Below are 72,089 nucleotides of genomic sequence, written 5' to 3' on the forward strand. Positions count from 1 at the left end.
TACACATTCGATCAAGATCTTGCTAGAAAGGAGCTAGCATCCATGATTGTGGTGCATGAGTATCCCTTATCTATAGTCGATCATGCAGGTTTTCGAAGATTTGTTAGTGCCCTTCAACCCTTATTTAAAATGGTGACAAGAAACACTATTAGGTATATTTATGTTAGTGCTCTTATCTTGTTTCATATGCATTTCCATATTGTCAACCTTCAAGATATAACTAGTGTGTAATTCATTCATAGAAAGGATATTGTGAATGCATACAAAGCTGAAAGGAAGAAGGCTATTGAGTATATGGCTGGAAATAAATCAAGAGTGGCTATTACTACTGATATGTGGACGGCCGACAACCAAAAGAAGGGTTACATGGCAATCACAGGCCATTTCATTGATGATTCTTGGAAGCTTAGGAGTGTTATCATGAGGTATATGCTGTTGTTTTAATAGTATATACTGTTGTAGTTATGTATACAGTGTTGTAGTTCTGTATATAGTGATGTAGTGCATGTTCTTGTCAATATAAGCTCATGTTCTTGTCAATATAAGCTCATGTTCTTGTCAATATATGTAGGTTTATTTATGTGCCAGCTCCTCACACCGGAGAAGTTATAGCTGAAGAACTTCATGAAACTTTGATATCCTGGAATCTGGATGAGAAGCTATCAGCTGTGACGGTTGACAATTGCACCACCAATGACAAGACGGTTGAGTTGTTGGTGACCAAGATAGGAAAAACCAAGCTCATGCTGAAAGGTACTTTGCTTCACATGCGTTGTTGTGCACACATTTTGAATCTGATTGTCAAAGATGGCTTAGATGCTATGAAACCAGCCATAGAAAAGGTTAGAGATAGTGTGGCCTTTTGGACTGCTACACCAAAAAGAGTAGAGAAGTTTGAGGAAATTGCAAAATATCAAAAGGTAAAAATTACAAGAAGATTAACACTTGATTGCAAAACTAGGTGGAATTCAACTTTCACAATGCTTAGTGTGGCTCTGCCATATAGATCTGTTTTTGCAAGATTAAAGAAGGTTGACAAACAATATGAGAGTCTCCCTAGTGAGGAAGAGTGGGATTTTGCCACTCATGTTGTCGAGAGGTTGCGGTTGTTCTTTGACATCACCGCACTATTTTCTGGAACTGATTATGTGACAGCCAACATATATTTCCCCAAGATTTGTGAGATCAAAATGAACATGAGACAATGGTCAACATGTGGCAATGCTGTGATAGAAGCCATGTCTGCTAGCATGACAGAGAAGTTCAATAAATATTGGACTGATATTCAAAGTCTAATGGGCATGGCAACAATTCTTGATCCTCGGTACAAAAATGAGATGTTGCTTGTTTGCTTTGCAATGTTATATGGTGTCAATGTTTCATCTGCAGAATGTGAGGGGTATGTGGCAGAATTAGTTGCCAAGTTATGCAAATTGTTAGAGGAATACAGTCTTGAGAAGGATGATGATGAATCAGCTCCTTCTTCCTCTTTTTCTTCTATGCAAGCCCCAGCTCTTATGTCACTCTTCAATGAGCGTGTTGCTCAGAAAAGGCCAACAGCTTCTAGGATGAAATCTGAGTTAGACCGCTACTTAGAAGATGAGCTAGTTCCAGTTTCACAAGATAAATTTAATGTGTTAGATTGGTGGAAAGTGGCTGGAACACGCTATCCTACTTTGCGGATGCTAGCCCGTGACATCTTTGCTATTCCAGTCAGCACCGTTGCTTTAGAATCTGCATTCAGTACAAGCGGTAGAGTTCTATGTGACCATCGTTGTAGTCTTACTCCAGAAATGTTAGAGACTCTAATGTGCTCACAAGATTGGATACGGAACAAATATAAAGGTGTGTGTGATGTTGTTTATATTCATGTTGATCTTGCTGCCATGTTTCTTTACATGTTCATATGTACAAATTTGTTTTCTCGTAGATGGCAACAATGCAAACTCACCAAGTTTCTGGACTTGTCTCCAAGACAATCAAGAGGTGAAGCACTTCCTCATTGCTACTAACTAATGTTGATAATTTCCAAGTTTTAAATTATGTGTGTGATCTCATTGTATGTTCTCATGTAGGTTCTGCCCCCACCTGATCTGGAAAGTTGCGCTTGATGCTTCATGAAGAATGGAGATTTGGAGGCTGCCATGTTGAACCATTGATGACATTCTACTGTTCTTTTGGTCCCAAAGACTTATTTGCTTAAATTTGTGTGTGAACCTATTAGTTGTAATGCCCTTATCGTAAGGTTGTGAACTACTATGTGTTGGTGTGTGAAAACTGAGATTTGGATACTGATTATGTGCTGAATTGATGCTATTTACTATGAAACCTGGATATTTATTATGCTAAAGCACTACTGATTATTGAGCTGAAATACTATTGTTTTTAAGCTGAAATGCTACTGTTTATTAAGCTGAAATGCTACTGTTTATTGCAATGAAATGCTGCTGTTTTTTTGTTGAAATGTTGTTGTTTTTTGGGCTGAAATCTTGTTATTTTTATGTTGAAATACTCCTGTTTTTATGTTCAAATTGTGGGTGTGAGTGGGCATGGGGATGGGGATGATATGCCCATGGGGATGATATGCCTGATGGGGACGGGGATGGGAAAATTTCTTTCCCCGAGGGCGGGGATGGGGATGGGGATGGGGCTGAGATTGTCTCACGGGCACGGGGATGGGAGAGCAATACCCGGCTGGGGATTCCCCATTGCCAGGCCGAACTAGTATATGCGGCTCATAGTAGCACTCAAGCAGGAAAAGGGATTACTAGTAGCAACCCAATGAGACTATCCAGTACTAATGCCCCAGCCAAAGAGTTTTGTTCTTGAAACTAGGCAATGATTAGGCAAACACTTTCGAACTGATAGTCCATATAATTAGTAGTGAACCGACACTCCAGAGGGATCTTCCACGCCGTTTTGCTATTTTTTTTGGCCGAGTTGTAAAGTTTGCGAGACATGGTGGCGGACTTGGCGCCGAGGAAGAAGAATGGAAAAATGATAGTGCGTACTACATATTTTGTTATGTTAATAATAGTTGAAGAGTATAAAACATACCAGTTGGATGAAATTCTAAAACCACTTGTTCAGATACTATAAATAAAGTAGTACCGAAATAATTTCATAGCTCTGGTGTAGCTCCTCGTCTTTCTGAAAAGAGTAAAAACAAGATAAGTTAGTTTGACCAGTTTAATATAAGTACCATCGAGCCAAGAAAAAAAAAGGAAAGTTGCTCATATTTTAGAGTGTCTCCTTTTTATTTGTCTCATTATCTTAAAAAGACCAAATACTGAATCATTACCAATGGTAGAAAACATGTATTTCTTCCCATAGCAAGTTACCCATTTTATTGCGCGGTTTTTCTTTGACATCATTAAATCACCATTGAGTATCTTCAAATTTTTCTGTGATAATCAAACTTAGCCGGTGGCTTCTAATTCCTGCAGTTAAATATTTGCGTGTAATCTCAACTTGCTCCTGGGGTTTAGTTGTGTATTACGAAATTCTCTGCCAATCCGTCGGATCATTAGGCAACTGATATAAATTAATTTCTCCAAGGTGTGAGAAGACTACTCGCAATGGCATATTTGATGAATTTTGCCTACATCTAACAGGTCATCTTAACATGTCTGCATCTTTGTCTTGATGTGGTGATCGATTTGTCTTTGAAAAATATTGTTCCATGGTCTAGATCAATCAAAATCCGTGATTTACATTAGCAAACTAGGGCAAAAATATTGTCATACTAGAGTATTATGCTAGACAGAACATACACAAGAGGAAAGGTGTGACCGTGCGATCTCACTAGTCTGTACCTTCAATATGGAATTAAATTGACGGCTTGCCGCTGGGGTCCGATGATGGATCGATGAACGAACAGAAGAGATCGAGAGGAGAGAGGCCAGAGGTGAATTGGCGAATTGGACGAGTAAAGGTGTGGCGGCGGCTGCCTAGGAATCGTACGAGTACAGTTCACGATGGAGAGACCGGACCTGCGTAGTTGTGGGCACCGAGGCAATTTACTTATGGGCCTTTGGGCCCTTTTAGCCTATCCACCAAGGCAGTTCACGAGATTGATGGGGTCAGTCTAATCTTTTTACTGGGTTCAGGCGTACAAAGTACCTGCCGATACGTACGTAGCTACCAGGTTTCGTTGGGTTCAACTGCACCCAACGATACAACGGTGGCTCCGCCACTGATTGTCATCCAGCACCAACTCAAGCTTTTTTTTTTGGGTAAATACGCATTGTTGTGTATCATTTCATTGATAGGAGGAGAGAATACATGGTGCGACTCTAGGGGCATGCACCGAAGGTGTCCCGAAGAGTGCAACGTGAGCAGATGGAAGAGGGTGCTCAGCCTCATTACATGCGCTCTCGGGTTATAGGAATGATGGATGCTAGCCTAGTTGCTCCAGCACGTGCCCGCAGGCGGGCCTCATCTTTGATTGTGCGAGCTAGATCGTCGTTCGAAGGTCTGGCATTGTCGATGATAGTGGCGTTCCGGTGCTTCCAAATGGACCAGGCGGTGAGCACGATGAGCGAGTTCGTCCCCTTGCGGATAGGAGCTGCAGAGGAGTTGTTGACCACCATTCGAAGAAACCATCGGTGGAGCTCCGTGTGTGGACTGGTAGCCGGCACCATGAGAGGATCTCGTGCCAAGTTATCCCGGAGAAGATGCACCAGGCAAGAAGGTGGTCTAGGGACTTGAGCTCTTGGCAGCAAAACTTGCAGAGGGGGTCGTGCAGCAACCCATGGCGAGCACGGCGCTCGGCCGTCCAGCAGCGATCCATCGAGGCTAGCCAAAGAAAGAATTTGGCTCCATCAGGTGCCCACGAGCGCCAGATGAGGCGCCAGAAGGGGCTGGTAATCGAACCGCGGAACAGGGCCTTGTACGCGGAGCTTGCCGTATAGATCCCCCGTTGTTGGTCCACTTCCATGTGATTCTGTCAGGTTCGGCCAAGAGTCGAATACTTTGTATCTTTCGCCACAACTCGACGTACTCGATCGCAGCGGCGGCGCTCATGGCATCGTGGATGTCTCCAATCTAGAGCGAGTTCGGCAGGGCCTCGCAAACGAGGCGCTGGCGGCGCTGGCGGCGCGACACTAGTGCCACCAGGGCAGGAGCAATCTCAGCGGCGAAGATCCCTCGATCCAGTGGTCAATCCAGAAGCGGCATGTCTGCCCATCCCCGATGATCCAGGTGGTGGATGCGTGAAAGAATTGGCTCGTTTCCTCGTCACTCGGGAGCTGAAGATGGCTCCAGGGGCGGTCCGAATCAGTGGCTTGCAGCCATAGCCAGCGGGCGCGCAAGGCGATGCCCGTGCGATGGAGGTCACGCACCGCGAGGCCGCCATGCTCGAGCGGGCAGGAGAGTTTGGGCCAGCTTACAAAGCACCAGCCATGCTTGCCGTCCTTGCGCCCATGCCAGAGGAAGTCCCGCACCACTGCAATGATCTTCTTGAGGATTGTGGGATTAAGAGCCATGGCGAGCAGGATGTGGATTAGCATGGCGGTGAGCATGTGCCGCACCAGGGCAAGGCGCTCGGCACGGGATAGAGGAGAGGCTTTCCAGGTGGCGAGTTTCTTGCATAGCTTGTCCACAAGGGGAAGAGCGCGGAGGCATGGCACATGCGGATGGTGAGTGGCAAACCAAGGTAAGGAATGGGGAAATCTTTGACGGCGCATGAAATCCCCGAGGCGATCGCGGTGACTTTCTTGCTCGTACACCGGATTGGCGATGTCGAGCACTTGGCGAAATTGGTGCGCAGGTCGTACACGTCGCCAAACAGTTGTAGCAGCACACAGATGGTGGCAAGCTCTGGCAGGTCGGGGTGATAGAAGATGACCACGTCGTCGGCGAAGAGCGAGATGCTGGAGGCTCCGTGCCTCGCGGTGAGCCGCCGCAATGCACCAGTAGACACGAAATGTTGGAGGAGGGAGTTGAGGGTGTCGATGACGATGGCGAACAGCATGGGCGACACCGGATCCCCCTGGCGCAGTCCACAAGTGTTATCCACCGGCAGCCCTTGGTTGCCGTTGACAAGGATGGGAGTGGAGGCCGTGGATGTGAGGATGGAGATCCACTTGCACCAGCGCCTCCCGAAGCCAAGGTGCGTCCGAGTCTCGCGGAGGAAATATCAGGAGACCGTATCAAAGGCCTTGGCAATGTCAAGCTTCAGTAGGACTCGCGATGACGTGTTGTTGTGGAGGAGACTGTCCGTTTGCTGGATAAGGAGGAAATTATCGTGTTGTGAACACGCTTTGGTTGGCGGAGACGATCTCCTTCATCCTGGGAGCGAGGCGCGAGGAGTGCACCTTGGTAAACAGTTTAGCACCGATGTGGATCAGACTAATGGGCCGGTAGTCGGCAATCACGGCAGCATCAGGTTTCTTGGGCAGCAGAATGAGGAGGGCCTCATTGAGCTTGTGGAAGCCGTGCCCGTTCATAGCGTAGAGCTTGTCAAAAGCCTCGCAGATATCCGCTTTGATGATTGGCCAACATGCCCGGAGGAATTCGGAGGTAAATCCATCGGGGCCGGGATGCCTTGCCCGTTGGCATGTTCTTGATGCGTCCAAAATCTCTTCCTCAGAGAAAGGAGCGTCCAGCTCAAGAAGGTCAAAGCTTTTGTGATTGATCGCGTCGAGGCGGATGGAATGGGTCCGCGCAGTCACGGTGCCCAGGATGGAGGAGAAGTGCTCATATGCCACCCGCGTCATGGAGGTTGCATTCGTGATAATCTCATCTTGCACGCAGAGGCTGAGGATGCGCTTTTTCTGGTTCCGGTGCGCGGCGTGGATCTTGTAGAAGGCAGCGTTGGTGTCGCCCTTCTTTAGCCAGCGGAGCCGGACGCGCTCGCGCACAAGGCATCTCTCGAGAGAGGCCAGACCAAGGTAGGCGCGTTTGAGCTCGCGTCGGAGCCAGGCCTCGGCGGGTGAAAGCATTCTGTGGTCCTGCGTGACGTCAACTCGGTAGACGAGCTCACGCGCCGTAATGAGTTGGGACGTGATGTGACCGACGGAGCGGGAGCCCCAGCTCTGGAGGTGGCGGGCGGTGGCCTTGAGCTGCGCGAAGAGCCGCCGGAAAGGGTCCACGTCGGCGGGGACATAGTACCAAGCCGCCTCAACAGCAGGCATGAATCCATCGAATATGATCCGGAATCGCTCAAAGTGGAACCTTCTCTTCCCTGGCGAGCAGAGGGAGCAGCCCACGACAAGGGGGCAGTGATCGGAGGCTGCAGATGCGAGGCAGTGTAGGAGGTGCTGCGGGTGATCAGTGGCCCAGGAGGTGGTGCACAACACACGATCATTACGGACCAACGTTGGATTCTCCTGCTCGCTCAACCAAGTGTAGTGTCTCCCGTGCATATAGATGTCGCGCAGGGCGTGGTCCGTGATAAAACGCCGGAATCTGCTGGAGGTATGGTGATTGATCTGACCATTTTTCTTGTCGGCGACGGAAGTGACCATGTTGAAGTCCCCTCCCAGCAGCCATGGTCCGGTCATGGTAGCGCGTAGCTCATGGAGCTCGTTCAGGAACACAATTTTGTCATCAGCATCTTGCAGACCGTACACGCCAGTGATCCACCAGGGACAAGCTTTTCCTTATGCTTTTATATGCTTCCGAGCGCCAATTAATTCGGATCGAGGGGAGTACCATAAAAAGGGAGAGTCACTACTGCGAGTAAATTAAATCAGCAGTCGTTGTATTCGAGGTATATGTTCACTTTGGTAAGTGAATTTCAATGTACTCAGAAGACAATCACAAAAGGGGTTTAAGTTATACTCCATCTGTCCCATAATTCTTGTCTTAAATTCGTCTAGATACGGATGTATCTAACACTAAAACGTAACTAGATACATCCGTATTTAGACAAATCTAAGACAAGAATTTTGGGACGGAGGGAGTACTTGACTGTCACCAGAGAGATTTGCTACCGTATTCAGGATACATGCAGAATAATGATCTTTTTTTTCATTAATGATCTTGATTACCAAGAGTTTGTGAAAAGAGTTGTGTTAAAAGCAGTTGGATGGTTAGAGGGACTGTGGTATATATCCTCAGCCCACTAGGGTTCAAGTCCTGGAGCTCGCTTTTATTCCTGGATTTATTTCAGGATTTCCAGCGATGGTGCACATTCAGTGGGAGGAGACGTTCTCATCGACAACGAGGTGCCTACGGTGACTTTGTAAATTTTAAAATGATATGCCTGCTCAGTCTTTCGGAGGTGCTCATAAGGGTAGGGTGTGCGTGTGTGCATTCATAGGGGTGAGTGTATGCGCGTGTATATGAGCGCTTGCGTCTGTACTGTGTTAAAAAAAGCATCTCCAATGGATCTCCATAAAAAGATCCCCAATAAATGGTTATTAGGGGTGTCCCAATAATTTACAGGAGGTTTGTAGGTGTAGTGTTTTATCAGATCCCCATGAATCTGTCCAATATTTTTTCCTAGTTCCTTTAAACTAGCATAGAAATGGCATATGCATGTCTCTTCCAATACAATGATTAAAATATTGTTATTGCAGGCACACATAATCGAACATAATTTCAAAATCATAATTTATGAAATTAGATTTGAAATTCAAATTCAAATAAAGTTTAAATTAAAACACAACAAATCTCTAAAACATAACATGAAGAAGTTTATTGCCGAAGGAGCGCCCACAAATGGTCAACATGGTCATCACGAAGTTGTTCATACCCCATGTGGTTTTCAATATGTTATGCATTTCAAGAAACTTCTCGAGTCGTTGTTCATCCCTCTCTGGATGAATATACAATATATAAATTTTGCGTCCCTCATTCTTATAGTGTTGGAGATATAACTACTATTGGAAATATGCCCTAGAGGCAATAATAAATTAGTTATTATTATATTTCCTTGTTCATGATAATTGTTTATTATCCATGCTATAATTGTATTGATAGGAAACTCAGATACATGTGTGGATACATAGACAACACCATGTCCCTAGTAAGCCTCTAATTGACTAGCTCGTTGATTAATAGATGGTTACGGTTTCCTGACCATGGACATTGGATGTCATTGATAACGGGATCGCATCATTAGGAGAATGATGTGATGGACAAGACCCAATCCTAAACCTAGCACAGAGATCGTATAGTTCGTATGCTAAAGCTTTTCTAATGTCAAGTATCTTTTCCTTAGACCATGAGATTGTGCAAATCCCGGATACCGTAGGAATGCTTTGGGTGTACCAAACGTCACAACGTAACTGGATGACTATAAAGGTGCACTACGGGTATCTCCAAAAGTGTCTGTTGGGTTGGCACGAATCGAGACTGGGATTTGTCACTCCGTGTAACGGAGAGGTATCTCTGGGACCACTCGGTAGGACATCATCATAATGTGCACAATATGACCAAGGGGTTGATCACGGGATGATGTGTTACGGAACGAGTAAAGAGACTTGCCGGTAACGAGATTGAACAAGGTATCGGTATACCGACGATCGAATCTCGGGCAAGTACAATACCGATAGACAAAGGGAATTGTATATAGGATCGATTGAGTCCTTGACATCGTGGTTCATCCGATGAGATCATCGTGGAACATGTGGGAGCCAACATGGGTATCCAGATTCCGCTGTTGGTTATTGACCGGAGAACGTCTCGGTCATGTCTACATGTCTCCCGAACCCGTAGGGTCTACACACTTAATGTTCGATGACGCTAGGGTTATAAAGGAAGTTTGTATGTGGTTACCTGAAAAGTTTCGAATTTTATCAGTAACGTACCGGGACCACCGGGAGAGTCCTGGGGGTCCACCAAGTGGGGCCACCGGCCCCGGAGGGCTGCATGGGCCAAGTGTGGGAGGGGACCAGCCCCAGGTGGGCTGGTGCGCCCCCCCCCACAAGGGCCCAAGGCGCCTAGGGTTTGGGGAGGGGGCGCCCCACCTTGCTTGGGGGGCAAGTTTCCCCCTCTCCACCCCTTGGCCGCCCCCTAGATGGGATCTAGGGCTGGCCGCCGCCCCCTAGGGGTGGAAACCTAGATGGGGGCGCAACCCCCTCTCCCCCTATATATAGTGGAGGCGTAGGAGCAGCCCAACACATGAGTTTCTTCTCCTATTGGCGCAGCCCTACCTCTCTTTCTCCTCATATCTCGCGGTGCTTGGCGAAGCCCTGCTGGACTACCATGCTCCTCCATCACCACCACGCCGTTGTGCTGCTGCTGGATGGAGTCTTCCTCAACCTCTCCCTCTCTCCTTGCTGGATCAAGGCGTGGGAGACGTCACCGAGCTGTACGTGTGTTGAACGTGGAGGTGCCGTCCGTTCGGCACTAGGATCTCCGGTGATTTGGATCACGGCGAGTATGACTCCTTCAACCCCGTTCTCTTGAACGCTTCTGCTTAGCGATCTACAAGGGTATGTAGATGCACTCTCCTTCCCCTCGTTGCTGGTTTCTCCATAGATAGATCGTGGTGACACGTAGGAAAATTTTGAATTTCTGCTACGTTCCCCAACAACTACTAGGTGTGGCCCGCCCAGGAGGGGCCGGGTTATACCTATGGCGATTCATAAAGCCCAAGACGATGCTTGAAGATGGCAGTTCAGTTAACCGTCCAAGGCCCAAAGGCGACTTAAAGCCCGTAGAGATAAACCGCCATATATGTATGACTTGTATAGTAAGGCAGGAATAGATAGAGATCGAGTCGGACACTATTTATGAGCCGGCCGGGACTCTGTGAGCTGCTGGGTGTCGACCTCTGTATATAAAGGGATGACCTGACGGTGGTTCAGGACAGGTAACATCAGATCGAGAACTAGGTCAAGCGGATTCTCTCCCTGGTAATCGAGACATAAGTAATCCCATCTCAAACTGGATTAAGCCATTACCTTCACCGCAAGGGGCCAAACCAGTATAAACTCCCGTGTCCTTTGTCCCGTTTTAACCCCTTTAAGCTTCCTAGTTGCGATGGCCCCACGACTAAGTCCTTTCACTAGGACATCTGTCGTGACAATTACATGATAGTTGGCGCCCACCGTGGGGCCAGCGCATAGTGGATTTGAGTTCTTGAAGGGCAGCTTCGAAGGGCTCAAGGGATACGATGTAGGCCGGATGACCAAGAGTCGTCGCAGCAAGCTCTACATCAACGATGCAGGCTGGGGCCCCGGCGCCGGCTCAATTGAGTACGGGTACCGGGTCCCCTTCGGTGGAATCCACGTCTTCATCGGCAAGATCGGCGAGCCGGGCCCTGAGCCGGACATCTGCACCGACATCATCAAGACGGCTCAGCGTGCGAGACCCGCCCGAGCTCAGCCCGCCGTGAAGCATGCCTTCGTGGGATGCATCCACGGAGGGGAATTTTCTGAAGGATCTGTGTCCGGCGTTGAGACGGCCATCTACTCCGATGGTGAGTCATCCACGGGTGAGACAGATTCGTTGTATCGGCTGCAAGATGGCGGGCTGGGGGGCTGTTCCGATGGCAGCATTATTCCAGACCCCTTTGAGCCGCCGACCAGAGTTGGGATCTTCATGGCTGGCACACAACCCGGGCAAAACTCTACGGCTGCGGCAGCAATGACTTTCGGGTCAGCAGCGGTGATGGCAGCCGGGGTTGGAGGCCCTGCGCACCCGTCGGCTCAGGTTCTGATGGCCTTAATGGATAAGACGACAGATTTGTTAACCGCCGTGGTCAACCCGACGGATCAAGCTCAACACGATGCGGAAGTGGCACAACTATGTGAGGAGGTAGCGCAAGCCAAAGAAAACCTGGAAGCGGAGGATGTTAGGATGGCCACAGAGCGGGCAGCTTTGGATGCCCGAGCCCAGCAGATTCAATCGGAGGCTTTCCGGCTTACGAGGGATCAGGACGCATCAAATGAGATCAGGAGGAGAAGGCACCAGAAGGCTCAATCCCGTTTGCCTCCAGTTTATGATCCTAGAAACCTCTTCCGCACACCCGGTGCAGGCCCCAGTAACCCGCCGGAGGTAAACCGGGTAGCAACGCCCGGGGCTAGGACGCCGGTTCAGCCACGGGTGATGGTTGCCCCTCGTCTGAATGCTGCTCCACCTCATTATGTACCAACACCACCGGGTCATTATTCTAACCCTTTGGAGAACATGATTGCTGCGGTGGCATGATTGGCGGCTCTCCCGGTGGATGGCGACTCTCCGACGGTAGTTGAAACACGAAGGGTCAGAGAACTTCTTCAGACAACTTTCGCGCACTAGGAGGCATATTCTTATAGTCGAGACATGATTCATTCAACCCCTCGCCCAAGCCGGAGCCCGAGCTATCGTAGGCACATGGGTCCAGCAGCCGTTTCAAGCAACGCCCGGCAACGTGACTGCTACGTCTTGAGCTTGCATTGGTTTTCCTTGAAAAGGAAAGGGTGATGCATCAATAGTAGCGGAAGTATTTCCCTTGGTTTTTGAGAACCAAGGTATCAATCCAGGAGGAGGCTCCTCAAAAGTCCCACGCACCTACACAAACAAACAAAGAACTCGCAACCAACGCAATAAAGGGGTTGTGAATCCCTTCACGGCCACTTGCGAAAGTGAGATCTGATAGAGATAGTATGATAAGATAAATAAATTTTTGGTATTTTATAATATGGATTGGAAAAGTAAAGATGCAAATAAAAGTAGATTGAAAGCTTATATGATAAAAGATAGACTCGGGGGCCATAGGTTTCACTAGTGGCTTCTCTCAAGATAGCATAAGTATTACGGTGGGTGAACAAATTACTATCGAGCAATTGATAGAAAAGTGAATAATTATGAGATTATCTAGGCATAATCATGTATATAGGCATCACGTCCGCGACAAGTAGACCGACTCCTGCCTGCATCTACTACTATTACTCCACACATCGACCGACTCCTGCCTGCATCTAGAGTATTAAGTTCATAAGAACAGAGTAACGCATTAAGCAAGATGACATGATGTAGAGGGATAAACTCATGCAATATGATATAAACCCCATCTTTTTATCCTCGATGGCAACAATACAATACGTGCCTTGCTACCCCTTTTGTCACTAGGTAAGGACACCGCAAGATTGAACCCAAAGCTAAGCACTTCTCCCATTGATAGAAAGATCAATCTAGTAGGCCAAACCAAACTGATAATTCGAAGAGACTTGCAAAGATAACTCAATCATAAATAAAAGAATTCAGAGGAGATTAAATATTTCTCATAGATAAACTTGATCATAAACCCACAATTCATCGGATCTCGACAAACACACCACAAAAAGAGTTACATCAAATATATCTCCACAAGAGAGGGGGAGAACATGGTATTGAGATCAAAAAAGAGAGAAGAATCCATCTAGCTAATAACTATGGACCCGAAGGTCTGTGGTAAACTACTCACAACTCATCGGAGGGGCAATGGTATTGATGTAGAAGCCCTCCATGGTCGATTCCCCCTCCGGGGGAGCACCAACGAAGGCTCCAAGATGGGATCTCACGGATACAGAAGGTTACAGTGGTGGAAATTGTTTTTCGTTGGCTCCCTGGATGTTTTCGGGGTACGTGGGTATATATAGGAGGAAGAAGTAGGTCAGTGGCCGCCCGAGGGGCCCACAAGACAGGGGGGCGCGCCCTGTAGGGGTGGGTGCGCCCTCCACCCTCGTGGCCGCCTCAGCTGCTCCTTGGCTTGCACTCCAAGTCCTCTGGATCATGTTCGTTCTAAAAATCACGCTGCCGAAGGTTTCATTCCGTTTGGACTCCGTTTGATATTCCTTTTCTTCGAAATACTGAAATAGGCAAAAAAAACAGCAATACGGGCTGGGCCTCCGGTTAGTAGGTTAGTCCAAAAATGATATAATGTGTAAAATAAAGCCCATAAACATCCAAAACGGGTAATATAATAGCATGGAACAATCAAAAATTATAGATACGTTGAAGACGTATCAATCACCCCCAAGCTTAATTCCTGCTCGTCCTCGAGTAGCTAAATGATAAAAACAGAATTTTTGATGTGGAATGTTACCTAGCATATTTCTCAATGTAATCTTATTTATTGTGGCATGAATGTTCAGATCCAAATGATTCAAAATAAAAGTTCATATTGACATAAGAAATAGTAACACTTCAAGCATACTAATCAAAGCAATCTTGTCTTCTCAAAATAACATGGCTAAAGAAAGTTCATCCCTACAAAATCATATAGTTAGGCTATGCTTCATTTTCGTCACAAAAAAATGCTCCCAAATTCTACACCCCCGATGACAGGCCAAGCAATTGTTTCGTACTTAAATAATCTCAAACTTTTTCAACTTCCACGCAATACATGAGCGTGAGCCATGGATATAGCACTATGGATGGAATAGAATATGATGATGGAGATTGTGTGAAGAAGACAAAAAAGGAGAAAGTCTCACATTGACGAGGATAATCAACGGGCTATGGAGATGCCCATCAATTGCTGTCAACATGAGGAGTAGGGATTGCCATGCAGCGGATGCACTAGAGCTATAAGTGAACGAAGGCTCAACAAAAGAAAACTAAGTGGGTGTGCATCCAACTTGCTTGCTCACGAAGACCTAGGGCATTTTGAGGAAGCCCATCGTAGGAATATACAAGCCAAGTTCTATAATGAAAAATTCCCACTAGTATATGAAAGTGACAACATATGAGACTCTCTACATGAAGAACATGGTGCTACTTTGAAGCACGAGTGTGGAAAAGAGATAGTAACATTACCCCTTTTTTATTTATTTTCTTTTTTTCTTTTTTTGGGCCTTTTTTTGGCCTTTCTTCTTCTTCTTCTTTTTCTTTGGCCTTTTTTTGCCTTTCTTTTTTTTCTTTTTGGGGACAATGCTCTAATAATGATGATCATCACACTTTTATTGATTTAAAACTTATGAATTACAACTCGAAACTAAAACAAGATATGACTCTATATGAATGCCTCCGGCGGTGTACCGGGATGGTGCAATGAATCAAGAGTGACATGTATGAAAAATTATGCATGGTGGCTTTGCCACGAATACGATGTCAACTACATGATCATGCAATGGCAATATGAAAAAAGTAATGCATGTCATGATGATAAACGGAACGGTGGAATGTTGCATGGCAATATATCTCAGAATGGCTATGGAAATGCCATAATAGGTAGGTATGGTGGCTGTTTTGAGGAAGATATAAGGAGGTTTATGTGTGATAGAGCGTATCATATCACGGGGTTTGGATGCACCGGTGAAGTTTACACCAACTCTCAAGGTGATAAAGGGCAATGCACGGTACCGAAGAGGCTAGCAATGATGGAAAGGTAAAAGTGCGTATAATTGATGGACTCAACATTAGTCAAAATAACTCATATACTTATTGCAAAAATTTAGAAGTCATCAAAAATCAAGCACTACGCGCATGCTCCTAGAGGGATAGATTGGTAGGAAGAGACCATCGCTCGTCCCCGACCGCCACTCATAAGGATGCACAATTCAAGGACACTTCATGTTTCAAATTTGTTACACAACTTTAACCATACGTGCATGCTACGGGACTTGCTAACTTCAACACAAGCATTCTTTAAATTCATAATCACCCAACTAGTAATATCACTACCTCCATATCTCAAAACAATTATCAAGTATCAAATTGATCATAGCATCCAATTCACTTCCTATGATAGGTTTTATTATACCCAACTTGGATGCCTACCATTCTAGGACCAATTTTATAACCATACCAAATACCATGCTGTTCTAAGAGACTCTCAAAATAATATAAGTGAAGCATGAGAGACTAGAAATTTCTACAAAATTAAGCCACCGCCGTGCTCTAAAAGATATAAGTGAAGCACTAGAGCAAAAACTATCTAGCTCAAAAGATATAAATGAAGCACATAGAGTATTCTAATAAATTCCAATCAAGTGGGCTTCTCCCAAAAGGTGTGTACAGAAAGGATGATTGTGGTAAACTAAAAATAAAATACTAATATCATACAAGACGCTCCAAGCAAAACACATATCATCTGGCGAATAAAAATATAGCTCCAAGTAAAGTTACCAATGAACGAAGACGAAAGAGGGGATGCCTTCCGGGGGCATCCCCAAGCTTAGGCTTTTGGCTATTCATGAATATCTTGGGGTGCCATGGGCATCCCCAAGCTTAGCCTTTTGCCACTCCTTATTCCATATTCCATCAAATCTTTACCCAAAACTTGAAAACTTCACAACACAAAACTCAACAGGAAATCTCATAAGCTCCGTTAGTGAAAGAAAGAAAAACCACCACATAAGTACTGTAATGAACTCATTCTTTATTTATATTAGTGTTAAACCTAATGTATTTCAAGTTCTATATGGTTCATACCACTTAATACTAGCCATAGATGCATGAAAATAAACAAACAACACACGAAAAACAGAATCTGTCAAAAACAGAACAGTCTGTAGCAATCTGTAACTAATGCAAACTTCTGGAACTCTAAAAATCCTACCAAAATAGTAAGTCCTGGACAATTTGTCTATTGATCTACAGCAAGAAGAATCAACGCAAAATAATATTTATGGTATTTAACAAAACTAATTTCATGCGCACAAAGTTTCTGTTTTTCAACAGAATCAAATTAACTCTCACCATAGGTTATCCTATAGGCTCTAGTTGGCACAAACACTAACTAAAACATAAAAACACATCTAAACAGAAGGTAGATGAAAAATTTATTACTAAACAGAAACAAAAACAAAAAACACAAATAAAATTAGGTTAACTAGCGCTATCGTTTAACGCCCCTAGCTAGGCATACAAGCGAAGAGAGATCTAAGTAGTGCCATCTTTGGCACTCAAATCCTCAATAGAGCACTTATAATCTTTAGGGGTCTCTCCCTTTTTAGTAATGATTAAACCCTTAGGCAAGAATTCAAGAAATTCATTTGTAGCAAAATGTTCTTTAATGATAGAGAGACAATTGGGATGAACACTTACTGATTTGAGATCGGCATTTCCCTTACTAGAAGATTCACCCTTATTTTTAGGAACAGAAATAAATTTGGCAGTTTTGGTAGGAGGATTGGAGTGTTTTTCATGGAAGAAAACGCCGACCCTAAGTTGGTAATGATATCCTCAAGTTTACCGATTCTCGTAGAATCTAGATCTATTCTTTCATGAACTATAGGTTCTTTCTCTTTAAAAAAATTCAAAGTAACTCCAACCCTAGATCCATATTGGGTAATTTGATTATGAATCTTTCTATCCAAACTTTCAATCAACTCAATAGTGGCAACTTTATTTTCAATAATTTCAAGCCTTTGCATCACATGTTCCAAAGTTAAAACAGTTCCATTAACCAAAAGAGGTGGTGGGCCAAACAAATCTAACATAGCATTATAAGCATCAAACGTATGGCTACTCAAGAAATCCCCTCCGGTAATGGTATCAAGAATGCATCTATTCCAAGGAGTAATGCCTACATAAAAATTGTGAAGAAGAACGGAAGTAGAAAGCTTCCTAGTAGATTTATTTTGAGCATTGCAAATTCTATGCCAAGAATCTTTTAAATTTTCTCCCTCCCTTTGCTTAAAATTAAGAATTTCGTGTTTGGGAGTGATAACAAGGATAGGAGGGCTAGCCATAACGATAAGGTAAATGAACTAACACACGAGCAAACAAAAACTGGAAAGTGAAAGCGAGAGAGGAGAAGATTGGGAAAGAGAGGGCAAATAAAACGGCAAGGGTGAAGTGGGGGAGAGGAAAACGAGAGGCAAATGGCAAATAATGTAAATGCGAGGGAGATGAGTTTGTGATGGGTACTTGGTATGTCTTGACTTGAGTGAAGACCTCCCTGACAACGGCGCCAGAAATCCTTCTTGCTACGTCTTGAGCTTGCGTTGGTTTTCCTTGAAGAGGAAAGGGTGATGCAGCAATAGTAGCGTAAGTATTTCCCTCAGTTTTTGAGAACCAAGGTATCAATCCAGTAGGAGGCTCCTCAAAAGTCCCACGCACCTACAAAAACAAACAAAGAACTCGCAACCAACGCAATAAAGGGGTTGTCAATCCCTTGCCGCCCACTTGCGAAAGTGAGATCTGATAGAGATAGTATGATAAGATAAATATATTTTTGGTATTTTATAATATAGATTGGAAAAGTAAAGATGCAAATAAAAGTAGATTGAAAGCTTATATGATAAAAGATAGACCCGGGGGCCGTAGGTTTCACTAGTGGCTTCTCTCAAGATAGCATAAGTATTACGGTGGGTGAACAAATGACTGTCGAGCAATTGATAGAAAAGCGAATAATTATGAGATTATCTAGGCATGATTATGTATATAGGCATCACGTCCGCGACAAGTAGACCGACTCTTGCCTACATCTACTACTATTACTCCACACATCAACCGCTATCCAGCATGCATCTAGAGTATTAAGTTCATAAGAACAGAGTAACGCAATAATAAAGATGACATGATGTAGAGGGATAAACTCATGCAATATGATATAAACCCCATATTTTTATCCTCGATGGCAACAATACAATACGTGCCTTGCTACCCCTTTTTCACTGGGTAAGGACACCGCAAGATTGAACCCAAAGCTAAGCACTTCTCCCATTGCAAGAAAGATCAATCTAGTAGGCCAAACCAAACTGATATTTCAAAGGATAACTCAATCATAAATAAAAGAATTCAGAGGAGATTCAAATATTTCTCATAGATAAACTTGACCATAAACTCACAATTCATCGGATCTCGACAAACACACCGCAAAAAGAGTTACATCAAATAGATCTCCACAAGAGAGGGGAAGAACATGGTATTGAGATCCAAAAAGAGAGAAGAAGCCATCTAGCTAATAACTATGAACCAAAGGTCTGTGGTAAACTACTCACAACTCATCGGAGGGGTTATGGTATTGATGTAGAAGCCCTCCATGGTCGATTCCCCCTCCGACGGAGCACCGACGAAGGCTCCAAGATGGGATCTCGCGGATACAGAAGGTTACGACGGTGGAAATTGTTTTTCGTTGGATCCCTGGATGTTTTCGGGGTACGTGGGTATATATAGGAGGAAGAAGTAGGTCAGTGGCCGCCCGAGGGGCCCACGAGACAGGGGCGCGCCCTGTAGGGTGGGCGCGCCCTCCACCCTCATGGCTGCCTTGGCTGCTTCTTGGCTTGCACTCCAAGTCCTCTGGATCACGTTCGTTCCAAAAATCACGCTCCCGAAGGTTTCATTCCATTTGGACTCCATTTGATATTCCTTTTCTTCGAAATACTGAAATAGGCAAAAAAACAGTAATACGGGCTGGGCCTCCGGTTAGTAGGTTAGTCCCAGAAATGATATAAATGTGTAAAATAAAGCCCATAAACATCCAAAATGGGTAATATAATGCTACGTCTTGAGCTTGCGTTGGTTTTCCTCAAAGAGGAGAGGGTGATGCAGCAAAGTGTAGCGTAAGTATTTCCCTCAGTTTTGAGACCCAAGGTATCAATCCAGTAGGAGGCTCCTCAAAAGTCCCATGCACCTACACAAACAAACCGAGAACTCGCAACCAACGCAATAAAGGGGTTGTCAATCCCTTCACGGCCACTTGCGAAAGTGAGATCTAATAAAGATAGTATGATAAGGTAAATATATTTTTGGTATTTTATAATATAGATGCAAAAAGTAAAGATGCAAATAAAAGTAGATTGAAATCAAATATGATAAGAGATAGACACGGGGGCCATAGGTTTCACTAGTGGCTTCTCTCGAGATAGCATAAGTATTACGGTGGATGAACAAATTACTGTCGAGCAATTGATAGAAAAGCGCATAGTTATGAGATTATCTAGGCATGATCATGTATATAGGCATCACGTCCATAACAAGTAGACCGACTCCTGCCTGCATCTACTACTATTACTCCACACATCGACCGACTCCTGCCTGCATCTAGAGTATTAAGTTCATAAGAACAGAGTAACGCATTAAGCAAGATGACATGATGTAGAGGGATAAACTCATGCAATATGATATAAACCCCATCTTGTTATCCTCGATGGCAACAATACAATACGTGCCTTGCAACCCTTTCTGTCACTGGGTAAGGACACCGAAAGATTGAACCCAAAGCTAAGTACTTCTCCCATGGCAAGAAAGACCAATCTAGCAGGCCAAACCAAATTGATAATTCGAAGAGACTTGCAAAGATAACTCAATCATACATAAAAGAATTCAGAGAAGATTCAAATATTATTCATAGATAAACTTGATCATAAACCCACAATTCATCGGATCTCGACAAACACACCGCAAAAAGTGTTTACATCGAATAGATCTCCACAAGAGAGGGGGAGAACATTGTATTGAGATCCAAAAAGAGAGAAGAAGCCATCTAGCTAATAACTATGGACCCGTAGGTCTATGGTAAACTACTCACAACTCATCAGAGGGGCAAGGATGTTGATGTAGAGGCCCTCCGTGGTTGATTCCCCCTCTGGCAGAGTGCTGGCGAAGATGGGATCTCGCGGATACAGAAGGTTACGGCGGTGGAAATTGTGTTTCGTGGTGCCCCTGGATGTTTTCGGGGTACGTAGGTATATATAGGAGGAAGAAGTATGTCGGTGGTCGCCCGAGGGGCCCACGAGATAGGGGGGCGCGCCCTACAGGGGGGGCTCCTGTCTCGTGGCTTCCTCGGAAGCTTCTTGACTTGCACTCCAAGCTCTCCGGATCACGTTCGTTCCAAAAATCACACTCTCGAAGGTTTCATTCCGTTTGGACTCCATTTGATATTCCTTTTCTTCGAAATACTGAAATAGGCAAAAAAACAACAATGTGGGATGGGCCTCCGGTTAGTAGGTTAGTCCCAAAAATGATATAAATGTGTAAAGTAAAGCCCATAAACATACAAAAGGGGTAATATAATAGCATGGAACAATCAAAAATTATAGATACATTGGAGACGTATCATATAATAGCATGGAACAATAAACAAATATAGATACGTTGGAGACGTATCAGTGACCAGCCGTGCGGGCATGACCCGGCTCGTGATGGAGTTCCTAATTTGGTTGATTAGGATAGGATATGTCAAGAGGCTGAGCAGGCGGCTCAGCGGGCGGATTACCAATCTTTTCCGGTTTATCCGACGACTTCAATTGAAGCAGGCATGACCACTAGGACTGGGGGCGTACCTTGTTAATTTGGTACCGGCTCTGCGTAATGAGCGTTTGCCCAAGGATTTCAAGGGGCCTCCAAAGGTGCCTAATTACCTGGCCGACTTACAACCTGGGGCATGGATCGAAAGCTACGAGATGTCCATGGAACTTCTGGAAGTCAGCGACGCTGCAATGGCCAAGTACTTCACTATGATGCTAGATGGAACAGCCCACACTTGGTTGAAGGGGCTGCCACCTAATTCCATCAGTTCATGGGCAGAGTTAAAGGCTCGATTTATTCAGAACTTTAAAGATACATGCAAGCAACCCATGTCAATTGTGGACTTGACTAATTGTAAGCAAGAGGAGGGTGATGGGTGCGCTGGGTCAAGGCCATAATACATTCATTTGATAAGATGGACGACGGTTCTGCAGTCTTAATGTTGGAGAAAAATTGCCGTTTTGAGCCTCTAAAACAGAAGTTGGGGCGGCTCAAGCGTGATTATAATGACATGGGCCAGCTGATAGTGGCTCTAGTCAAATATGCAGACTCTGATAGTACCAAGGATCCCGAGTCTGACGATGAGAAGATAGTGAAGGGAAAGAAGAACGACAAGGGACCTAAGCATAACCCAACGAATCAAGGGGGCAATAATAAATGTAAGGCTAACAGCAGCTCAGAGTTTTTGGCTAACACCAATGCGCAGGGCAACAATCAACGACATAAGAGGAGGTCGCCTCCTTGGTCCGGCGGGTCAGGTCCCACTCTTGAGCAGTTGCTAAATGAGCCTTGTCCAAGGCATGACACTCAGCAGAAGTCGGCGACTCACCTATGGAAGGACTGTACAATCATGAAGGCTTTCAAGAATTCTAACATGTTTGACAACAATCATGGACCGGGCGGCGGCTCAGGCGGCATGGTTCTCATGGCCCAGATTATGGAGGTGGCGGTTCTACTTCCAATTTTCAAGGCCCTCAAGGTAATCAGGGCAGTTATAATCAGCAATCTGGCCAGGGGGGATCAGCAGCAGCAGCAATCTGGATATCAGAGTAATCCGAAGCAGCTGAATAGTGGGCGATATCATGTGTTTACAGATGACCCACAAGTATAGGGGATCTATCGTAGTCCTTTCGATAAGTAAGAGTGTCGAACCCAACGAGGAGCAGAAGGAAATGATAAGCGGTTTTCAGTAAGGTTTTCTCTGCAAGCACTGAAATAGTAGGTGATAGATAGTTTTGTGATAAGATAAATAGTAACAAACAAAAAGTAAATAAAGTGCAGCAAGGTGGCCCAATCCTTTATGTAGCAAAGGATAAGCCTGGACAAATTCTAATAAAGAAGAAGGAGCTCCCGAGGACACATTGGGAATTATCGTCACGCTAGTTTTCATCACGTTCATATGATTCGCGTTTGGTACTTTGATAATTTGATATGTGGGTGGACCGGTACTTGGGTACTGCCCTAACTTGGACAAGCATCCCACTTATGATTAACCCCTATTGCAAGCATCCGCAACTACAAAAGAAGGTATTAAGGTAAACCTAACCACAACATTACGCATATGGATCCATATCAACCCCTAACGAAGCAACGCATAAACTAGGGTTTAAGCTTCTGTCACTCTAGCAACCCATCATCTACTTATTATTTCCCCATGCCTTCCTCTAGGCCCAAATAATGGTGAAGTGTCATGTAGTCGATGTTCACATAACACCACTAGAGGAAAATACAACATACATCTCATCAAAATATCGAACGAATACCAAATTCACATGACTACTAATAGCAGGACTTCACCCATGTCCTCAGGAACAAACGTAACTACTCACAAAGCATATTCATGTTCATAATCAGAGGAGTAATAATATGCATAAAGGATTTGAACATATGATCTTCCACCAAGTAAGCCAAATAGCATCAACTACAAGGAGTAATCAACACTACTAGCAACCCACAGGTACCAATTTGTGGTTTTGATACAAGATTGGATACAAGAGATGAACTAGGGTTTTGAGAGGAGATGGTGATGGTGAAGATGTTGATGGAGATTGACCCCCTCTCAGCGAGAGGATCATTGGTGATGACGTTGGTGATGATTTCCCCCTCCCGGAGGGAAGTGTCCCCGGCAGAACAGCTCCGCCAGAGCTCTAGATTGATTCCGCCAAGGTTCCGCCTCGTGGCGGCGGAGTTTCGTCCCGTAAGGTTGCCCACGATTTTTTCCTGGATAAAAGTGATGATATAACAGAAGATGGACGCTGGAGGCCCACCAGGGGGCCCAGGAGATAGGAGGCCGCGCCCTACAGGGGGGGGGGCGCCCTCTTGTCTCCTGGACAGGGTGTGGGCCCCCTGGCCTATTTCTTTCGCCCATAAATTCTTATTAAATCCAAAAAGTTGTGTCGTGGAGTTTCAGAACTTTTGGAGTTGTGCAGAATAGGTTTCCAATGTTTGCTCCTTTTCCAGCCAGAATTCCAGCTGTCGGCATTCCCCCTCTTCATGGTAAACCTTGTAAAATAAGAGAGAATAGCCATAAGTATTGAGATATAATGTGTAATAACATCCCATAATGCAATAAATATTGATATAAAAGCATGATGCAAAATGGACGTATCAACTCCCCCAAGCTTAGACCTCGCTTGTCCTCAAGCGGAAGCCGAAATCGAAAAATATGTCCACATGTTTAGAGATAGAGGTGTCGATAAAAATAAAATACGGACATGAGGGCATCATGATCATTCTAATAACAACAACATATATAGATTTTCTCATATGATTTCCTAAGCTCAAGTAATAAGCAATTCACAATGTCAGGTATGGTTCAAAAACTTCATTGGGAACTAACAAACTATAAGCTCAGTCATTGAAGCAATTGCAATTTATCGTAACATCAGAAAGAGTCAATAATAGAGTTTCTCAACAAGCTCACATACTCAAGTATCTCGTAGTCTCCCATAATTGTTAACACTCACGCAATACTTGTGGTTATAGAGTTTCAGCCGGACATTGAGAAAGATAGGGGCTTATTGTGTTGCGTCCCAACGTATTCACCTTTAGGTGATGTCAACAATAATATCCTATGCCGACTTACATCCAATTGGATATATATCATGATCTTTCAAACACGAGGAGCTTGCCAAAGGATAAAATGAAAAAGGGGAAAGGTGAAGATCACCTTGACTCAAGCATAAAGTAAAAACATAAAGTAAAAGATAGGCCCTTCGCAGAGGGAAGCAAAGGTTGTCATGCGCGTTTAGGGTTGATGCATAAAGTCTTAGTGCAAAAGAACGTCACTTTATATTGCCCCTTGTATGTGGACCTATATTATGCAGTCCGTCGCTTTTATTATTTCCACAACAAGTTCGTACAAAGCTTATTTTCTCCGCACAAATAAGTCATACATATTTAGAGAGCAATTTTTATTGCTTGCACCGATGACAACTTACTTGAAGGATCTTACTCAATCCATAGGTAGGTATGGTGGACTCTCATGGCAAAACTGGGTTTAAGGATATTTGGAAGCACAAGTAGTATCTCTACTTGGTGCGAGGAATTTGGCTAGCATGAGGGGGAAAGGCAAGCTCAACATGTTTGGAAGGTCAATGACAATATACTTTAACTGAGATGTCGGAAAACATAAACCATTACGTTGTCTTCCTTGTCCAACGCCAACTCTTTTAGCATGTCATACTTAATGAGTGCTTCAAAATCATAAAAGATGTCCAAGATAATATATTTATATGTGAACCCCTCTTTCCTTATCACTTCCTATTAATTGCAATGATGACCAAGGCTACGTTCATCAACTCTCAACAATTTTTATGCCTCATACTTTCTATGTGTGAAGTTATCACTATCATAAGATCAATATGAACTCTTTTATTCTTTCTACTTTCTCAAGGTCATAGCAATCATAGCAAAGCCCTTGACTCAACACTACTCTTTATTATAGATAGCACACGGACTTGATTACATAAAGAGATCACAATGCAAGACTCAAAACTACTTGATAGCAAAACTTCAATCTACTAGATCAAGATACTACTAAAAGGATCGAACTAAATAAAGCAGTAAAAATAGGAGTGTGATGGTGATACGATACCGGGGCACCTCCCCCAAGCTTGGCAGCTGCCAAGGGGAGTGCCCATACCCATGTGATTATTTTTCCTTCTTCACGGTTGGTGTTATGATCTTATTGGCGATGATGCCCTTCAGGATACGGTTCTCCTCCTCGAGCTTATTAACTTGTTGTTTGAGGTCCATAATTTCTTTACGGAGCTTGCCCGTAACGGCCAAAGCTCCTTTTACCCAAGGATGTTGCATAGCTTATGGAGAACACGTGAAACTCTTTTTCATATTTTCATAAGAAAGAAATCTAGAGTTGGAAGGGATGACCGAAGCAAGGACAGCCAGGCTAGGTAGTTCCCCCATAGTGAATTCTGCTTGGAGACGAGAGGTAACTTCTTGATCTTCCTCCATGGCATCTATCCTTTTCAAATAAGCCTCCATCCCATCCTCCGTTGATGGTCCAAAGTGATAGGCATAGCTATTTGCTCCTGGACCTAGCGTTGGGTGAGACACCCAGCTCTCCCCAACTGATTCATGAGAAGACATCTTGCTTTATTCTGCAACAGGAACAACTCGAAACAAAAACAAAAGATATTTGCGTGATACGGTGGTCAAAACCTTCGGGAGTATATATAATGAATTTTTACCGACCAAAATACGTAACATACAAGAAAACGGAGTCCGGGAGGCACACGAGGTGCCCACGCGACAGGGGGCACGCCCTACAGGGGGGGGCTCCTCTCTCGTGGGAGCCTCGTGTCCCTTTCAGACTACTTCTTTCTTCCTAAAATTCTTAAATAATCCAAAACTAATAAATATTGCCATTAGAGTTGTTTTGGAGTCGGTTTACTTATCGTACCACGTACCTATGCCTTTTCGGAGTCTGGAACATTCTGGAAAGTGTCTCTTATGTATTCCTCAGGAGTTATGGTTTCAATAATATTAGTTTCAACATTGATAGGATTACCTGAAATATAATGTTTAATTCTTTGACCATTTACCACCCTCGGATTTGTGCCTTCGAAGTTGTTGATTTTTATAGCACCAGAGCGATAGACCTCCTCGATAACTTAGGGACCTTCCCATTTTGAGAGAAGTTTTCCTGCAAAAAAATCTTAAATGAGAGTTGAATAATAACACATAATCTCCTACGTTAAACTCACGCTTTTGTATCTTCTTATCATGCCAGCGTTTGACTTTTTCTTTGAAAAGCTTGGCATTCTCATATGCTTGGGTTCTCCATTCATCAAGTGAGCTAATATCAAATAACCTTTTCTCACCGGCAAGTTTGAAATCATAATTGAGCTCTTTAATAGCCCAATATGCTTTATGTTCAAGTTCAAGAGGTAAATGACATGCTTTTCCATAAACCATCTTATATGGAGACATACCCATAGGATTTTGGGACAATTGCATTTTTACCCCTAATTGGTTCCTACCCACGGGTTTTGCCCTTACTTTTCGAGCTTGCTCAGTTTTGCCCTTACTTTTTCCGTCGAGGTCCCTCAAATGCCCTTTGACCGTTCGACCAAAACTTTGAAAATTCATAACTAATTCGTATAAACTCAGAAAAATGCAAATAAGATATCAAAATGTTCACATAAACATTACCTTTATGTGCATATCATTTGCATTCAGGACAAAAGCACCCTTTAAACTACCCGAGGTAATTAATGTTACTAACATTATTATAAATAAAAAGGTATAAACAATATTTTTTCATGAATAAAAATTACATGCAAATGTAGGTGATGTTTTCTGAATATCCTGATATCTTATTTGCATTTTTGTGTGTTTGTATCAACTTGTTATGAAGTTTCCAAATAATGGTCAAAGTCGTTAGAACATTCTTAACAAGATGGTACGAGCTCAGAAAAGTGCAAATAAGATATCTGGATGTTCAGAAAAAATCACCTACATTTGCATGTAATTTTTATTCATGAAAAAAATATTGTTTATACCTTTTTATTTTTAATAATATTAATAACATTAATTACCTCAGGTAGTTTAAAGAGTGCTTTTATCCTGAATGCAAATGATATGCACATACAGTTAATGTTTATCTGAACATTTTGATATCTTATTTGCATTTTTCAGAGTTCATATGAATTAGTTATGAATTTTCAAAGTTTTGGTCAAATGGTCAAAGGGCATTCGAGGGACCACGACGGAAAAAGTAAGGGCAAAACTGAGCAAGCTCGAAAAGTAAGGGCAAAACCCGTGGGTAGGAACCAACTAGGGGTAAAAATGCAATTGTCCCTAGGATTTTTGTATGCAGTTCTATAGGCCCTAATGCATCATCAAGTTTTTTGGACCAATTCTTTCTAGATCTATTCACAGTCTTTTGCAAAATTAATTTGAGCTCTCTATTGCTCAACTCTACTTGACCACTAGACTGCGGGTGATAAGGAGATGCGATTCTGTGATTGACATCATACTTAGCAAGCATCTTACGGAAAGCACCATGAATAAAGTGTGAACCACCATCAGTCATAAGATATCTAGGGACTCCAAACCTCGGAAAAAGAACTTCTTTAAGCATTTTAATAGAAGTGTTATGATTAGCACTACTAGTTGGAATAGCTTCTACCCACTTAGTAACGTAATCAACAACAACTAAAATATGTGTATAACCATTGGAGGCAGGAAAAGGTCCCATATAATCAAAGCCCCAGACATCAAACGGTTCAATAACAAGAGAATAATTCATAGGTATTTCTTGACGTCTACTAATGCTACCTATTCTTTGACATTCATCACAAGATATGACAAACTTACGAGCATCTTTGAAGAGAGTAGGCCAATAAAAACCAGATTGTAGTACCTTGTGTGCAGTTCTATCTCCAGCGTGGTGTCCTCCATAGGATTCAGAGTGACACTTGCGTAGGATTTGTTACTTTTCATGCTCATGCACATAACATCTAATAATACCATCTACTCCTTCTTTATAAAGGTGTGGATCATCCCAGGAGTAATGTCTTAAATCATAAAAGAACTTTTTCTTTTGATGGTCTGTGAAACTAGGTGGTATATATTTAGCAACAATGTAATTAGCATAATCAGCATACCAAGGAGCAGTACGAGAAGCATTGACAACCGCTAATTGTTCATCAGGAAAGCTATCATTAATAGGCAGTGGGTCATCAAGAACATTCTCTAACCTAGACAAGTTGTCTGCAACGGGGTTCTCGGCTCCCTTTCTATTAATAATATGCAAATCAAATTCTTGGAGCAAGAGAACCCATCTGATGAGTCTAGGCTTAGCATCTTTCTTTTCCATAAGATATTTAATAGCAGCATGGTCAGTGTGAATAGTAACTTTGGAATCAACAATATAAGGTCTAAACTTATCACATGCAAACACAACTGCTAAGAACTCTTTTTCAGTAGTAGCATAATTTCTCTGGGTAGTATCAAGAGTCTTACTAGCATACTGGATAACATTCAATTTCTTATCGACTCTTTGCCCTAAAACAACACCTACAACATAATCACTAGCATCACACATAATTTCAAAAGGTAAATTCCAATCAGGTGGCTGAACAATAGGTGAAGTGATCAAAGCTTTCTTAAGTGTTTCAAATGCTTCTACACAATCATCATCAAATACAAAAGGAATATCTTTTTGCAATAAATTGGTCAGAGGCCTAGAGATTTTAGAAAAGTCCTTAATGAACCTCCTATAAAAACCGGCATGACCAAGGAAACTTCTTATACCTTTTATGTCCTTGGGACATGGCATCTTTTCAATAGCATCAAATTTGGCTTTATCAACTTCAATACCTCTCTCGGAGATCTTGTGCCCCAAGACAATGCCTTCATTAACCATAAAGTGACACTTTTCCCAATTCAGGACGAGACTAGTGTCTTCGCATCTCTGCAAAACTCAATCAAGGTTGCTCAAACAATCATCAAAAGAGGATCCATAGATGGAGAAATCATCCATGAACACCTCACAAACCTTTTCACAAAAATCAGAAAATATAGCCATCATGCATCTTTGAAAGGTAGCAGGTGCATTACATAAACCAAAAGGCATACGTCTATAAGCAAAAGTACCAAAAGGGCAAGTAAAAGTAGTTTTAGATTGATCCTTTGCTGACATAGGTATTTGAGAGAAGCCAGAATAACCATCTAGAAAGCAAAAAATGTGTGAGTTTGGATAGCCTCTCTAGCATTTGATCAATAAAAGGTAAAGGGTAATGATCTTTCTTAGTAGCTTTATTCAACTTACAAAAATCAATTACCATCCTATAACCTGTAATAATTCTTTGCGGGATCAATTCATCTTTATCATTAGGAATAACGGTAATACTTCCCTTTTTAGGGACACAATGGACAGGGCTTACCCATTCACTATCAGCAACGGGATAAATACTACCTGCCTCAAGGAGCTTTAGAATCTCCTTTCTTACCACTTCCTCCATTTTGGGATTTAATCGTCTTTGAGGATCCCTAACTGGTTTGGCATCTTTCTCCACTAAAATTTTGTGTTGACATAATGTGGGACTAATGCCCTTAAGATTATGTAGAGTATATCCAATAGCAGCTCGGTGCTTCTTCAGAGTTTTCAATAATCTTTCTTCTTCTTTCTCTGAAAGGTTAGCACTAATAATAACATGATATATTTCTTTTTCATCAAGATAAGCATACTTAAGATTATTAGGCAAGGGTTTGAGTTCAAACACGGGATCACCCTTGGGTGGAGGGGGATCCCCAAGAATTTCAATGGGAAGGTTATGTTTTAGCATAGGTTCCTGTTTAAGGAACACTTCATCTATTTCTTCCCTTTCCTTCATAAACATATCGTTTTCATGGTCTAGCAAATATTGTTCTAACGGATCAGTTGGAGGAACAACAATGGAAGCAAGACCAATAATTTCATCCTTACTAGGTGGTTCCCTTTCACGAGGTTGTCTACTAAACTTAGCAAAATTGAACTCATGAGACATACCATCTATGCCAACAGTGACGACCTTCCTTTCACAATTAATCTTAGCACTAGCGGTATTCAAGAAGGGTCTACCAAAAATAATAGGACAAAAATCATCTTGTGGGGAAGCAAGAACAAGAAAATCAACAGGGTATTTAATCTTCCCACACAGGACTTCAACATCTCTAACAATCCCAATAGGTTTAATGGTGTCCCCATTAGCAAGCTTAATAGTAACATCAATGTCTTCTAATTCAATAGGTGCAATATCATGCATAATTTCTTTATAAAGATCATAATGTATCTCACTAGCACTAGAACCCATATCACATAAGCCATGATAACAATGATCTCCTATTTTAACAGAAATAACATGCGTGCCTACAACACGTCTACGTGTCTTAGTATCGGGTCTAGCAATATTGGCAGTTTCACCCAAGAAAGAGATAACATGCCCATCTAAGTCCCCATCCAAAAGATCTTTAATCATAGCAATACCAGGTTCAACATTAATTTGCTCAGGAGGTGTATAGGTCCTAGTATTAATCTTACGAACAACAGTCGAGGCTTTAACATGATCTTTTATCCTAACAGGAAAAGGAGGTTTTTCGACATAAGCAGTAGGAATAATAGGATCACTATATGTAATAGTCTTCTCTTCGACTGTAATAGGTGCAACTACTTTCACTTCAACAGGAGGATTATATTTAAACCACTTCTCTTTAGGGAGATCAACGTGAGTAGCAAAAGTTTCACAAAAAGTAGCTACTATCTCAGAGTCAAGTCCATACTTAGAGCTAAATCCACGGAAAGCACTGGTATCCATAAAAGATTTAACACAATCGAACTTAGGTGTCATACCTGACTCCTTACCATCATCGTAACCCCAATCTTTAGAGTTGCGTTTAATTCTTTCCAATAAGTCCCATTTGAAATCAATAGTCTTCAGCATATAGGAACCATCACAAGAAGTATCGAGCAGGTTGCGATTATCAAGAGAAAGCCGAGCATAAAAATTCCGAATAATCATTTCCCGAGAGAGCTCATGATTGGGGCATGAATACAACATTGACTTAAGCCTCCCCCAAGCTTGAGCGATGCTTTCTCCTTCGCGAGGCCAGAAATTATATATGTAATTACGATCACGATGAACAAGATGCATAGGATAGAACTTCTGGTGAAATTCCAACTTCAATCACTTATAAATCCAAGATCTCATATCATCACATAGCCTATACCATGTCATTGCATCTCCCTTCAAAGATAAAGGGAAGACCTTCCTTTTGACAACATCATCGGGAATACCTGCAAGCTTAAATAATCCACAAACTTCATCCACAAAGATAAGGTGTAAATCGGGATGCAATGTTCCGTCTCCTGCAAAAGGATTAGCTAGCAGTTTTTCTATCAAACCCGAAGGAATCTCGAAGTGAATATTTTCATAAAGTTCAGTAGGTTGAGGAGCATCTCTTTGCTTTTCTGGTTGGGGTGAAGATACCCCAAACAAGCCCCTCAAAGGATTAGTTTCCATAGTGACAAGTAACAGAAAATTTCAGCACACTATATAAATGTTTCCTTACCAAGTTCCACTCACCAAAAGCGCTACACTCCCCGGCAACGGCGCCAAAAAAGATTCTTGATGACCCACAAGTATAGGGGATCTATCGTAGTCCTTTCGATAAGTAAGAGTGTCGAACCCAACGAGGAGCAGAAGGAAATGATAAGCGGTTTTCAGTAAGGTTTTCTCTGCAAGCACTGAAATAGTAGGTGATAGATAGTTTTGTGATAAGATAAATAGTAATGAGCAAAAAGTAAATAAAGTAAATAAAGTGCAGCAAGGTGGCCCAATCCTTTATGTAGCAAAGGATAAGCCTGGACAAATTCTAATAATGAAGAAGGAGCTCCCGAGGACACATTGGGAATTATCGTCAAGCTAGTTTTCATCACGTTCATATGATTCACGTTCGGTACTTTGATAATTTGATATGTGGGTGGACCGGTACTTGGGTACTGCCCTAACTTGGACAAGCATCCCACTTATGATTAACCCCTATTGCAAGCATCCGCAACTACAAAAGAAGGTATTAAGGTAAACCTAACCACAACATTACGCATATGGATCCATATCAACCCCTAACGAAGCAACGCATAAACTAGGGTTTAAGCTTCTGTCACTCTAGCAACCCATCATCTACTTATTATTTCCCCATGACTTCCTCTAGGCCCAAATAATGGTGAAGTGTCATGTAGTCGATGTTCACATAACACCACTAGAGGAAAATACAACATACATCTCATCAAAATATCGAACGAATACCAAATTCACATGACTACTAATAGCAGGACTTCACCCATGTCCTCAGGAACAAACGTAACTACTCACAAAGCATATTCATGTTCATAATCAGAGGAGTAATAATATGCATAAAGGATTTGAACATATGATCTTCCACCAAGTAAGCCAAATAGCATCAACTACAAGGAGTAATCAACACTACTAGCAACCCACAGGTACCAATTTGTGGTTTTGATACAAGATTGGATACAAGAGATGAACTAGGGTTTTGAGAGGAGATGGTGATGGTGAAGATGTTGATGGAGATTGACCCCCTCTCAGCGAGAGGATCATTGGTGATGACGTTGGTGATGATTTCCCCCTCCCGGAGGGAAGTGTCCCCGGCAGAACAGCTCCGCCAGAGCCCTAGATTGATTCCGCCAAGGTTCCGCCTCGTGGCGGCGGAGTTTCGTCCCGTAAGCTCGCCCACGATTTTTTCAAGGGTAAAAGTGATGATATAGCAGAAGATGGATGCCGGAGGCCCACCAGGGGGCCCAGGAGATAGGAGGCCGCGCCCTACAGGTGGGGCGCCCTCCTGTCTCCTGGACAGGGTGTGGGCCCCCTGGCCTATTTCTTTCTCCCATAAATTCTTATTAAATCCAAAAAGTTGTTTCGTGGAGTTTCAGGACTTTTGGAGTTGTGCAGAATAGGTTTCCAACGTTTGCTCCTTTTCCAACCAGAATTCCAGCTGCCGGCATTCCCCCTCTTCATGGTAAACCTTGTAAAATAAGAGAGAATAGCCATAAGTATTGAGATATAATGTGTAATAACAGCCCATAATGCAATAAATATTGATATAAAAGCATGATGCAAAATGGACGTATCATTTACCACCAGTTTATGCAAACGGGACCAGAGCTTCATAAGAGGGATGTGAACGCTGTTGAGCTGGCAGTTCCTAGTTATTTGAGATGGTCTGAGCAGCCTATTCTGTGGAGTAGGGAGGATCACCCTCCCCGGGTTGACAATCCGGGTCACTTGGCCTTGGTGCTGGCACCTGATACGTCTCCAACATATCTATAATTTTTGATTGTTCCACGCTATTATATTACCCCTTTTGGATGTTTATGGGCTTTATTTTACACATTTATATCATTTTTGGGACTAACCTACTAATCGGAGGCCCATCCCATATTGCTGTTTTATTGCCTGTTTCAGTATTTCGAAGAAAAGGAATATCAAACAGAGTCCAAACGGAATGAAACCTTCGGCAACGTGATTTTTTGGAAGAATATCATCCTGGAGACTTGGAGTTCACGTCAGAAGATCCCCAAGGACTCCACGAGATAGGAGGGCGCCCCCCCTATAGGGCGCACTCCCCTGTCTCGTGGGCCCCTCGAGCACCTCCTGACCGACTTCTTTCGCCTATATAAGCCTACGTACCCTAAAACCATTAAATATCAAGATAGATCGAGAGTTCCGCCGCCGCAAGCCTCTGTAGCCACCAAAACCCTCTCGGGAGTCTGTTTCGGCACCCTGCCGGAGGGGGAACGCATCACCGGTGGCCATCTTCATCATCCTGGCGCTATCCATGACGAGGAGGGAGTAGTTCACCCTCGGGGCTGAGGGTATGTACCAGTAGCTATGTGTTTGATCTCTCTCTCTCTCTCTCTCTCTCTCTCTCTCTCTCTCGTGTTCTCTCTATGGCACGATCTTGATGTATCGCGAGCTTTGCTATTATAGTTGGATCTTATGATGTTTCTCCCCCCTCTACTCTCTTGGTGATGAATTGAGTTTCCCTCTTGAAGTTATCTTATCAGATTGAGTCTTTATTTGAGAACACTTGATGTATGTCTTGTCGTGTTTATCTGTGGTGACAATGGGATATCACGTGCCACTTGATGTATGTTTTGGTGACCAACTTGCGGGTTCCGCCCATGAACCTATGCATAGGGGTTGGCACATGTTTTCTTGACTCTCCGATATTAACTTTGGGGCACTCTTTGAAGTACTTTGTGTTGGTTGGATGAATCTGAGATTGTGTGATGCATATCGTATAATCATGCCCACGTATACTTGAGGTGACAATGGAGTATCTAGGTGACATTAGGGTTTTGGTTGATTTGTGTCTTAAGGTGTTATTCTAGTACTAACTCTTTAATAGATCGATCCGAAAGGATAACTTTAAGGTGGTTTCGTACCCTACCATAATCTCTACGTTTGTTCTCCGCTATTAGTGGCTTTGGAGTGACTCTTTGTTGCATGTTGAGGGATTGTTATATGATCTATCTATGTTATTATTGTTGAGAGAACTTGCACTAGTGAAGGTATGAACCCTAGGCCTTGTTTCCTATCATTGCAACACCGTTTACGCTCACTTTTACCATTATTACCTTGCTGTTTTTATAATTTCAGATTACAAATACCTATATCTACCATCCATATTGCACTTGTATCACCATCTCTTCGCCGAACTAGTGCACCTATACAATTTACCATTGTATTGGGTGTGTTGGGGACATAAGAGACTCTTTGTTATTTGGTTGCAGGGTTGTTTGAGAGAGACCATCTTCATCCTACGCCTCCCACGGATTGATAAACCTTAGGTCATCCACTTGAGGGAAATTTGCTACTATCCTACAAACCTGTGCACTTGCAGGCCCAACAAGGTCTACAAGAAAAAGGTTGTGTAGTAGACATCAAGCTCTTTTCTGACGCCGTTGCCGGGGAGGTTAGCGCTTGAAGGTATATCTTCAGATCTTGCAATCGAATCTTTTTGTTTCTTGTTTTATCACTAGTTTAGTCTATAAAAGAAAACTACAAAAAAATAGAGTTAAGCTTGTCTCATACACTTCATCTTTTTAATATCTTTCGTGAGTTTGATGGAAAGGAAAATTTTGCTCAAGTGCTAGAAGAAGAGTGCATTAAAATGCTTGGTACTGAATCTTTGAATGATGAGCATGATTGCAATGTTGTTAGTATAAACTCCTTGAATATCCATAGTACTATGATTGCACTAGTTACGATGAAAATGTCTCCTATAAGCATGTTGATTTGTGTGGAGTACATTGGACTTGCATGGACACACCAAATAGAGAAAATAGATATTGCAAGAGGCATAAGTATTTAAAAACTAAAGGTTTGCAAGAAAGTCTTGATGATTGTGCTAGAAGATTCAATATTTTTCGTGCTCCTTGTGAACTTTGCAATGAATGTGGTCATTTAAGTCTCCAAGCAAATTGTTTCATGATCGAATCGTGTCCAAAAATTGTGATAACTTGATTACCCTTGGGCATCATAAAGAGCTTAGTCTTCTTTTGGGGTATTAAGAAATGAAACGTATGACTGAGGGTATTCCAAAATTTAATCTTGATAGATTTCTTGATTTTGATCTAGAGGATATTTATATGTGTTGTGCGGTGAATTGCATTGAAAATCCTTATATTGCCAATTACCTAAAGAAAAGGAAACGAATAGAAGATGAAGAGAATACTAATGAAAGGGAAGAGACTTCCCAATCTCCTCCTATTATTTCTTATGATGAATCAGGTAACGAGGAGGAGCTTTCTATTCAACCAATCTCGTCAATAAGTAGCTCAAAGAGGAAGGTTGAACCCACACATAGTGTGAAAAAGAAAAGGAAAAAAAGGAGCAATAAAGGTAGAAAGGTATCCCTCCCAAATTATGTTGCTCCTACTACTCATTGTGATGATGATAATTGCTATACTATTGGTGCTATCCATATTTTCAATGATGAGAGTGATTATGCTTATGATATGAAAGGGCCCAAGCTTCGGGAAGCTATGTTTGATGTGGATGAAATATTTGAGAATATATTTGCTGGAATTAATGTTTGTCCCAAGCTTGGGGATGCTATGTTTAATGAAGATGATATTTTTAGCATCCCAAGTTTTGATATGCAAAGTTGTTATGATGATAGCATGCCTCCTACCTATGATGATTATATTGATGAAAGTGGGTTTGGAAGAGTGTCAACTTTAGGAATTAGTGATCCCACTATTTCGGAGGATGTTGAATCTTATTGTGATGAATACTAAAGTGGATTTGGAAGAGTGTTAACTTTATTTAGTGATTCCACTATCTTGGGAGAGGTTTCAATCGATTATGATGAGAACGAAGTTGCTACTTATGATGATTATTGTGATGAAACTTATGCTATAAAAATTAGTGATGATTATATTTACAAATCTTGTCATGATTATGATTACCCTTTTTCTGAACATTACTCTTTTAGTGTGGAAACAATTTTTAGTGTTCAAGTCTTTTATGATACTCCCACTATTCCGAATGAGAAGAAATTTGCTTATGTGGAGAGTAGTAAATTTTCTATGCTTGTAGATCATGAAAAGAATGCTTTAGGTGCTGGTTATATTGTTGAATTCATTCATGATGCTACTGAAAATTATTACGAGGGAGGAACATATGCTTGTAGGAATTGCAATAATGTCAAGTTTCCTCTCTATGTGCTTCAAGTTTTGAACTTATGCTTGTTTTACCTTCCTATGCTTGTTGATTATTGTTCACATAAGTTGTTTGATCAAAAAATCCCTATGCATAGGAAGTGGGTTAGGCTTAAATGTTCTAGTCATATGCTTCATGATGATCCCGTTATGTTTCAATTCTTATCTTTTTTGTGAGCATCATTGTCATCATCATGCCTAGCTAGAAAGGCATTAAAGAAAAGCGCTTGTTGGGAGACAACCAAATATTTATCCTTACTATTTTTATGTGTCCACATGATTATGCTACTTAAGTAATCATGTTTTATAGCTTTTATTTCAATAAAGTGCCAAGTAAGACCTTTAGGATGACTTTTGGTGATAGTTGTGTTGATCCTGCTGAAAATCAGAAACTTTTGCACCCAGTAAATTAGTGTTGTTAATTCACATAAACGTGCTTCTGATCTGATTAATTTTGCTCTGGATTGGAAAACAAATTACTTAGGACTTCCTAATTTGGTAAGATTTTTGGAGGTCCATAAGTATACGTTTTATACAGATTACTACAGACTGTTCTGTTTTTGACAGATTCTGTTTTCTATGTGTTGTTTGCTTATTTTGATGAAGCTATGAGTAGTATCAGAAGGTATGAACCATAGAGAAGTTGGAATACAGTAGATACTACACCAATATGAATTTATAATGAGTTCATTACAGTACCTAAGTGGTGGTTTTATTTTCTTATACTAACGGAGCTTACGAGTTTTCTGTTGAGTTTTGTGTTGTGGAGTTTTCAAGTTTTGGGTAAAGATTCGATGGACTATGGAATAAGGAGCAGTAAGAGCCTAAGCTTGGAGATTCCCAAGGAACCCCAAGATAATATTCAAGGACAACCAAGAGCCTAAGCTTGGGGATGCCCCGGAAGGCATCCCCTCTTTCATCTTCGTTAATCGGTAACCTTACTTGGAGCTATATTTTTATTCGCCACATGATATGTGTTTTGCTTGGAGCGTCATTTTCTCTTGTTAGTATTTTCTTGCTGTTATTTAGAATAATGTTTTGCATCTTTAGTTTCAATGAAAAAGTCAAGGATAGCCTTTGCCATGCTTATTTTGCTAGATTACATGTTGCTGTTTGAAAACAGAAAGTTTACGGCTGTTGCAAAAATTCCCTAGAAAAGTCAGAAAATGGTATAATGTTGAAACTTTTTTCATTTTGAGATCTGATAAATTTATTACAGTGGGAATTTTCTCTTATAATTTTTTGAGTTAGGGAAGTTTGATGAATCTTGCTTTTTTACAGACTATAATGTTTTGACAGATTACTGTTATGGTTGCATTGTTTGCATATGTTTGCTTGTTTAATGATTCTATTTGAGGATAGGAGTATTAAATATGCATAGGCATTTAGTATGCAAAGTTGAATAATAATTTAGTGATTTGTTACAGTAGAAAATGATAAGGTTTTGCATTGGTTTATACTAACCTATCTCACGAGTTCTTGTTGAGTTTGGTGTGGATGAAGCTTTTGATAAAAAGAGAAACCATGATGTGAGAGGAATTAAGGAGACACAAAAGCTCAAGCTTGGGGATGCCCAAGGAACCCCAAGATAATATTTCAAGAAGTCTCAAGCATCTAAGCTTGGGGATGCCCCGGTAGGCATCCCACCTTTCTTCTTTAACCACTATCGGTTAGTATCGGTTGAGCCTAAGTTTTTGCTTCTTCACATGAGTTGTGCTATCCTTGTATGTCATTTTATTTTGTTTTGCTTGCTGTTTGAATACAATACCAAGATCTGAAATTCTTTAATGTTAGAGAGTCTTCACATAGTTCCACAATTATTCGACTACTCATTGATCTTTACTTATATCTTTCGGAGTAGTTTGTCATTTGCTCTAGTGCATCACTTATATCTTTTAGAGCACAGCAGTGGTTATATTTTGTAGAAATTGCTAGTATCTCATGCTTCACTTATATTATTTTGAGAGTCTTTTAGAACAACATGGTATTTTCTATGGTTACAAAGTTGGTCCTAGAATGGTAGGCATCCAAGTTGGGTATAATAAAAACTATCATAGGAAGTGACTTGGATGCTATGATCAATTTGATACTTGATAATTGTTTTGAGATATGGAGGTAGTGATATTAAAGTCATGCTAGTTGGGTGATTATGAATTTAAAGAATGCTTGTGTTGAAGTTAGCAAGTCCCGTAGCATGCACGTATGGTTAAAGTTGTGTAACAAATTTGAAACATGAAGTGTACCTGGCTTGTGCATCCTTATGAGTGGCGGTCGGGGACGAGCGATGGTCTTTTCCTACCAATCTATCCCCTTAGGAGCATGCGCGTAGTACTTGATTTTTGTTGACTTCTAAATTTTTGCAATAAGTATATGAGTTCTTTTTACTAATGTTGAGTCCATGGATTATACGCACTTTTACCTTTCCACCATTGCTAGCCTCTTCGGTATCGTGCATTGCCCTTTCTCACCTTGAGAGTTGGTGCAAACTTTGCCGGTGCATCCAAACCCCGTGATACGATATGCTCTATCACAGATAAACCTCCTTATATCTTCCTCAAAACAGCCACCATACCTACCTATTATGGCATTTCCATAGCCATTCCGAGATATATTGCCATGCAACTTTCCACCGTTCCGTTCATCATCATCATGACATACTTTACTTTTGTCATATTGCCATTGCATGATCATGTAGTTGTCATCGTACTTGTGGCAAAGCCACCATGCATTATTTTTCATACATGTCACTCTTGATTCATTGCACCATCCCGGTACACCGCTGGAGGCATTCATATAGAGTCATATCTTGTTCTAGTTTTGAGTTGTAATTCTTATGTTGTAATCAATAGAAGTGTGATGATCATCATTATTAGAACATTACCCAAAAAAAGAGAAGAAAGGCCAAAAAAAGAAAGGCCCAAAAAAAGAAAAAAAGAGAAAAAAAAGGAGAAAAGAAAAAAAATAAAAAAAATAAAAAGGGCAATGTTACTATCTCTTTTTCCACACTTGTGCTTCAAACTAGCACCTTGTTTTTCATATAGTGAGTCTCATAAGTTGTCTTTTTCATACTAGTGGGAATTTTTCATTATAGAACTTGGCTTGTATATTCCTACGATGGGCTTCCTGAAATGCCCTAGGTCTTCGTGAGCAAGCAAGTTGGGTGCACACCCACTAGTTTCCTTTTGTTGAGCATTCATTTATAGCTCTAGTGCATCCGTTGCATGGCAATCCCTACTCCTCATGTTGACATCAATTGATGGGCATCTCCATAGCCCATTGATTATCCTCGTCAATGTGAGACTTTCTCCTTTTTTGTCTTCTCCACACAATCCCCATCATCATATTCTATTCCACCCATAGTGCTATATCCATGGCTCACGCTCATGTATTGCATGAAGGTTGAAAAAGTTTGAGATTATTTAAGTATGAAATAATTGCTTGGCTTGTCATCGGGGGTATAGAAGTAGGGGACATCTTTGTGTGACGAAAATGAAGCATAGCCTAACTATATGATTTTGTAGGGATGAACTTTCTTTTGCCATGTTATTTTGAGGAGACATGATTACTTTGATTAGTATGCTTGAAGTGTTACTATTTCTTTTATCAATATGAAATTTTATTTTGAATCATTTGGATCTGAACATTCATGCCACAATAAAGAAAATTACATTGAGAATTATGCTAGGTAGCATTCCACATAAAAAATTCTGTTTTTATCATTTACCTACTCGAGGACGAGCAGGAATTAAGCTTGGGGATACTTGATACGTCTCCAACGTATCTATAATTTTTGATTGTTCCATGCTGTTATATTACCCCTTTTGGATGTTTATGGGCTTTATTTTACCCATATTATATCCTTTTTGGGACTAACCTACTAACCGGAGGCCCAGCCCATATTGCTGTTTTATTGCCTGTTTCAGTATTTCGAAGAAAAGGAATATCAAACGGAGTCCAAATGGAATGAAACCTTCGGCAATGTGATTTTTTGGAAGAATATCATCTTGGAGATTTGGAGTTCACGTCAGAAGATCCCCGAGGACTCCACGAGATAGGAGGGCGCCCCCCTATAGGGCGCGCCCCCTGTCTCATGGGCCTCTCGAGCACCTCCCGACCGACTTCTTTCGCCTATATAAGACTATGTACCCTAAAACCATCGAATATCAAGATAGATCGGGAGTTCCGCCACCGCAAGCCTCTGTAGCCACCAAAAACCTCTCGGGAGTCTGTTCCGGCACCCTGCCGGAGGGGGAACCCATCACCGGTGGCCATCTTGATCATCCCGGCGCTATCCATGATGAGGAGGGAGTAGTTCACCCTCGGGGCTGAGGGTATGTACCAGTAGCTATGTGTTTGATCTCTCTCTCTCGTGTTCTCTCTATGGCACGATCTTGATGTATCGCGAGCTTTGCTATTATAGTTGGATCTTATGATGTTTCTCCCCCCTCTACTCTCTTGTGATGAATTGAGTTTCCCTCTTGAAGTTATCTTATCGGATTGAGTCTTTATTTGAGAACACTTGATGTATGTCTTGCCGTGTTTATCTGTGGTGACAATGGGATATCACGTGCCACTTGATGTATGTTTTGGTGACCAACTTGCCACCCATGAACCTATGCATAGGGGTTGGCACACGTTTTCTTGACTCTCCGGTAGAAACTTTGGGGCACTCTTTGAAGTACTTTGTGTTGGTTGGATGAATCTGAGATTGTGTGATGCATATCGTATAATCATGCCCACGGATACTTGAGGTGAAAATGGAGTATCTAGGTGACATTAGGGTTTTGGTTGATTTGTGTCTTAAGGTGTTATTCTAGTACGAACTCTTTTATAGATTGATCCGAGAGGATAACTTTGAGGTGGTTTCGTACCCTACCATAATCTTTACGTTTGTTCTCCGCTATTAGTGGCTTTGGAGTGACTCTTTGTTGCATGTTGAGGGATTGTTATATGATCTATCTATGTTATTATTGTTGAGAGAACTTGCACTAGTGAAAGTATGAACCCTAGGCCTTGTTTCCTATCATTGCAATACCGTTTACGCTCACTTTTACCATTAGTTACCTTGCTGTTTTTATAATTTCAGATTACAAATACCTATATCTACCATCCATATTGCACTTGTATCACCATGTCTTCGCCAAACTAGTGCACCTATACAGTTTACCATTGTATTGAGTGTGTTGGGGGACATAAGAGACTCTTTGTTATTTGGTTACAGGGTTGTTTGAGAGAGACCATCTTCATCCTACGCCTCCCACGGATTGATAAACCTTAGGTCATCCACTTGAGGGAAATTTGCTACTGTCCTACAAACCTGTGCACTTGCAAGCCCAACAACGTCTACAAGAAGAAGGTTGTGTAGTAGACATCAGCACCTCAGGTTGGTGGATATAAATTCACTAAAGTGCTCATGGACGGAGGCAGTAGTATCAACATCCTTTATTATGAGACTTTCCGCGCATGGGGTTGACTGATAAAAATCTGAAGACATCCAACACTGTTTTCCATGGAGTGGTACCTGGTTAGTCGACGTACCCAGTGGGTAAGATTGAGCTAGAAGTGGACTTTGGAGATGAGCATGATTCCAGGGCTGAGAAGTTAACTTTTGAGGTGGTCAAAATCAAAAGCCTGTATCACGCTCTATTTGGACGGCCGACTTATGCAAAGTTCATGGCATGGACGTGTTATGTTTATTTGCATCTCAAGATGCCGGGTCATAAAGGAACCATGACAGTGCATGGGAGTCAGAAGATAGCCATGGAATGTGAGGAAGGTGATTCTGCTTATGCTGAGTCTGTCTGTGCAACAGAGGAGTTGAAGTTTTACAAGGACAACGTTGACTCGGCGTATATGACGTCTTTGAAAAAGCCAACCATAGAGCATGAGCCGGTGATGAAGTTTAAATCGGCCGACGACACCAAGCTAGTTGATTTTGTTCCTGGCGACTCATCTAAACAGTTCAGTATCAGTGCTAACCTAGATCCCAAATAGGAAAGCGCGCTCATTGAGTTCATCCGTGAGAATTGGTACATCTTTACATGGAAACCTTCTGACATGCCAGGTGTACCGAGAGAACTCGCTGAGCACACTCTCAAGATTGATCCAAAATTTAAGCTGGTCAAGCAGTTTCTTCGACGGTTCAATGAGGAGAGGCGTAAGGCCATTGGTGAAGAGGTGGCCCGGCTCTTGGCAGCCGGGTTCATTATTGAAGTTTTTCATCCAGAGTGGTTGGCTAACCCGGTGCTGGTGCTTAAAAAGAACGGCACCTAGCGTATGTGTGTGGATTACACGAACTTAAACAAGGCTTGTCCGGCTGATCCTTTTGCTCTCCCTCGTATTGATCAAATCATTGATGCTATAGCGGGTTGTGATCGTTTAAGCTTTTTGGATGCATACTCTGGTTATCATCAGATCAAGATGGCAGTTAAGGACCAGGAGAAGACGACTTTTATTGCTCCTTTTGGAGCCTTCTGCTATGTGTCTATGCCTTTTGGGCTCAAGAGTACCCAGGCGACTTATCAGCGATGTGTGCAGAACTGTCTTCATGATCAGATTGGGCGTAATGTTCATGCTTATGTGGAGGACATTGTGGTGAAGTCCAGAGAGAAGGAGACGTTGATAGATGATTTGAAGGAAACCTTTGATAATCTCCAGGTCTACAAGATGATGCTTAACCCAGCCAAGTGCGTTTTTGGTGTGTCAGCAGGCAAGCTTTTGGGTTTTCTGGTTTCTAACAGAGGTATTGAGGCTAACCCGGAAAAGATCAAGGCCATCACCTCCTTAGCTAAACCGGCGCGTATCAATGATGTTCAGCGTTTGGCGGGTTGTATTGCTACTTTAAGCCGGTTCATAAGACGGTTAGGTGAGAAGGCCATACCGCTGTATCAGATGATGAAGAAAACAGACGACTTTGTCTGGAGTGATGCTGCTAACATTGCATTTGAAGATTTGAAGAGGCATCTCGCTGAACCACCGGTCCTTGCTGCTCCCATTGATAAGGAGCCATTATTGTTATATGTGGTTGCTAATACACGTGCTGTCAGTGTGGCCATTGTGGTGGAGCGCAAGGAGGCTGGCAAGGAATATCTGGTTCAACGGTCGGATTACTACATCAGTGAGGTGCTTATTGAGTCCAAGCAGAGATATCCACATTGGCAGAAGATCGTTTATGGGGTATTCATGGCCAGCCAGAAGCTTAAGCAATATTTTCTGGGTCACCCCATGACTGTGGTCAGTTCTGCTCCTTTAGGAGATATCATTCAAAACAGAGAAGCCACAGGACGAGTCGCCAAGTGGGCCATTGAGCTTGGGCCTCATGGGTTAAAGTATGTGCCACGCACTGCTATCAAGTCTCAAGCACTGGTGGGTTTCATCAATGATTGGACAGAGCTACAGATGCCTAAAGAGAAGCCGGACAACACATATTGGACTGTTCACTTTGATGGGTCCAGGCAATTGGAGGGCTCAGGGGCTGGTGTTGTTTTAGCTTCCCCTCGAGGTGACAAATTTTGTTACGTGCTAAGGTTGATGTTTCCTTGTACTAACAATGCAGCTGAGTATGAGGCCTTGCTCTATGGTCTTCGGATGGCTAAGGAGATGAGCTTAAGCCGGGTGAGGTGCTTTGGCGACTCGGATCTGGTGGCTCAACAAGTTTCAGGCAAATGGGATTCCAAGGATCCCCCCATGGCGGCTTATCGCCGCGAGGTTGATGCTATCGCTAGGCACTTCAAGGGTTATCAAGTGGAACATATTGATCGCAGAAAGAATGAGGCAGATGATGCTTTAAGCTGGCTGGGATCTCAGCGTAAACCGGTACCACCAAACACTTTTTTGGATATTCTGCATAACCCTTCTATCAAGTTGCCTATAGAAGAAGACCTGGCTGTCCCTGACCCGGAAGCACAATTGGTGGCGGCTCTTCACGTCATCCCAAATTGGACAGTGCGATATTTGGCTTACATGACCCGGGGTGAGTTGCCTAAAGATGAAACCTTGGCCAGGCAGATAACCCGGTGGTCTAAGTCAATGACAATTGCCAATGGCGAGTTACATCATCGTAGTGTCACTAGGGCGTTTCAGCGTTGTGTCTCTCCTGAGGAAGGCCAAGAGATTCTTCGTGATATTCACGAAGGAGATTGTGGCCATCATGCCAGTTCAAAGTCCCTTGTGGCCAAAGCTTTTTGTCATGGATTTTACTGGCTGACGGCTCACGCTGATGCAGAGGATCTGGTCAGTAAATATGATGCTTGTCAGAAATTTTCACAGCGAGCTCACGTGCCGGCTCAAGAATTGAGGATGATTCCAATTACTTGGCCGTTTGCAGTCTGGGGACTTGACATGGTTGGGCCTTTCAAAAGGTCCAAAGATAAAAAGACCCTCCTCTTGGTGGCGGTTGACAAATTCACAAAGTGGGTTGAGGCAGAGCCAGTTAGTAAGTGTGACGCAGCCACGGCGGTTCAATTCATGAAAAAGGTGATCTTTCGTTTTGGCTTTCCACACATCATTATAACTGACAATGGTACTAATCTGTCCAAGGGTGCCATGGAGGAGTTTTATCAACGTGAGCATATTCGGCTTGACGTTTCGTCAGTAGCTCACCTCCAATCCAATGGTCAAGCTGAAAGAGCCAATCAAGAAATCTTGAAAGGCATGAAGCCCCGGCTTATGGTTCCTTTGCAATGGACGCCGGGTTGTTGGGTGGAGGAGTTACCTTCTGTGATATGGAGCATCAATACTACCCCCAACAGATCTACGGGTTACACGCCTTTCTTCATGGTTTATGGAGCATAGGCGGTTCTCCCTAGTGACATCCGTAATGACTCGCCCCGCGTGCCGGCTGACGTTGAAGGTGATAATGAACAAGCGCGTCAGGATGCGCTCGACCTGTTAGATGAAAAGCATGACTTGGCAGCAGCCCGCTCGGTGATTTACCAGCAGGATCTGCGCCATTATCACAGCCGCCGGGTTAAGTCCAGAACCTTTCAAGAAGGTGATTTGGTGCTCCGGCTCATCCAGGATCAAACTGATGCACACAAGTTATCCCCACCTTGGGAAGGGTCCTTTGTGGTCAGCAAGAACTTGAACAACGGGTCATACTACCTTATCGATGTTCGAGAGCACAAAGACTCACGTAAGTCGGAGGAGGAGACCTGCCAGCCGTGGAATATCGCTCATCTTCGGCCTTACTACACTGAGCCACCGGCTCTCATGATGTACATATTTTGACGATGTATATATTATGATAAGTAATAAAGCAGGACCTTTGTCCTTTTCATCCTCAATTATCATATGTCTTCATCATCCTAATTCCAAAGACCAATTAGGGGCTGATCGTATTCGAATCACAACTTTAACCCCTCTTCGTCCGGCTCATGATCGTATTCAAATCATAGCGGTTAAAATTCATGATCACTTGGGGGCTTCCTGTTCAAACATAGTCGTATTCAAACTAAAGAGAATATAGCTGTCGGTACCCTCTTGATCGGTGCAATGTCAAACCCACTAGGGGGCTTCTTGATCATATTCGAATCATAGCTTAACCCCTTTTGGGTCCGACTTTGATCGTATTCGAATCAGCGTCGTTAAAAAACTCTCAAGGTCATTTGGGGGCTTCCTGTTTAGACATAGGTCGTATTCGAACCAAAGAGAACATAGCTATCGGTACCCTCTTGATTAGCGCAATGCCAAAACCACTAGGGGGCTTCATGATCGTATTCGAATCCTAGCTTAACCCCTTTTGGTCCGGTTTACTGATCGTATTCGAATCAGAAGCCTTGATTTTTCTTTCTGTTTGGCTTAAGTTTTTTGAAAACAATCTTTGGTTTTGTCTTGAGACTTTTTTGTTCAGATCTAAAGCATATATATGTGGTTTTTATTTAACCCGACTTGGCTTTGGACGATAAGTCGCCAACATATGACAATTATCAAACATTTGGAAGTATTGGCTTCTAAAGATTGGGTTATCACCCTTACTGTCCAGGTCACATAAACCGGCTGTGCAAATTCAAAATCACAGGTATGATATTATAGTTGTCTTTCAAAGTTATGATTCATAACAGACTTATCTGTGACTCCTTTTACCATATTAGTGGTTATATGTAGGATATGATGACCCGCCCTGCGGTAAACCGCCAAGGGTTCTTGTGATCTATTTCTGTGTGCAGGATAGTTTAAGGACTTTCTTATGCATAAGGAAAACATGTGATAAGTATAATAAGTGCGAATATAAGACGACGGCTTAACAGTGTTGAGCACCAAAATGTGCATGATGGCACGACAGAGCAAAGTCATTTCTACCCTATTACATGACTCCCCGAGTCCAAATGATTAAACTGTTTTTTCAGAAGGCCACAAATATGAGCCGCCTGGCGGATCAGTTCTCTTGTTGGCCTGAAGCTTCTGGATCAACCCTCTCCGCTCCTTCGTCCTGTTCCCTGTCCTGGAAGGTTGATGCCAACCAGTCAATGCCACTCAAAGCTTCAAATTCAGCTTCATCACCAATTAGCCTGGATGGGTCAACTTTTGGGGCGAAGGTATGCTTACGGATTGGGGGTACCAGGCTTGTCACTTTATAATGTGGCGTCAGCATCCGCTGATTTCCTATGTCATTAGCCGGATGGTACTTGGTGAGGTCCGTCTCATCGGCAATCAAACTGGCCACAGGGCGTATTTCCTTCACACAAGCAGCGAAGTCCTCCTGTTCAAATGAAGTGCCATCCTCCTTAAGGCTTGGATACCCAATGGCGATGTCGGCCGGGTCTAATTCCGGTAGCCATGCCTTGGCCCGGCTTAAGGCAGCCACGGCTCCGGCTCTTGCAGATGACCGCTTTAATTCATTGAACCGCTGATGCAGCACAGAAAGCTTCTTCAGTACATCAACCAGGAGTGTGGGGGCTTTGTTTGACAGGGCAACTGTGGCTAAGGCACGCTGAGCTCCAGTGTAAAGTTGTTCCACGAGCGTGTAAACCGCCTTCAGCTTCATCAACATGTCCTGGTTGAGGTTGGTGCTCCTGGGCCTGCATAGCAATGGCAGATGAGTTAAACGACAATTCATATGATCTCCAGAAAGGTTCAACACTTGACACTTGTAGGGCGGCTTACCAAAGATTGCTGAGACCATCTGAGACACATGGCGTTTTAAGCCGGACAGTTCAGTGGTCACCTCTTCAAGAGCCGCCTCTGCTTTCTCAGCTCGATGGGTTAAGGCAATCTTTTCTTCAGCCCAGGCCCTTTTCTCAACTTCAAACTCATCTTTCTGTTTCTCTTGTTCAGACACACTGAATTCAAATTTGGAGTTGGACCTCTGGGTTTCAGTCTCCTGCAACTCCAAGCGGTTCTTTGCTTCAGAAAGCTCAGATTGAAGTTGAGCAGTGGTGGTCTGTGCAAATACCGATTCAAAATCATGAATATTAGCATACAATATTAAGTCCCAAGCCTTTTTGCAAGCAACAACACTTGACACTTGGGAGCTAATGTCTACCGAAAGTTCTATATAAGTGACGATTCATGAGAGTTAGTCCCAAGCACTTTGCAAGCAAGAGTACTTGGCACTTGGGGGCTAATGCATATTGCTGTTATGGGGGCTAATGCATATAGCATAAGTATTCGGGCTATTCCTGCTTGTTCTCTATGATCATGTTATGTAGGATAACACATGTGGTCATCATGCGCCATAAATCCTTTTGGTGTCAGAATCTCACATGACCACAAACAATGGGAAAGCAAGCTTGCAGAACCCCAAATGTCTGCTCGACATCCTTCCTACATGCTTCTTGACGCCTTGAAAAGTGAACTCTCTTATCTTGAGGGTTTGATATTGTCTTGACAAAAGTAGACCATGAAGAATATATGATACCCATTGACTTTGAAGTTCAACGGTAGTGCCTCCCACCAACAAGCCTTCAAACAAAAAGAGATATTTGCAAAACGTTTCGGTCACTGTGATATCCTAGCAAACCAAAATACGAATGCCAAATGCAAAGTTCATTTGATGCCACAACTTCAAGTATGATGGTTGTATATTTACATTGTCATTTGAATTGTCCATGCAAGCCTGTAGGGAATTTTTTTCACTTCCAGTGCATGCTCAATGTTTTCAATCATACCAGGGAAACCCTTTGATGCACCCATCTCAAGAAGTGTTGTAGTGTCCTACACTCTATACTTTGCCTATAAGAAGACAATATGAAGCTAAAGAATTATGAAGACTTAACATTTTGCAGGTACAACCAAATATATCACATGCTCATTTGTTAAACAAGTTACGCTATTTGTTTCTACCAAAACGCAAATAATGTCACATGTGCAAAGGATAAAAAACCCGCCTTCTGGCTCCAACATAGTGTAATGGTCTATAAAAATACAAATACCATGTTGTGTGTAAGCTTATAGGACAAGTAAGATAAATTTCTTCATATTCATCTCAGATGAACATAATAAAGAGATATGCACGAAATAAAGAGTAATTGATATATGATTGAAATACTAACACCAAAACATTGTTGATGTCATTTCACATTGAATATTCTACAGAGCAGAGGAAACAACATCATTAGGACATAACATTTAGAGTATGAACTTTACATTTTAAGTATTTAAGGGAAACAATGATCTTAAATAACCAGTTAAACCTTGAAAGAAAATAAACATAGAAAAAACATTCATCTAGGTCAGAAAATCTCAGTCTTGGTGAGGCATTAGAATGAACATGATGTGGACAAGCATGTAGCACAAATATGCAATCCCCTTGTTTGAATGCAGCCATCCTACAATAAGGGTTAATCATTTTTTCAGTAGAAAGAGATTTAATCCATGAAAATGGTATGCATGTAATGATGTAACTAATCCTTGATAAACAAGTCAAACCAGGATGCCATAAATGATTTCTTTCTGCCACAATGTCATGAAGAACGTGTGTAGCCATGGTCAATGCTACTTCATGACAAATGTTACAAATCGCCAAACGACCCACATAAGCCCATTGTATCGTACCCCAATTGCTCATACTTCCACCTCCTCCTCAAAATAGAGCACAAAGAACCCAAAAGGGAGGAAATAAAAACCCAGAAAGGGAAAGAAGCAAGAAACGACACATAACCCATTCCAAACAAAGGAAAGCGCAATGAGCCGCCACAACTAGGCCCACCATAAACTTCCACGGAGAACTAGAAAGCCACACTAAATCTCACACTCAGCCGCTGGTTTTCCGCGGCAACTGCCGCATCTAACCGACAACCTAGGACAAACGTCTAAGATCAAGTGGAGTAACCAACATCCAAGATTCCTAGTGGGAATAGATTTTGGAGGGATTCATAATTGTAACTGACAGATAAAATAAACAACGCACATTATGACTCAAGGTGCCATGATTAGCATTTATTTCCATGAATTAGTAGGCCTATTTTTCAGCGCAATTGACCTCAGATTACAACATTTTGAGCATAGTCAACCACATGCAAATTTCTCTCATAACTATAGTAATTTCTGAATTAAACCACTAAAACATCATATATTATGCCCTAGAAATATCTAATCAACCACAAAATATATTTATTTCTTGTGGAAAACCACAAAATATATTAGAAATGGCAGATTCATTAACATATGTACGGAATACAAGATTTTTGTTCATGATTGAGGGACAACATCATTGGATTGGGCAAAATAAGTTGCTCATTACAAGTATAAATATCTTTGAAGAAATACCTAGATTTTGATTTTGATTTTTTAGTGAGCACTACATTGCACAAACAATTCTCACCAAAAACTTCACAATGGGGTCCACTGGTTCCACACAAAATGTTGGTTCATATAAATGCTATCACTGCAGCAGTAACAAGGAGAATGATATATATCTCTTTTCTCCTCCACAAGAAAAGCTCTTCTCCTCCAGTCGACGCCGTTGCCGGTCCGTCCCATCTCCGATGACCTATAGGCCATGGAGGTGTGGAGGATCTCGCCCCCCCGCTAGAGGGAGGGATCTTGTTTTTGTTCTTGTTAGGTTCAGCGTCCTGGTTGGGGCTGTGTGGCGACGGCGATGTCCCTTAGTAGGAATAATGTCTCCTATGTTTTATCCTCGTCCTGATGGTGCGTATAACATCATCGAAGGGCGTGTGGAGGTTTGTCTCTGTCGGATCTTGCGGGATTCGGTTGGTGCTGGTCTTTGGTGTATCTATTTGGATTCAGTCTTTGTTCGTCTTCGTTTAGGTGTTTATAGGTTTGATCCTTCTGATTTATGACTTTCTTCGTCGGTCATGATTGCTACTTTGGTGCGCTGATCCTATGGGGCCTTAGCACGATGACTTCCCGACTGTCTACTACAACAAGGTATGTCCGGCTCTGGTGAGGGAGGGGCGATGACGGCGGCGCGCCTTCGGCTCGCTCGAGTGCTTGTAGTTGTCACTAGGTGGTCCATGGACATAGTTGTAATTTTTATTACCTATGTCGTTTTTTGTACTGGCATGATTGAAGATGAATAGATTGAAAGTTTCTCGAAAAAAAATGCAAAACGCTACGTGCTAAAAGAAAAGACCATTTCCGTGCTTACGTAGCTTTTCTCGACAAAGGAAGTTTAGTACTGCTAAAACATCACCAAAGTGGTCGTGCCGGAGTTGTTATCGGGGATGACTAGAAATCATGTGGGCTTTGCCCGTGCAGTTTCGAATCCTGCCGACCACGTTATTTTTCTATTTTTACCAGAACATCCCCTGCATCGACTATTTTCCCCCTGGCATTTCCATTTTCCACGGTTGTAACGCTGGTCAGCGGCCCGGCCAAAACTTTACAACCTGTAATCTAAAACGGACGAGGATCATAAATGTACTCCTTTAATTTGCTCTATGCAAATGATATATCGTGGAAGTAAGCAAGGATAGATATCGTCCCTGGTCAATTAATGGCGAATAAATCGACCCAATCGAAAAATCACTCTAACACCACCCCCAAAAGCATTGTATAAAGGGCCCCAAACTGTGCAACGAGTGGCAACATCAGGAGGAGTACTGAAGTGAGAAGCCGATTTCCATCTGCTTTGATCTTCGTTTACGGGGGTAGAGTACTCGTGAATCCATTCCTGATGGCGCAGCAGCGGGGTGGCTCCAGCAGCGGGCAACAAAGCCGTGCATCGTGCGTACATCACTAGCCCTCACACACCAGAGGATCACAGTGTGTTTGTCTCTAATTCTGTTTTCGTTATCTTTTTTTATAAGATCACTTTTTTTTTGTGAATCTCGTCATCTTTGTGCGATCATGTAATTCTGTTTTCGTTATTCTCTGGAGGAAGGCCGTAAGATCACTGTTCTTTATTTATATTTTGTGCATTTCGTTACCTTTGTGAGAGGAAGGCACGATTCGCAGTTCTACTCGCTATAGATGCATATTGCGTGCTCAGATCTGCTTATTTTGGACGGTTTTGATGGTGATCGTGCGCGTTTGATGCAGGAACGCGCTCGCGGGGGGCGCCGCCAGGACGCGCTCGTGCTACGGGTGGGCGTTCGATTGCCTGCACCTGTGGATGCAACCTGCCGTGGTGCCGCCGCCGCCGGCTGCGGCGGCCGCGGATGAGAGGCCGCGCTGCTGGTCTTCTCCCAAGGCCGCGGCGTTGGCGTTCGCGAGGCTTTTGTGCATCTGCGCCCCGGCGTGCTCCTACGAGGCCGTCCTGCTGGGCGTCCACGTCGACGTTGCGCCGCGCGTGCCCAGGAGGAGGGGGAGGAGGAGGAGGAGGTATGCTGGCGGTATGCCTGCTTCGATGCCGCCGCCGTACAGAGGGTCGGTGGTGCGGCACGCGCTGGTGCGGCGGCTCATGCTGGAGGAGCTGGCCACGCGCCAGCGCGAGCAGATGGAGGCGGTGCACGTCGGGTTCCTACGCTCCAAAGAGATGTGGCAGCCGCCAGGGTGCAGCCGGCTTCGACGGATGTCACTGCCAACAGACGCCGCTAGCTGAAGACGGAGCAGGGGCGAATGGTTTCAAGACACAGCCGGACTACTTGGCAACATCACATTTAGTCTTTCTGTTTTTGGTCGCGACCAGTGAGTGACCAACTATGCGGTTTTTTTTTTAGAAAACTTCTGACCTATTCATCTTCAACCATGGCAGTACAACGGACGTCAGAAAAAAATATATTATTTTGGTTGCGATACCCAGTTCGAGATGAGAAGTTTAGAAAGAAAATGTGAGCAACGCCAAACAAAGTGTTCTCGACGTCCTAGAATATTTGGTTTGCGATGCTAGTTTTCTGTAAGAAATTCGGAGTACTGAACCGGCCGTTACAAAGGTTGAGATATCTACTTTGATCTTAATTATCACCGAAGAAATTTTTTAGAAAAGAATTTTGTCTTGTTAGGGGTATAAGATATTGTGTACAATGTCTGTTATTGCATAACAAAACCGGGAGTAATGGTCGATACATTATTTTAATGTTTTGTTGTGCCATCCTTTTATTTGATAAAAGTGGCGATCATATTGGCAAAATAGTAAGTGTGTCCAGTGTGATTTTCGCATTAAGCATCTAGAACAAATCATGTTGGATGGAGTATTGAAATGAACCCACCATGGAGAAGAGGGGGTAAGGTTGATGGCTTGAATACCATCGTGTAAAAGTTGCAGTAGCTGCTCATCCAATTTCTGGGCAATATCTCCGGTAGCCCCTAGCATTATGTTCACTTGCCTAAACTATTTCCTCCTCCATGAGAGACTGCCCAGGCGACTATGATTTCCCTGCCTCCTGTTGGTGCCGCCATTGATTTGCCTCATCTCCTAAGGCCTTAGAACCATGGAGGCGTAGTGGACCCCAACCCTTACTGGCGGGAGGGCTCCTGCTCCCTTTAGGCACTTTTTTTGAGTTTCTTTAGGGTTTTTGTCCTGCTCAGAAAGATGAGGCAGCGGCGTCTCCAGGGAATGGAATATGGTTATTCCCGCCTAGCCCCCGTCCCGGCAATGCATCTATAATCATCGGAGGGCATATGGAGATGTGTCTCCGATGGATCTTGTGGGATTCAATCGGTGTTTGTCTTCGGTGGATCTGCTTGGATCCAGTCTTCATTCATCTATGTTGGAGTGCCTACATGTTGGATCCTTTTGCTCTACGCTTCACTTCATCATCGACGATTGTTGTTCTGGCGCACTGGTTCTTTGGGGCTTAGCATGGCGACTTCCCGACTTTCTACTACAACAAAGTTTGCCCGTCCCCAGTGAAGGGGGGGGGGGGCGATTACGGTGGCGTGCCTTTGGCTCTCTCCGATACTTGTATTCATCACTAGGTGGTCTACAGACATGACTGAAATTTGCTTCTTGTGTTATTTTACTGTCTTGATGTTTAATGAATAGATCGGAAGCCCCCCTCCCCTCAATAGAAAGAAAAAGAGAATAAATTATGCAACACTGATTGGTCTAGACATGGGTTAAGATGATGATATAAGTGACTAACTCTTCAGGATGTGACAATCCATCTGAAGGACATATGCATCTCTTTGGGAGGTTATTTGATATTTTTGTTTGGTAAGTACCTCACATGGGGAGAAGGGGGAGGGTTAGTATTTGTGATGTTGGGGAGAATAGGCCTTGAGAGGATATATATGTTATTGTTGATGATGTGGGGTATTTGTGTGTGTAGAAGAGAATTTTGAGTCACTAGCTAGTGTTCCAAGGGCTGAAGGTACGAATTATGCATTACGAAGGTTGGATATCCTTTTTGACGTGAGTTACTTTGAAGGAAAATGTGAGCAAAGTTAAACATGCTATTTTACATGGTTCGAATATTTGGTGTAATGTTTGCAATTTCCAACATAAACAAGTAGTAATTAACCAAAAATTACAAGGCTTGAGATATCTAGTTTCAGATTAATTTTTGCTGTAGATTCTTGTTAGATTCAAACTTTTCCTTATTAGGGTTATGAGATGTTTAGCACGATATCAATCATTCATAAAGAAACCACAAGTAATGGTCCATATCTGTTTTTAGGATTTAATTGTTGTTTTGATACCAATAATTGTGCATTCGAATTGTGGGTGACTCATCATTTAGGGTTTCCATGTTTAGTGGCATGATAATTATGTATTGTGGAAGGGGAAAACAAAACATAAATTATTGCAATACATGATCTTTATCACATAAGATGTAACATTGAATTCTCGTTGTGCATTTTTTATTGATATAAGTGGCGGCCATATTAGCACAAATAATAAGTGAGTTCATTGTGATTTATGCATCTAGCATCTAGAACCGAAGAGGTTGGACTTGGATGACAACCTGCTAAACCATATCAGAGTGAACTCAATATGGAAAATAAGGTAAGGTGGTGGCTTAAAAAGCCATCAACAAAGTAGAGATTGGGTCTAGACATGTTTGGAGATGATGACGTAAGTGGCTAATTTTTTTAAGAAGTATGGTAGTCCTATCGAGGGACATATGCATCCCACTAACATGTTATTTCATGATGGGCATAGTAAGTAGCTCACACGGAGAGGAGGACGTGCAATGTTTGTAACACAGTTGAGAATATGGGTTGAAAGAGTAGAGTGAATTGGAGCAAATATATATTTGGTGGTGGTGGTAATGTGGGTGTATGAAACTGATTACAAAGAGCTTGTCGACTTAGCAGCTAGTGTTCCTAGGGTCTAAGTTTTGGACTATGCTTCAGGGTTGGGATATCAAGTTGGCGTTGCTAGTTAGAAAGAAAATGTGAGTAACGACAAACAAGGTGTTTTAATAGGGTTGGAATATTTTTTGCCATGTTAGTTTTTTGAAATAATTGCGAGTAAGGAGCAAATCGTTAGGGATGTGAGATATCAAGTTAGATCTCAATTAGTATTGAAGGAATTTTCCAAAAACAAACATTTATTATAGTTATGAGATATTAAGTCCATTCTCAATTTTTGCTGAAGGAAATATGAGTAATGGTCCTTATATGTTGTTAGGGTTGAATTGTTGGCTAGAAACCAATTGCCATGCAACTGAATTCTTGGTGACTCACCATCTAATATCAATATACTTTGCTTCATGCCAATTTCAGCTTTGAAATGAAGCAACATAACAAAAACTATATAACCCAATATGTAATTGTTACAACATAACTTGTTACGTTAAAAATTCTCGGAGTCCCTTGCATTTATTGATATATATGGGGACCATATTGGAAAAACAATGAGTTCAATCAGTTTATGCATCTTAGCATCTAGAATCAATGTGTGAGATGGTAGCCTGCTAAATTACATGTGAGTGCACCCAATATGAAGAAGAGGGCATGAGGTGATGGCTTGAAAAGACAATAGGATTAAAAGATGCAATGTCTATTGGTCTAGAAATGTTTGAAGACAATGACTGAAGTGACTAAGGGCCCGTTCGGATCTCCTCTGGCTTCTCAAAACTTCACATATCCAGCTTCTCCTCCTCGCTTCTAACTTCACGTAGCAATATCAGGACCGTTCGGCTGCATTGGGAAGCTTCTCGTAGAGCTGCAGCCCAACTTGGAGGGCTATGGCCCATTTGGCACTGATTGGGTCGGTTGGAGGCAGCCTTGTTTGGCCCAGTGCACTGATCCGAGGGAGGGAGAGGGGTATCGATTGGTTGGGGATCGCTGGTTTCTTTCTATCGAGCGGGGCGCAGTGAACCATTTTCTTTGGCGGTGGCAGCTTCCTGTAAATTTGGTGAACTTCCGATTCTTCGATCGGTGGAGCTGGGCCACTCAAGCTTCATGATTTTGCATTGTGAGTTGGATCAGCTTTGAGAAGTTAGCTTCTTGGAGCCCAAACGTTCGGGACAAAATTATTTGAGAAGTTGGTGAAGTTAGAAACTGGAGGAGATCAGAACATGCCCTAACTCTTGAGGAAATAAGGAAATTCATCCAAAGGACATATGAATCCCTTGGCAGATTATTTGCTACTAGATCTTGGTAAGTAGCTTACAAGGAGAGGTGGTGGCACTATTCGCAATATAGTGGAGAGTACGGGGTGAGGGTAGATTGAACTTTAGAAAGTATATGTGTTGAAGGGGGTTTATGTGGGGTATTGGGGATGAATAAGACGCCAACGTTGCAAGGGTCTAAGTTATAAAGTGTATGTGCTCCTAGGGTTAGGATATTCTTGATGTTAGTTATTTGGAAACAAAATGTGAGCAATCACAAACAAGCACTAGTGCATGAAACACTAGTGGTGGCGTTCCAAAAACCACCTTGGTGGTGTGTCGACCCCATGCCACCAATATGGCACCACTGATAAAAAATAGTGGTGGCACTAATACATATATTAATGTAATGCCACATAAGCGCACGCCACCAGTGGTACTTATATAGGTGGCATTCAAAATATCTGAACTCCACGAGTGGCTAGGAACATTACTGGCATGCCCCTCCTCGACAACCCATTAACATAGTTTGGAGGCAGCAGGAAAATGTTGCCATGACGGTGTTATTCAATTGCGGTGGTAGGTTTTTTCTACTGCCTTCAAACTATGTTAATGAAATAACATTAATTAACACACAATGACAACAACTATGTAACTGAGTACTTAATTGAGATAGGTAGGAAAGTTTGGAAGAACGTTAACACACAATTATAATGTAACCTCAATTATCTGTACAAATAAACCCCAACATCATCACCGTTGGTAGCTGCAATGTTTGTAGCGTGTCTGCGGCCACCTTACGACATGTGTTGGAACTTGAAAATGTTCCACCCCAGTTCAGAAATCATAGTCCTTTTCGCGTGGGCCTCGGATAAATCTCTATGAAGGAACTTGTTTTTGGTCCTGGATTTCCATGCTCGCCAATTCTTGGAGAAGTTGGTTCTTGCATGTTTTTTTACCAGGTTCTTTTTCAACATCTAGGTTGACGTACTGATACATCTCCATTGTATCTACTTTTCCAAACTCTTTTGCCCTTGTTTTGGACTCTAACTTACATGATTTGAATGGAACTAACTCGGACTGACGCTGTTTTCAGCAAAATTGCCAAGGTGTTATTTTTGTGCAGAAATAAAAGTTCTCGGATTGACCTAAAAATTTTCGAAGAATATTTTCAGAATATATAAAAAGTATTGGCGAAAGAATCAACCAGAGGGGGGGGGGGCACCTAGAGGGCACAAGCCCAAGGGGCGCGTCCACCCCCTGGGTGCGCCCTGCAGGCTTGTGGGCCCCCTGGAGCTCCTCCGACCCTAATTCAACCAATATAAGTACCTATTCGCGGAGAAAAAAATCAGAGAGAAGGATTCATCACGTTTTACGATATGGAGCCGCCGCCGCCTCCTGTTCTTCATCGGGAGGGCTGATTTGGAGTCCGTTCGGGGCTCAAGAGAGCAGGATTCGTCACCATCATCACCAACCTTCCTCCATCACCAATTTCATGATGCTCACCGTCTTGCATGAGTAATTTCATCGCATGCTTATTGGACGGTGATGGGTTGGATAAGATTTACAATGTAATCGAGTTAGTTTTGTTAGGGTTTAATCCCTAGAATCCACTATGTTTGAGATTGATGTTGTTATGACTTTGCTATGCTTAATGCTTATCACTAGGGCCCGAGTGCCATGATTTTAGATCTGAACCTATTATGTTTTCATGAATATATTTGTGTTCTTGATCCGATCATGCAAGTTGTAGACACCTATTACGAGTTATGATCCGCATACCCTAAGGTGACAATATTGGGATTCTTTCCGATGATTACCGTAGTTTGAGGAGTTCATGTATTCACTAAGTGCTAATGCTTGGTTCCAGTTCTCTATTAAAAGGAGGCCTTAGTAACCCTTAATATGCATTAGGCCCCCGCTGCTACGGGAGGGTAGGGCAAAAGATGTCATGCAAGTTCTTTTCCATAAGCATGTATGACTATTGATGTCTACCACACAACCTTCTTCTTGTAGACGTTGTTGGGCCTGCAAGTGCACATGTTTGTAGGACAGTAGTAAATTTCCCTCAAGTGGATGACCTAAGGTTATCAATCCGTGGGAGGCGTAGGATGAAGATGGTCTCTCTCAAACAACCGTACAACCAAATAACAAAGAGTCTTTTGTGTCCCCAACACACCCAATATAATGGTAAATTGTATAGGTGCACTAGTTCGGCGAAGAGATGGTGATACAAGTGCAATATGGATGGTAGATATAGGTTTTTGTAATCTGAAATAATAAAAACAGCAAGGTAACAAGTGGTAAAAGTGAGCGTAAACGGTATTGCAATGGTATGAAACAAGGCCTAGGGTTCATACTTTCGCTTGTGTAAGTTCTCTCAACAATAATAACATAGATAGAACATATGACAAGCCCTCAACATGCAACAAAGAGTCACTCTGAAGCCACTAATAGCGGAGAACAAACGTAGAGATTATGGTAGGGTACGAAACCACCTCAAAGTTATTCTTTCGGATCGATCTATAAATGAGTTCGTACTAGAATAACACCTTAAGATACAAATCAACCAAAACCCTAATGTCACCTAGATACTCCATTGTCACCTCAAGTATCCGTGGGCATGATTATACGATATGCATCACACAATCTCAGATTCATCCAACCAACATAAAAGTACTTCAAAGAGTGCCCCAAAGTTTCTATCGGAGAGTCAAGAACGTGTGCCAACCCCTATGCATAGGTTCATGGGCGGAACCCGCAAGTTGGTCACCAAAACATACATCAAGTGGCACGTGATATCCCATTGTCACCACAGATAATCATGGCAAGACATACATCAAGTGTTCTCAGAAAAGACTCAATCCGATAAGATAACTTCAAAGGGGAAACTCAATTCATCACAAGAGAGTAGAGGGGGAGAAACATCATAAGATCCAACTACAATAGCAAAGCTCGGGATACATCAAGATCGTGCCATAGAGGAACACGAGAGAGAACACGAGAGAGAGAGAGAGAGAGAGAGAGAGAGAGAGAGAGAGAGAGAGATCAAACACATAGCTACTGGTACATACCCTCAGCCTCGAGGGTGAACTACTCCCTCCTCGTCATGGATAGCGCCGGGATGATGAAGATGGCCACCGGTGATGGGATCCCCCTCCGGCAGGGTGTCGGAACAGGGTCCCGATTGGTTTTTGGTGGCTACAGAGGCTTGCGGCGGCGGAACTCCCGATCTATTTTCTGTTCTGGAAGTTTTAGGGTACGTAGGTATATATGGGTGCACGGGGTACATCGGTGGACCTCCGGGCTGCTCACGAGGTTGGGGGGCGCGCCCAGGGGGGCGCCCCCCCACCCTCATGGGCAGCCCGGGACTCCCCTGACGTGCACTCCAAGCCCATCGGGTTGGTTTCCTTTCAAAATTAACTTCTCCAGTTGATTTCGTTCCGTTTTGACCCCGTCTGATATTCCTTTTCCTCGAAACACTGAAATAGGCATAAAACAACAAATCTGGGCTGGGCCTCCGGTTAATAGGTTAGTCCCAAAAATAATATAAAAGTGGATAATAAAGCCCAATATTGCCTAAAACAGTAGATAAAAGTAGCATGGAGCAATCAAAAATTACAGATACGTTGGAGCCGTATCAAGCATCCTCAAGGTTAATTCCTGCTCGTCCTCGAGTAGGTAAATGATAAAAAAGAATTTTTGATGTAGAGTGATACTTTGGCATAATTTCAATGTAAATCCTCTTAATTGTGATACGAATATGCAGATCCGAAAGATTCAAGACAAAAGTTCATATTGACACAAAAATAATAATACTTCAAGCATTCTAATCAAAGCAATCATGTCTTCTCAAAATAACATGGCAAAAGAAAGTTCATCCCTACAAAATCATATAGTTAGGCTATGCTTCATTTTCGTCACACAAAGATGTTCCCAACTTCTATACCCCCGATGACAAGCCAAGCAATTGTTTCATACTTAAATAATCTCAAACTTTTTCAACCTTCACGCAATACATGAGCGTGAGCCATGGATATAGCACTATGGGTGGAATAGAATATGATGATGGGGATTGTGTGGAGAAGACAAAAAGGAGAAAGTCTCATGTTGACGAGGCTAATCAACGGGCTATGGAGATGCCCATCAATTGATGTCAACATGAGGAGTAGGGATTGCCATGCAACGGATGCACTAGAGCTATGAATGCTCAACAAAAGAAAACTAGTGGGTGTGCATCCAACTTGCTTGCTCATGAAGACCTAGGGCATTTGAGGAAGCCCATCGTAGGAATATACAAGCCAAGTTCTATAATGAAAAATAACCACTAGTATGAAAAGACAACTTATGAGACTCACTACATGAGGAACAAGGTGCTACTTTGAAGCACAATATATGAGACTCACTTCATGAAGAACAAGGTGCTACTTTGAAGCACAAGTGTGGAAAAAGAGATAGTAGCATTGCCCCTTTTTTTGGGCCTTTTTTTTTCTTTTTGGCCTTTCTCCTTTTTTTATTTGGGCAATGCTCTAATAATGATGATCATCACATTTCTATTGATTACAACATAAGGATTACAACTCGAAACTTAGAACAAAATATGATTCTATATGAATGCCTCCGGTGGTGTACCGGGATGGTGCAATGAATCAAGAGTGACATGTATGGAAAATAATGCATGGTGGCTTTGCCACAAATACAATGTCAACTACAAGATCATGCAATGGCAATATGACAAAAGTAATGTATGTCATGATGATGATGGTGGAAGTTGCATGGCAATATATCTCGGAATGGCTATGGAAATGCCATGATAGGTAGGTATGGTGGATGTTTTGAGGAAGATATAAGGAGGTTTATGTGTGATATAGCATATCATATCACGGGGTTTGGATGCACCGGCGAAGTTTGCGCCAACTCTCAAGGTGAGAAAGGGCAATGCACGGTACCGAAGAGGCTAGCAAAGGCGGAAAGGTGAGAGTGCGTATAATCCATGGACTCAACATTAGTCAAAAGAACTCACATACTTATTGCAAAAATTTAGAAGTCATCAAAAATCAAGTACTACACACAGGCTCCTAGGGGGATAGATTGGTAGGAAAAGACCATCGCTCGTCCCCGACCGCCACTCATAAGGATGCACAAGCCAGGTACACTTCATGTTTCAAATTTGTTACACAACTTTAACCATACGTGCATGCTACGGGACTTGCAAACTTCAACACAAGCATTTCTCAAATTCATAATCACCCAACTAGCACGACTTTGATATTATCACCTCCATATCTCAAAACAATTATCAAGCATCAAACTTTTCTTAGTATTCAACACACTCATAAGAAAGTTTCACATATCTTGAATACCAAGTATATTAGTATTAAGCAAATTACCATGCTATTAACGACTCTCAAAATAATCTAAGTGAAGCATGAGAGTTCATATATTTCTTCAAAATAAAACTACCACCATGCTCTAAAAGATATAAGTGAAGCATTAGAGCAAAAATTATCACACTCAAAGGATATAAGTGAAGCACATAGAGTATTCTAGCAAATTCTAATTTTTGTATGGCTCTCTCTCATGAAAGGATTTCAGATCTTGATACTTCATTCAAACAGCAAGCAAAGCTAAAGAAAACTACAATGCAAGGATAGCACAACTCATGTGAAGAAGCAAAAACTTAGGCTCAACCGATACTAACCGATAGTTGTTGAAGAAGAAAGGTGGATGCCTACCGGGGCATCCCCAAGCTTAGATGGTTGAGACTTCTTGAAATATTATCTTGGGGTGCCTTGGGAATCCCCAAGCTTGAACTTTTGTGTCTCCTTAATTCCTCTCATATCATGGTTTTTCTTTTTATCAAAAGCTTCATTCACAACAAACTCAACAAGAACTCGTGAGATAGGTTAGTATAAACCAATGCAAAACCTTATCATTTTCCACTGTAACAAATCACTAAAATTATTATTCAACATTGAATACTAAATGCCTCTGCATATTTAATACTCCTATCTTCAAATAGAATCATTAAACAAGCAAACATATGCAAACAATGCAACCATAACAGCAATCTGCCAAAACAGTACAGTCTGTAAAGAATGCAAGAGTATCAATACTTCACTGACTCCAAAAATTATGAACTAAAATTCTCACTGTAATAAATTTATCAGATCTCAATATTCAAAAATATTCAACATTATACCACTCTCTGACTTTTCTAGGGAATTTTTGCAACAGCGGTAAACTTTCTGTTTTCAAACCGCAACATGTATACTAGCAAAATAAGCATGGCAAAGGCTATCCTTGACTTCTTTATTGAAACTAAAGATGCAAAACATTATTCTAACTAACAGCAATCAAAAACTAACAAAATAAAATGACGCTCCAAGCAAAACACATATCATGTGGTGAATAAAAATATAGCTCCAAGTAAAGTTACCGATGCACGAAGACGAAAGAGGGGATGCCTTCCGGGGCATCCCCAAGCTTAGGCTCTTGGTTGTCCTTGAATATTACCTTGGGGTGCCTTGGGAATCCCCAAGCTCAGGCTCTTGCCACTCCTTATTCCATAGTCCATCGAATCCTTACCCAAAACTTGAAAACTTCAACCACACAAAACTCAACAGAAAACTCGTAAGCTCCGTTAGTATAAGAAAATAAAACAACCACTTAGGTACTGTAATGAACTCATTATAAATTCATATTGGTGTAATATCTACTGTAATCCAACTTATCTATGGTTCATACCCTCCGATACTACTCATAGATTCATCAAAATAAGCAAACAACACATAGAAAACAGAATCTGTCAAAAACAGAACAGTCTGTAGTAATCTGTATCAAGCATATACTTATGGAACTCCAAAAATTCTGCCCAATTAGGAAGTCCTAAGAAATTGGTGTAGCAATCCAGAGCAAAAAGAATCAGATCCAAAGCACTTTTTTGTGAATTAACAAAACTAATTTACTGGGTGCAAAAGTTTCTGATTTCAGCAGGATCAACACAACTATCACCGTAAGCTATCCTAAAGGTCTTACTTGGCACTTTATTGAAACAAAAGCTATAAAATATGATTAATACAGTAGCATAATCATGTGGACACACAAAAACAGTAAGGATAAATATTGGGTTGTCTCCCAACAAGCGCTTTTCTTTAATGCCTTTTAGCTAGGCATGATGATGACAATGATGCTCACAAAAAAGATAAGAATTGAAACATAATGGGAGCATCATGAAACATATGACTAGAACATTTAAGTCTAACCCATTTCCTATGCATAGGTATTTTGTTAGCAAACAACTTATGGGAGCAAGAATCAACTTGCATAGGAAGGTAAAACAAGCATAACTTCAAAACTTTAAGCACATAGAGAGGAAACTTGATATTATTGCAATTCCTACAAGCATATGTTCCTCCCTCATAATAATTTTCAGTAGCATCATGAATGAATTCAACAATATAACCAGCACCTAAAGCATTCTTTTCATGATCTACAAGCATAGAAATTTTACTACTCTCCACATAAGCAAATTTCTTCTTTATGGCATACGTATCATCACAATAATCATCATAGATAGGAGGCATGCTTTCATCATAACAACTTTGCATATCAAAACTTGGGATGCTAAAAATATCATCTACATAAAACATAGCTTCCCCAAGCTTGTGGCTTTGCATATCATTAGCATCATGGATATTCAAGGAATTCATACTAACAACATTGCAATCATGCTCATCATTCAAATATTTAGTGCCAAACAATTTAGAGATTTCTTCTTCTAGCACTTGAGCACAATTATCCTTTCCATCATACTCACGAAAGATATTAAAAAGGTGAAGCGTATGAGACAAACTTAACTCCATTTTTTTGTAGTTTTTTTATAAAATAAACTAGTGATAGAACAAGAAACAAAAAGATTCGATTGCAAGATCTAAAGATATACCTTCAAGCACTCACCTCCCCGGCAACGGCGCCAGAAAAGAGCTTAGTTGACGGGGTGTAAGTGAGTGCCCTTTTACCTAGCCTCCCCGGCAACGGCGCCAAAAAAGAGCTTGATGTCTACTACACAACCTTATTCTTGTAGACGTTGTTGGGCCTGCAAGTGCACAGGTTTGTAGGACAGTAGCAAATTTCCCTCAAGTGGATGACCTAAGGTTTATCAATCCGTGGGAGGCGTAGGATGAAGATGGTCTCTCTCAAACAACCCTGCAACCAAATAACAAAGAGTCTCTTGTGTCCCCAACACACCCAATACAATGGTAAATTGTATAGGTGCACTAGTTCGGCGAAGAGATGGTGATACAAGTGCAATATGGATGGTAGATATAGGTTTTTGTAATCTGAAATAATAAAAACAGCAAGGTAACAAGTGGTAAAAGTGAGCGTAAACAGTATTGCAATGGTATGAAACAAGGCCTCGGGTTCATACTTTCGCTAGTGTAAGTTCTCTCAACAATAATAACATAGATAGAACATATGACAAGCCCTCAACATGCAACAAAGAGTCACTCAGAAGCCACTAATAGCGGAGAACAAACATAGAGATTATGGTAGGGTACGAAACCACCTCAAAGTTATTCTTTCGGATCAATCTATAAAAGAGTTCGTACTAGTATAAAACCTTAAGATACAAATCAACCAAAACCCTAATGTCACCTAGATACTCCATTGTCACCTCAAGTATCCGTGGGCATGATTATACGATATGCATCACACAATCTCAGTTTCATCCAACCAACATAAAAGTACTTCAAAGAGTGCCCCAAAGTTTCTATCGGAGAGTCAAGAACGTGTGCCAACCCCTATGCATAGGTTCATGGGCGGAACCTACAAGTTGGTCACCAAAACATACATCAAGTGGCACATGATATCCCATTGTCACCACAGATAATCACGGCAAGACATACATCACGTGTTCTCATAAAAGACTCAATCCGATAAGATAACTTCAAAGGGGAAACTCAATTCATCACAAGAGAGTAGAGGGGGAGAAACATCATAAGATCCAACTACAATAGCAAAGCTCGGGATACATCAAGATCGTGCCATAGAGGAACACGAGAGAGAACACGAGAGAGAGAAAGAGAGAGAGAGAGAGAGAGATCAAACACATAGCTACTGGTACATACCCTCAGCCCCGAGGGTGAACTACTCCCTCCTCGTCATGGATAGCGCCGGGATGATGAAGATGGCCACCGGTGATGGGATCCCCCTCCGACAGGGTGCCGGAATAGGGTCCCGATTGGTTTTTGGTGGCTACAGAGGCTTGCGGCGGCGGAACTCCCGATCTATTTTCTGTTCTGGAAGTTTTAGGGTACGTAGGTATATATGGGTGCAGGGGGTACGTCGGTGGACCTCCGGGCTGCTCACGAGGTAGGGGGGCGCGCCCAGGGGGGGCGCCCCCACCCTCGTGGGCAGCCCGGGACTCCCCTGACGTGCACTCCAAGCCCATCTGGTTGGTTTCCTTCCAAAATTAACTTCTCCAGCTGATTTCGTTCCGTTTTGACTCCGTCTGATATTCCTTTTCCTCGAAACACTGAAATAGGCATAAAACAACAAATCTGGGATGGGCCTTCGGTTAATAGGTTAGTCCCAATAATAATATAGAAGTGGATAATAAAGCCCAATATTGCCTAAAACAGTAGATAAAGTAACATGGGGCAATCAAAAATTATAGATACGTTGGAGACGTATCAGCTATATACGGAATACATGCCTACATTACATTGATGAATTGGAGCTATTTCTGTGTCACCCTAGATTATAACTGTTGCATGATGAATGCCATCTGACACAATTATCCATCACTGATCCATTGCCTACGAGCTTTTCACATATTGACCTTTGCTAAGTTACTTTGTCATTTCCACTGTTATAATCGCTACAAAACTGCTACTGTTACTTCTGTTACCGTTACTGTTACTTCCATACTACTTTGCTACTAAGCACTTTGCTGCAGATATTAAGTCGTTTAGGTGTGGTTGAATTGACAACTCAGCTGCTAATACTCAAGAATATTCTTTGGCTCTAGACACTTGTGGGGGTAGTTGCTACCAATTTTGTTGAGTTTTGTCCACTTTTATTTTGAGTCACTAAAAATTTCAGAAATTTTCAAAGAAAAGGAAAGAAACCATGAAGAGATGGTAACGGGTTCTTCAAGCCTGAGTTCGAATGAAAATGAAAATGAAGAGAAGAAGAAGCCAAATTATAATCTTCCGCGTGCAGTGGAGGTTCGACCATGTGAATGGCCAAGTGATGCATTCTTGGGGGAGGCCAGAATTTATGATGATTTCTATTATTTGGCAGAGAATGCCGGCCTCACCGCCTTCCTCCAAGATAAGTGTGTACAATACCTTCTGCTCACTAACACCTTCGTGCAAAACTTTCATTTTTATCCTAGGAAATCACCACCCACGTAGAGTTTTATTAATATGATGAGTATAAGGAGATGACACTTTATGACTTTTGCGAGATTTGCAAACTACCTTATGAGGGAAGCGTTAGTGAACCACGTCCTAGAGACATGGACAACTTTATTACTGACACTACTATGGGGGAAGAGAGAGGGGTGTCGGAAGCCAGATTGGCTACTTTACATTTTCCTGTTTTACGCTATTATTCATTATTTGCGGGGAGATGTTTGATTGGTCGTGTAGATAGTGGAGGCCTTAATGCCCCTAGCCCTACTATTTTGCACCATGCTTTATATCATGATAGAACTTTTAGTTTGGGCACCATTGTTGCTCATCGGTTAAACACAAACCGCATGAAGGGCCCTATCTTTGGAGGTATCTATGCCTCCTGCCTTGCTAGACATTTTGAGATACCCATTAGGCATGAGGAGGAGGAGGAGATGCTTCTACCCACTAAATATTTGGACTATAATAGTATGGTAGCACATGATTTTATTACTAAAGACGATGAAAAGTGGCTCATTTATAACTTAGTGTTTAGTCAGGGTACGCCTATCAGATTATTACTTTGCCTGCACCTTCTTTGGTCGACATTCATTCATGTAGGTACATCATTTTGCCTGATGACATTTATGCATACTGGGAGCAGACGCGATCCCCAGTCCCTGAGCCAGCACTAGTTCCTGATCCGTATCAGGAGCTTGTTTATCAGTGGGAGCCACAGGAGCTCGCCAACCAGTGGAACCCTCAGGACCCTCCGTAGTATCGAGGAGAGGGTTATTCCGAGCCGTGGCCCTAGACCAACTCAGGCCAAAATCCCAAGCTTGGAGGAGTACATATTTCTCACCGACATTACATTCATGTTCACACACTCATTCTAGTTGTCAGTGTTCATACTTTTTCATTGTATTATCCATGGTAGTTTATTTTCTTTTTCTTGCATACTTCTTGTGTGTTTGAAAAACTTTGAGAAAATCAAAAAAAACTAGTTGTCACTTTTTAGTTTTCCTTTCCTTGTTTATTTAGTAGTAGTACTAAAAGAAAACTGATACGTCTCCGACGTATCTATAGTTTATGAAGTATTCTTGTCATGTTTATAACAATTTTATATGGTTTTGGTATGATTTGATTAGAACTAACCCTGACTGACGCTATTTTCAGCAGAATTACTTGGTGTCGTTTTTTGTGCAGAAATAGAAGTTCTCGGAATGGGCTGAAAATGTACGGATAATATTTTTGAAAAATATAAAAAATATTGGAGCGAAAAGATACCGGAGAGGAGTCCCGGGGTAACCACAAGAGTGGGGGGTGCCCCCACCCCCTAGGGCGCGCCCCTACCTTGTCATTGCCTCGTGGACCCCCTTGACTTGTCCCTGACGCCAACACCTCCTATAAATCCCCAAAACATCAGAAATAAACCTAGATCGGAAGTTCCACTGCTGGAAGCCTCTGTAGCCATGAAAAATCAATCTAGGTCCTCTCCGGCACCATGCTGGAGAGGGCCATCATCACCGGAGACCATGGAGGAGGATCCCAGAGGGGGCCATCATCGCCATGGAGGACAAGGACCAGAGGGAGAACCTCTCCCCATCTAGGGGAGGCCATGGAGGAGGAAGCACAAGGGAGAGAACCTCTCCCCCTCTCTCTCGGTGGCGCCGGAGTGCCATAGGGGGAACCATCTCTGTGGTGATCGTCTTCATCAACATCACCATCTTCAGACAATCCTCATCTCTTTTACATAGTCCACTCTCCCGCACCCCGCTATAATCCCCTACTTGAACATGGTGCTTGATACGTCTCCAACGTATCTATAATTTTTGATTGTTCCATGCTATTATATTATCTGTTTTGGATGTTTATGTGCTTTATTATACACTTTTATATTATTTTTGGGACTAACCTGTTAACTGGAGGCCCAGCCCAATTTGCTGTTTTCTTGCCTATTTCAGTGTTTCAAAGAAAAGGAATATCAAACGGAGTCCAAACGGAATGAAACCTTTGGGAGAGTTATTTTTGGAATGGAAGCAATCCAGGAGACTTGGAGTAGACGTCAGGGAAGCTTCAAGGAAGCCACAAGGGTCCAGGGCGCGCCCTACCCCCCTGGGCGCGCCCCCCACCCTCGTGGCTCCCCTAATCGACTTCTTTCGCCTATATATATCCATATACCCCGAAAACATCCAGGAGCACAATAGATTGGGAGTTCCGCCGCCGCAAGCCTCTGTAGCCACCAAAAACCAATCGGGACCCTGTTCTAGCACCCTGTCGGAGGGGGGATCCCTCACCGGTGGCCATCTTCATCATCCCAGCGCTCTCCCTGACGGGGAGGGAGTAGTTCACCCTCGAGGATGAGGGTATGTACCAGTAGCTATATGTTTGATCTCTCTCTCTCTCTCTCTCGTGCTCTTGATTTGGCACGATCTTGATGTATCGCGAGCTTTGCTATTATAGTTTGATCTTATGATGTTTCTCCCCCTCTACTCTCTTGTAATGGATTGAGTTTTCCCTTTGAAGTTATCTTATCAGATTGAGTCTTTAAGGATTTGAGAACACTTGATGTATCTTGCATGTGCTTATCTGTGGTGACAATGGGATATCACGTGATCTACTTGATGTATGTTTTAGTGATCAACTTGCGGGTTCAGTGACCTTGTGAACTTATGCATAGGGTTGGCACACGTTTCGTCTTGACTCTTGGGTAGAAACTTTGGGGCACTCTTTGAAGTTCTTTGTGTTGGTTGAATAGATGAACCTGACATTGTGTGATGCATATCGTATAATCATGCCCATGGATACTTGAGGTGACATTGGAGTACCTAGGTGACATTATGGTTTTGGTTGATTTGTGTTTTAAGGTGTTATTCTAGTACGAACTCTATGATAGATCAAACGGAAAGAATAGCTTCATGTTATTTTACTACGGACTCTTGAATAGATCAATCAGAAAGAATAACTTTGAGGTGGTTTCATACCCTACAATAATCTCTTTGTTTGCTCTCCGCTATTAGTGACTTTGGAGTGACTCTTTGTTTCATGTTGAGGGATAGTTATATGATCCAGTTATGTTATTATTGTTGAGAGAACTTGCACTAGTGAAAGTATGAACCCTAGGCCTTATTTCCTAGCATTGCAATACTGTTTGTGCTCACTTTTATTATTAGTTACCTTGCTGTTTTTATATTTTAAGATTACAAATACTCATATCTACCATCCATATTGCACTTGTATCACCATCTCTTCTCCGAACTAGTGCACCTATACAATTTACCATTGTATTGGGTGTGTTGGGGACACAAGAGACTCTTTGTTATTTGGTTGTAGGGTTGTTTGAGAGAGACCATCTTCATCCTACTCCTCCCACGGATTGATAAACCTTAGGTCATCCACTTGAGGGAAATTTGCTACTGTCCTACAAACCTCTGCACTTGGAGGCCCAACAACGTCTACAAGGAGAAGGCTGCGTAGTAGACATCAAGCTCTTTTCTGGCGCCGTTGCCGGGGAGGTTAGTGCTTGAAGGTATATCTTTAGATCTTTCAACCGAATCTTTTAGTTTCTTGTTTTATCACTAGTTTAGTCCATAAAAGAAAACTACAAAAAAATGGAATTGAGTTTGCCTCATACGCTTTATCTTTTTAATATCTTTCATGAGAATGATGGAAAGGAAAATTGTGCTCAAGTGCTAGAAGAAGAAATTTATAAAATGTTTGGCACTAAATCTTTGTATGATGAGCATGATTTAAATGTTGTTAGTACGAATTCTTTGAATACCCATGATGCTAATGATATGCAAAGCCACAAGCTTGGGGATGCTATGTTTGATGCATATGATATTTTTTGTCCCCCAAGTTTTGATGAGCAATTTTATTATGGTGAAAGCATGCCTCCTATTTATGACGATTTTTGTGATGACACATATGCTATAAAGAATAAAGATAACCATGAAACTTGTCATCTTGATTTTAATTTTCAATTGGATTATGCTTCACATGATAGTTATTTTGTTGAGTTTGCTCCCACTACTATTGATGAGAATAAATTTGCTTATGTGGAGAGTAATAAAAATTCTATGCTTATGGCTCATGAAAAGAATGCTTTATGTGATAGTTATATTGTTGAATTCATTCATGATGCTACTGAAAATTATTATGAGGGAGGAATATATGCTTGTAGGAATTGCAATAATATCAAGTTTCCTCTCTATGTGCTTAAAGTTTTAAAGTTATGCTTGTTTTGCCTTCCTATGCTAGTTGATTATTGTTCCCGTAAGTTGGTTGCTCACAAAATCCCTATGAATAGGAAGTGAGTTAGGCTTAAATGTGCTAGTCTTATGCTTCATGATGCTCCCGTTATGTTTCAATTCTTATCTTTTATGTGAGCATCATTGTCATCATCATGCCTAGCTAGAAAGGCATTAAAGAAAATTGCTTGTTGGGAGACAACCCAATATTTACCTTTTGTATTTTTATGTGTCCACATGATTATGCTACTGTAGTAATCATGTTTTATAGCTTTTGTTTCAATAAAGTGCCATGTAAGACCTTTAGGATAGCTTACGGTGATAGTTGTGTTGATCCTGCTGAAAATCAGAAACTTTTGCACTCATTTAATTAGTTTTAATAATTAACAGAAACATGATTTTTGATCTGATTATTTTTGGTCTGGATTGGTACACAAATTTGTCAGGTTTTCCTAATTTGGTAGGATTTTTGGAGTTCCATAAGTATACATTTGATACAGATTACTACAGACTGTTCTGTTTTTCACAGATTCTGTTTTCTATGTGTTGTTTGCTTATTTTGATGAATCTATGAGTAGTATCGGAGGGTATGAACCATAGAAAAGTTGGAATACAGTATATATTACAACAATATGAGTTTATAATGAGTTCACAACAGTACCTAAGTGGTGATTTATTTTCTTATACTAACGGAGCTTATGAGTTTTCTGTTGATTTTGTGTTGTGAAGTTTTCAAGTTTTGGGTAAAGATTCGATGGACCATGGAATGAGGAGTGGCAAGAGCCTAAGC

This window comes from Triticum aestivum, chromosome 6B (genome assembly GCF_018294505.1).
Source record: "Triticum aestivum cultivar Chinese Spring chromosome 6B, IWGSC CS RefSeq v2.1, whole genome shotgun sequence".
NCBI lineage: Eukaryota > Viridiplantae > Streptophyta > Magnoliopsida > Poales > Poaceae > Triticum > Triticum aestivum.